The sequence below is a fragment of the Syngnathus typhle genome, linkage group LG19 (genome assembly GCF_033458585.1).
Source record: "Syngnathus typhle isolate RoL2023-S1 ecotype Sweden linkage group LG19, RoL_Styp_1.0, whole genome shotgun sequence".
Classification (NCBI taxonomy): Eukaryota; Metazoa; Chordata; class Actinopteri; order Syngnathiformes; family Syngnathidae; genus Syngnathus; species Syngnathus typhle.
The window spans coordinates 7,138,685-7,210,773 of NC_083756.1; the positions used below are offsets into that span (position 1 = coordinate 7,138,685).

The 72,089-nt window shown below is 39.1% G+C and overlaps 1 protein-coding gene across 1 annotated transcript; it reads right to left on the reverse strand.

Annotated features, from left to right (window-relative positions):
* Window positions 1-11,860: 11,860 nt before the first annotated feature.
* Window positions 11,861-37,013, reverse strand: vstm2a (V-set and transmembrane domain containing 2A). Its single transcript, XM_061266432.1, has 5 exons — window positions 36,682-37,013; window positions 35,768-35,934; window positions 20,363-20,413; window positions 19,153-19,489; window positions 11,861-15,616 (listed from the first exon to the last, which is right to left on the reverse strand). Exons 1-5 carry the CDS (start codon window positions 36,758-36,760, stop codon window positions 15,540-15,542), a joined length of 711 nt encoding a protein of 236 aa, XP_061122416.1. The 5' UTR covers window positions 36,761-37,013; the 3' UTR covers window positions 11,861-15,539.
* Window positions 37,014-72,089: the final 35,076 nt, after the last annotated feature.

The window sequence follows — 72,089 nt, forward strand, 5'->3', positions numbered from 1 at the left end:
GAGCCAAGATTATGGAAAACAAGCCACCACACTTCAAGGAAATCGAAAGATTTGTTTGAGATGCCTGGACACATCATCACACCCAAACACATTCTTCCTTGCCAACAACTTCACACAGCAATCTAGTAAGTGTTGTTGAGCAACCTCAAAATAATCTACACCATCCAAAAAAAAAGATATCTATTTTATTTGAAAGTTACATATTACTCCCTATATGGTTCCATTTTAAAAGCCCCATTTGTCTTCACAGCACATTTTTCATACTATCGGTCCCTCTAGCTAAATTACATTCTAGATGAGACCCAAATTTGATGGATTGTTCTTTGGCTGATTATCCACAAAGTTTCCTCGAGACTGGCTCATTACTTTTTAATTACACAACACAAAAACAAAGAAACGCACTAACAAAAAGAATTTAACCAGAAAGGTTTCACCGCTTTTCAAAAATGTTGATTTCAAAGAAAAATCACAAAAGCCAAACGGCATAAAAAGGTGAAAGGACGTATGGTCTCGAACTACCTCAGATGACAAATTGCCAGTTAATGCACCACTCTGCATTGGATAAGCAACAATTACAGCTATACAATTCATGAGTGGCTCATGCTAAATACCAAATTAAGTAGTCCAGATTATCGTCTGGACACCACTTATCTCTGACTAGCACGTCACAGAAATACTATGAAAACAGACTTTCTGTTCAAATGCATTTGGCCCTTTTGTGTTTTTTGGGGGGGGGAACACTGTCGCATTGTATGCGTTTAATGCAAAGACTACAAAAAAACAAAATGGCAGTAATTGTCCAATGTTTTAAATGGGTGTCTGAGCGCCTGGGCACTCAAGCTGCCAGATGGCAATGATTGAAACAGACCCGTTGAGCTGGCTGTGGTTTTGCTAATCCAATGGGCCTTGATGACCCACTTTCCACATTATGTATCCGGGATGCAAAATGAAAAGCTTCACGACATATATGGCCGGGAAAATAAAAAGCCAGAAGTCTATTATTAACATCAGGAAAGCAGGATGATCACTAAAAAACATTCCAGTGCCATCAGCTTCCAACAATAGTCCTTAAGTATCCTTCTGATGATACCAGCCTCGGCTGCTCTGCTTGAATCTCCACCCACCGATGATCACCAAGGAGACCGCAACTTGGACAGCTTCACTTCTTCTGAAAGTGTTTTCCACAGGGTTTATGATTGCATGTTTTAATTTAGGTTCTCAGTGTGAGCAATGTATGTGTATCCTGTAAAAGGAACAGAATTCAAAATAAAACAGTTTGTCCATTTGAGAGAAGTTGATGCAGACGCGGTCGAGCAAATTAAGTCAACCTTTTAGTCAACCGTGTGTGTTCTACCTAGAGGATATCTTGTGGTTTTAACTGTTTCACTATGTATTCTATGTTCTAAAAGAAGAACCGTCTCGGTGGATGTAAAAGCTTTTTGGCTCTCCCTTCCTGTTTCATAACTACAGCGAAGTAGAGAATTCCCAAATGCCAGTGTCCTTGAGGAACTGGCTTATTAACTTGGTGCTCAGCTTAGTCCTGACATTTTCTTTTCGTTCTCAGTCAAACTATATATCTAGACTGTTGTTACATGGGTAACACATTGGTGGATTTTTTTCTTTGGTTGTAGGGCAATGGCGTAACTGCAAAAAAATGTGAATTCTTTTAGAAAGCCTCAACATTTTCGTAAGGCGCTGTCTTGCAGGTTTCCATGGAGGGGAGGGCCAGTGCCCCTGCGGCCCCCCTCTAGCACCACCAGTGGTGTGATAACATATTGGTCTTGATGACGCCACTCCAGAAATGTGCACCAGCAAAGACAATTTACATTCTCAATCTCAATTTACACTCGAATTTTGGATAAAAAACAGAATCCAAGTCGTCTGTGTGTGGTCATGGCGTGCAAATGAAGTACCTTCAAGTATTTTTGCAGCTACAGCAAAAAGATATAAAATATTTTTTGACGATTCTCTTTTATTAACCACACACTGCAAAGTCATCTGTTCCCACACTCATATTTTGCTGCATAGAAAACACGTGTATGACTGTTAAAAGAAAACTGACCCTGAATTGAAAAAAGCGAAAAATATGAAGGTCAGGCCATCACCTTTGAAAGTTTATTTTCCTGTACCTTTGAAGTAAAACAGCAAAAAAAAAAAAAAAAGCCTTCCTGGAAGTGGACCAACTTCTCTAGATGATGGCAGACTGCTTAATTTGTTTTCACTTCAACTGCTCAGGGAGAGACAACAAAGTAGTCTGAATCAAATGGATGAAAGAAAAATTATTCTGTACTGCTACGGTATTGCATCTATGATGAGCCTTGATGGATGGACGTCGTACATGTCTCTCTTTTTCTCTCCCTCCCTTCATCTAAGAATGGTTGGTGCAGTGGTGGTGCCACGATATTGCACATTATTTTATTTATGTATTTGCAACAACAAAAAAACATGCCAATCCAGGAATTTAAATGTGTATGCCAAGAAGCTGTACAATAAAACCCAGCACATCTCCTCATTCCTCCAGAGAGTGACATTTTTTGTAGGTAGCCCTCTGGAGAGCATCTGTAGCGAGGCTACGATAGAATGTAATGAGTCTGTCGCCGACATGGCTTCCAGATTGGCCTCAAGTTAACAATGTTTTGTGCTAATTAAAATGTTAATTAAAACATTGCTGTAGCTAGTTATGGAGTAGCAGTCCATTTGTTGAACCAGATTTGATAAAAATGTATTGTCCTGCATGAGCTCTGCTCTTGTCTTATTATCTTGTTCGTCTGTTTTTCCAGTCTGAAGAAAAGATGTGCGTTAAAATATTGACATTACAGCCTACAAGAACGGCAATTTGAATTTGAGAATCATCCAAGAGGCTGCCTTTGCAGTATGAAACCAAACCAGCAGGTCAACCACAGCACGCAAATGCAAATTACAGTACTTCTGACTCAATCAAACCCGTAAAAGCTCTGTGTTCCTCGCCGAGCAAAATTCTGTGCGCATTCGAAAGCAACGGGGTGAAAGCAATCTGGAATGTATGCACAGAACTGAAGATAAATATAGATAAGTAGTGAGTAGCGCTTCCCGGCATGTGCGGCTGCTGCCGAAGGAGCTTTGCTATGTGTGAAAATAACTCGAACCTGAGAACTGCCCTCGAGATTGGACACCTGCTGTGCCGCTGAGAGGATTCGCATCTTATAATGGGAGATGGCTCAGTCATTAGCTTTTGGGCCCCTCCACCCCCCTGCTCTCATTTAAATGGAAGATTTGGCTGACGTCTATACAAAACTAGAAAGTGCCTATACTGAGTTTGTCCATTTCACCCCGTCATTGAAGTTGTCAGTCATTGTTTGGGTTAGCTTCGAAGCTGCTTTGGATGTTTCCTACATCACAGCAGTCTCCAATGCAGAATTATTACTAATACCCCTTCCGCCAAGTAAATGTGTTTAAGGCAAAGCGGTTGAAGTCCATGGAGTTTCTTCATTTCCCTGGTGCTTCATAAGATATGTACATGTCTTGTGAATGCACACATCATTTGAAACTTTGAAGCCCAGCAGGTCTGCAATGGGACTTGGCTTTTCTGTGAACGAAAGCTGTGCATTCCCCGGACAATATGCTTTTCAAATTTCCCAGCTACTTCAATGGATCGTGAGCTTGGCACGGACACTGAATTTTGGTATAGCGTCACCGACTTCCTCAACTCAGCCAACTCCATGTCCACTCCAGTTCATCTAAAGTCAGTATATTAGTCACATTTTTCTCACTGCCAGATTGTGTCGTCCTTATGCTTGGCCAGATCTTCTGGTATCAACCTGTCTGTTTCTGATTACTCTTATTTGTATGCACCACGGTTGGTTTCCGTAGTTCTGGTCTTCTTGCCATGATCTCTGATGGAAACCCTCCCAGCTCCAAATCAAGGCACAGAGATTGAAGAGTTTGATTCTTCTGCCTCAAGCCAAACAAGCCTACCAAAGATTCGCACTATTTTCTTCTCTCTTACTATTTTACACACTAATGTGGGTTTCTACACACCCAACCACACATACCAAAATCTTGTGAGGAATGAGAATACTATTTTTCTCTGCTTTAACGACCACCCAAAAGCAAGGGACCGGCATCCCACTGCAGTATGGATACGCAGAAATTGCAACGCAACTCCATAGAGGCTGAATAATCCCTTGCCCCCTCACCTCAGGCTATAGTATTAATACCCAGAACTTCCCCTGAGCTCTCGGATATAATGTCAGTCTTGTATAGATCGCAAATTATTTTCAATGCTAATGGAACTCTCCTCCAGGAAACACATTGCCTAACAGATCTTCCTTAAGCTTTTCCTGGAATTTCAAAATTGCAATGATGAAAATATTCTGGGCTTGGTGATAATACCGAGAACTGTTGCAGTCAGGCCGCATTTTATGGGCCCTGACCAATCTCAGTCGTACAACCTTCATTTATGGAGCGTATGAGGAATTTTAAAAGGCGACCAGCCCGACAATCCTGGTACAGTGTATTCTCTTTCAGGCTATTTACCCCAAAGCATCAGCAGCCTATAATGATTAATGTAGCTGCTATTGTAGACATCTTCAGGCCAGTGGATAGGGAGGAGAGTAATGCTGTAAGAGAGAAAACAGAATGTAGGGTTGGAAGATCACAAAGAAACAGATGTAGCATCTTATATGCAGGAGAGAGAGGTACGCTTCACCACACTTAAGTTTTCCTCTTAGGAAACGCCCTGCTTAATGAATTAATACAAAGTACACACACTGGAAGAAAAGTTGAATGTTTTATCGTCCAGCTGGTTGAGTCTGAGCAAACAAAATTTATTTTGTCTGTCTATGGGTCGGTTGTCCAACTGAAAGAAAGTTGATTTATTCCCTCAGTCTGAGGTCAAGAGTTCTCTGCAGTTGTTTTTTTTCCTAGGATATCTCTGAATTACAGTCTAGACTACTCTCACAGTTCCTGTCACTGAAAAAACATTTCCCAGACACGAGGCTGTCAACAGCACACTTCACTTTCGGAATGGTGTCGGCCAGCTGATTAGCCAATGTTTGGTTTCTTCCAACGGGTTTTGCTTTTCCCTGTCGCGGATAATGTAGTCGGCTTCCCACCTGACGTGAACTCGGGCTACGGCGCATCTGCAAGCTTAATGAGGATAAGCAGTATAGAAAATGGATGCATGGAAGAAAATAAGCAGCGTCAAAACAATTCCCTCGGAAGTACTGCGGAACGTGTCTCAATGGCAACATTGATTAGTACTTTGAGTGTGTGCAAGGTCAGACAAAACAACTCTTGAACTGGAATAATCTTGAGAAATTGAAAATGATAACCGCAGGTAATTATTTGCGCTGAATAGAAATGCATTAAAAAAAAAAACAATATTGACACGGAAATGCAAAATTTTATTCATGGAGTGCTGTCAAGGTGGGGACTCTAAAATCAATTGTTTGTTTTTTATTAGTATGTAAAGCTATTTGTAGATGTAGATGAGACGAAGCATCCCTTAGCAACTGCAGACCCTTCACCATCATGTCTGACACACCCCACTTGAGTCAGTTTGCCATCTGTTGACAATGTTTGCACAGCAGCTGATTTGCTATTACAAACACACACACAAAAAATATCTTTAGAATTTAATCAACATTTTTAATATCCACCTGTGATAGCGCATATTATTGGACGAAAGGCGGACATTTCCATGGTACATACAAAGACGAGCACTATTTACATTCACAAAGTGGAAATTGATTCCAAGCTGGCTTTTTGTAATAAAGCAGCGAACCAACACACATATAAGAAGTTGGAGTGGTCCTACACAATATGGCTCAATAGGCATATTGAAGAGAAGTGTTGGCAAGTGCTGTTGAGGGATCACACTCCAATGATATGCTGCTGAAGGGGAAGAATCTCATTTTGTATGTATAACTTCAAAAAGGTCATGAGAGGAGACGACGGGCATGAGAGAACCTGGCAACCATCAGGAGACGAGAAGTCTGAAGGCAATGTGTGTTGCTCTGATATTCTCACCTAGTGTTAGTGCCGGAAGACATTCGGGTGCCACTATGGAGTTGATGACTAGAGTAAAAAAAAATATTTTCTGCATCCATTCGATTTATTACAGCACAAAATTTTGAAAATGGTCATCACAAAAAAGGTTGTGCCCCCCGAGGGAATCATTTTCCAAAGCCGTTATACCTTATCGCAAGAGCAACTATAGTGCAATATTTGTTTTTAGTTTATAATAAAATGGTGCCATCTCACTCCTACTAATGTGCGGCTTTGCAGTCTGAGCAGCATTCATACGAGAGTGTTGAATGTTAACTCCGCCACGGGATTGAGTGTTCATGTCTGTACAGCTGGAAAATTTATTGTCACATTGTGGAGAGATACGGGGGAGATAAATCCTTGCAAATAGGAGTCAGCGAGATGAAAGTAAAGCACATGCAGATTGAGTTTGCCTTTTATACATCAGAATCTAACCGAGAAGATCAGTAGTCAAGATGAAGATATATATACATATACCGTATTTTCCGGACTATAAGGCGCACCGGACTATAAGGCGCACCTTCAATGAATGGCCCATTTTAAAACTTTGTCCATATATAAGGCGCACCGGACTATAAGGCGCACCATGTCACATTTGTAATCCAAATCAAATCATTCTCCATTTTATCTTTTTTATTTCAACTTCAGATGCAACAAATTACTTTATAATCACAAAATAATGATCCATAGTCTTTTTGATTCATGATTCCTAGTCTTCAGCGGGCCACTTCTGATTGATTTCATGACACAATGCTTTGGGCCAGTTTAAATTTAGGAATTTGGTCCATATATAAGGCGCACTGGACTATAAGGCGCACTGTCGGCTTTTGAGAAAATTTTAGGTTTTTAGGTGCGCCTTATAGTCCGGAAAATACGGGACTATATATATACTATATATGTATATATAAAACAGGCATACATAGCAAGTAATATCAGCTCATAGGCTGCAATAATATGAAATATTCATTAGTTTACACTTGCATGAATCTTCCCCTTCTGTAATTTGCAAATTTAACATCCTATTTGTTTTGGACAGAGATTTGTGATATAAGTAATCTAATGCTAATGAAACCCCTTTCTCTCTTTCTTCGACATGAATTTAAGTCTTCCTCTAGGCATACAATATGGATGCAGCATATAAGTATATCTAAAGCTTCAATGCTTTGACTTAACTCTCCAAAGAAACAAAACAGCTAGTAGGACATTTGTTTTGCCATCATTTTCTTTCCACCATATTGTGCAATATCCATCAAGATCGTTACCCTCAAGACCGGAATTGGTGTTCCCTTGCGTAGCGTCTTGAATCGTATTTGACTTCAATTCCACTTGAAACTTAAAGCGTTTCCTGAACATGATGGTAATTATTCAGCCACAGAAACTTTTCATCTGTAACTCGCGTCACATCACATGATGTGACATCTTTAATTGATGTCTTCATGAAATGATGACATCGAGACGCAACCGTTTCATAGACCTCCTCACTCCTGTTTCTTTCTCCGACGCAATGGGATCTATGACGGGAGGTGGCAAACATTTCAATAAAGTAATGAGCAACTCAAACGTTTCTGACATTGACAGTCAATTATTCGTTCTGTACACAATGGTTGTCTAAGACAAGTATTCACAAAATGTAAACAGTGATATCAGATACGGACTCCTTAAATGCCATGAATGTCAGCTTATGTAAATGAATATAAACAAAGGCATTGGATAGACGCAGTGTAAATGCAAGAAGAGCAATTAAAAAATTATCAACATAAAAAATAGATGAACATTCCGCGTGTACATAAATTATCATTCATCATAGGAAGAATGCCAGTAATAATTATGTGGGTGATAAATTAATTCCTTCTCCTTCCCATGCATTCTACTTAAGTAGCAAGACATATCTTATATAGATGAAAAGAATGCATAATAAAAACTTTAAAACATGGGAAGGAAAAAAAAAGGTTCAAACGAGTGGAAAAACGCTAACAAGACAAGTGATGTTCCCAATCAGAGGCTGCTCTACATGGACCTCCCTATATTAGCGGAGAATCTGCTTATGTAACACGCATCTCTGCTCACCAAATTTATATATTTATTTTCAGGCAAAAAGTACAGTAGTTAACATCAGGGCCATTGCCAACATTTCCCGAATCCAAATATTGTTCGGTAGTTTGAATGCCTTCTGCAAGCTTGTAATGCATCCATGAGGAAGATTCGTAAAATTAATCCTTGATATAAAACTAAATAAATTAACACATGCTTAGTCCTGATAAACCCAGATATTAACTTTTGGGTATTTTCTGATTTTTTTTCTCAGCCATTCCTCAAAAGGAACTTGTAGCATATCTTTATTAATATTTATGAAGAACGTTTTTATTTGTGTAAAATATTTTAGTTTGTTCTACGGAATCCACCATAAAAAAAAAAAAAGTCCTAGCTCTGCCAGTGCTAATGGAGAGGTTAGATAATATCAAATCAAAACAATTGAGTGGATACACATTCATGCAAGAACTCCAATGCAATTGCATCAACTTATGCATCCTCACACCATGCAGTTGGAACTCAGCATGGCGGCACAATTTAGTGATAGAACACCATCGGGGGAATCAAACGAGCCTCGGTGCACACAAATTGCTACATGACAAAAAGTTTCTTGTTCTTAATCGTAAACCCAAGGTCAAGTATAAAGAAGCTACCTGTAAAAATATGCATTTAAATATCGTATATTTTAACCCTCCCCCCTCCTTATTAAATCCATCCCGACTTCAACTTTTAAGCCTGTTTGACCGAGCGACGTATAATCGTAGATAAGCATCTGTAGCATCATTTCTCAAACAGTGTGAGAACATTGTCCCCCCGCATTGATTCTGTCCCCAATGTCCTTATGCAAAGGACTCTAATCTAAGCTCTTAAATCAACTCCCAACTCTCTACTTCCATTTCAGCATCCTACTAAATGTCACTCGTTATCTCAGACGCTTTTAATACGCGGTGTTTTAGAAGCGAGGTAATGCCAGATTGAACAAACATGTAAATCTGGATTTTTTTCCCCCCCATCTATTACAGTTTATTGTTGATTTTAAATGTGAGGATGCATACAGACAATCAACCTATGGACAATCAAACACACATTTTTTGCATGTCGATGGAAGACTTCACTGTAGTACAATATTTTTTTTTTTACCCGAATGAATGGATGAAAAGTGTGGTGAGTTAATGATGTCCTGAAAGTGAGTCGTCACTCTGTGATTTTTCCAAAACAGGCATGACATTACCACGATAGAGAAGATAACACATTTCCACTTGACTGACCTGAAACATAAACACTTTGCTGCATGACAGGTTTTCGGGTCGAATGACGAGTCTTGTTTCATGAATCAATAGTGCAGCATGGTAAATAGAGTCAAACGGTGCACAAGAGTGTAAATAATACTGCAAAAATGAAAACCCTCACCAACTCGACAGCATAGTTTCATCCAAAATCGAAATACATTTTTGAAAACGGTAAAGACTGCAACAATTCAATTCGCATCTTGCTTATTTGTTTTAAAATATGACCATTGACTATTTTGAAGGCAAATCAGTCATGTGATGATGAGAAATTGAGCTCATGATAAAGTTTCAGCTTGTGTATATATTTCCCAGCACCTGAATGCCCCAGAGCAAACTGAACTTGAACTAATCTGACAGCAAGGTGTCACCATCTTCTTATGTGCATGCACTCGACTTCTTTCCTGGTCCCTGAAGGTACGAAGAGAAATGAGAATTTTGTTGCGGGGGTCCTTGTTATTCCATGCTATAAACAAACAAGATTTGACTAGTGTTTTTTTTCTTCCCCTTCAATTCCCATACGCAAACACATTTTTGACTGAATAATAAATAATAAATCCAGTCTACTTGCCACTGATGTCAGTTCTGTATAGTCGCTGAATACTGTATATCTGGACATTAAATTAAATAGTCACTGAATAATGTATATCTGGACATTCAATTTCCTTTTTTTGTGTGTGCAAAACAAAGAAAATGGAAAAACAAAACTCCAAGTTGGCAGTCTTGCACATAGCTCTGTGCCAGTCAAGCCAACAGATTCCTTCAGGCAATTCCAAAAGCCTAATCTTCTTCTGGTGAAGCCATTCTTTTGTTGACTTGGATTTGCATTGTGTTGGAAAAAAAAAAGGAAAGTGAAATTGCTTCTCATGTACATGTTGAGATGCCTGAAGGTTTTTAATGTGAAACGTTCATAACTCAGTCTGACACACTTTTGAACTCAATAAAAACAATAGCAAGAAATTGCTTTACATTAACATATTGACATGGTGTGCTCATTAAGTGACAGCCATCTGCATTTTTTGGCTTTGCTGAGTCCACGCAATTTTCTTCCACTTCATTTGAGTTGACCAAATCCCAAAGCAGCAGTGAGGGGTGCTTAGGATTGATGTGTCCATAGCAAAACACATTCTCATTCATTTAGGCCTTTTGTGGAACAAAACAATCAAGCTGGGCTCAAAAGTCACCAAGTACATTATACTGATGGATTCTGGAAAGCCCAATAAAGAGCCTTTTATCAATGCCCGTTCCAATTGATTACTTTTAATGAGTGTGAATAAATAATGCAGGTTGTGCAGGCACAGGCACGCAATGGCAAAGGAGAGGATCGAAAGGAAAGCTCGCTTTGGTTGCTTTGCCCTTTGTTGGAATTTCTTTAGGGACTTACTTATCGGCACTTTGTGATTCATGCGAAAATCAACAGTTAATCAAAATGGTCAACAGTTGAATAGTGGAAGCGGCCTATTTTATTATTAGTCAGAAGTCAGGTAAAAATTTGTCGACAGTATTCTAGCTAACCGGCACGACTAAGGAAATTTCAGATTATTATTGGTAGATTACAATTTGTACGCAATGCAATTAAGCGTCTTAAAATTACAAGAAGGCAAATACAATGATGCCATAAAACACACAATAGATCAATAATTGATTCAATTAAAAGCAGGGGAATGCAGCTAGAAGGCTTTCAGAAAAAAATTTGACTATTGTAGAGATTTATTTATTTTTATTTAATTTTTTTTAGCTGTGGCGCTATCCGGAATTCTAGAGTAGTGTTCAATGTATCATTTAAGTCCTCTCAGCTCCCTCAATCCAGCAAGCTTTAAATGCGACAGAAGTCAGTTGCCTCATCCTCTCGGGGCTTCGTGTCATTCACGGCGATGATCGGTCCACTTAAAGTACTTCAAGGCTTGCTTTGTAAGCAACTTTGATTCTTACCTGCTCGCCTCCTTCCAGATGCGATGCTGACACGATCGTGCCCTCAATTGGAACTTGCATTGCGGGAAATATATGGAGATGACTAGAGATGTGTAATAACGGAAGAGTTTTGGCTTGCCAATTTGACAACCACATAGAGGACAATATTTTTGTCACTGGAGTTAAAGAGAAAAACAGCTTGCGGTTGTTGCAGTTAGATTTCTTTCTTTCTTTCTTTTCATGCCTAAGGGTTGAATGAACTAAAAACCCTTGTTCTTTCTTTTGTTACTAAAAAACAACACGTCAAATAAAAGTCATTTGATTTGGGCAATCTTGCAGTTCCAGGAACTAAAAAGTATCAAATATGCAATACAATTGAATTGCTGGGTAGAACTTTTTTTTGCTGGAGTGAACATTGATTGAATAAACGTCATTATATTTTAGAACTAAAATATCTGTACATCCTTTGAATGTTTTTGCTGCTTTTATATGCAGTTAGTCGATTTCTCGCAAGATCCGAACGACACAGTACGATATAAAACAAACGGAATCCCTGAGGTTTAAATTTCATCTGTGAAAATGATTTATTTGAGTATTAGTCTGATGCCTTCGTTATACAAAATGTTGCAATGTTTCAGTACAGATGTCACACACAACACCAAATTTAAAGAGAATACTCAAAACAGCTTATCGGACAAGACTACATTGAAGTGAAGTACATTCTACTTTCAAACACAACAGAAACTTAGATGGGGAAAAAAAAAGGCTTCCTGAGCTTTTACACTTTTGCTACAAACAATTTCCATCTTTGACCATGTCCAGTCACAGGTCTTTATCATTCAACACCTATTTGTCATTCATCTGTACCAATAAGCCCCACAGTCAATAGATTTACAATAGATGAATGAAAGGAAATATTTCTATATATAATTGGATTTCCTTTTTCAAATTCATCTTACTCAATTTGAAGAGATGGAGGAAACCCACTTTGAATTGAATGTCTTACATGGCACAATTTATACAAGTACAATAAATCTCGGGCCTCCGTCTTTTCAAATAGAAAACAAAACATGCAAATGTACACGTTGTACAGACGTTATTCTTTACATTTGAATCCAAAGCACATTTTCACCACCCTCCTATCTCCAAAAGTTCTAAATATTTAAACGGTGATTCTATAGGTACTGTTTGGAATTTGAGGGATGAGCTAGGCCTCCCCTTCAGTGCCCACACATCATGCTCCCAGGCTAGAAGTCTCTTGATGAGCAGCCGTCTCTGATGTTTCCGCAAAGCTTGGCACGCTATTAGTCTTTGAACCGCTGTGCTAAATCCAGTTCATGTCCTTCTCCTCTTTTTGAGAATCCAGCTCAACTGGTTAAGCTAAAGTTGAGGAGAAACTCACAGGCAAAAAAAACAAACAAATAACCACGGGTCTAAATGTTGAGCACCGAGCAAGTAGGACAATATGTGCTTATCTCCTTGCATGGCAATTTATTCATTATTAAACTTGGCTTGACAGTATTGTGTGAACTTAAAAACCACTAGTCTGCTCAGTGTGGTTGATTCTGTCGGATGTGTCAACTAAAAATTGAAGAACAGCATCGTTTAATTAATAAACCCTTTGCAGGGTGCGGTCAGACCACTTCCGCTCCGTTAATTTCACGATTTATCTATGTCGTTACAAATAAGCCGCAAAACCGATAGCAGTGTAAGAGAGTGAGGTACATGTTTGTTTTACTAACAGACATACTTTTAAGGTAAAACAAATTCCATTAAAACACCTGCAGCTTATAGTCCAGTGCGGTTTATATAAGAACAAAAAAGGATTTCCCCCTAATTTTAGTTTTAGTCTTATATTCAGGTGCGGCTTATAGTCCAGAAATTATAGCAACCAAGGGCAGCATGAATTCTATTTTCAATTATGAAGGAGTGACTTATTTCGGAAGTCCAGGACCTCTCTTTTGAGCATTTGGGGTGAAGGAGTCTGCCGTCGAAGCAACTCCCGAGTACTTGATGGTAGTCGTTGTCTATCAATTATTCTCATCTCCTCGACTCTCCTGCAATGAGTCCAGGGTAAGTCCCAGGACAGACTGGCCTTCCCGATTAGCCTGTACAATTTGCCCCTGTCAGCAGCAGTCCTTGTAAAATGCCACAAGTGAGTCATGCACGTCCTCAGGAGGGCCCACTGAATGCCGTAAGACCCGAGCCTCCTCAGCAGAATCAATTTGCGCTTGTCTTTTTCGCGCAGTCACAGTACCAAAAAAAACCCCAGACGAGTCTTGTTTATTGTTCCGGTGAACAACTTATTTGCTGTAAGACCTTCCCTTGGATGTTCATCAGTGTTTGGAAGGCTGTGTCTCTTTGACTGGGCCTGTAGAAATCCGCCTCCATCTTCTCCGTATCGATGTAGAGCCGCGCCACTAAATCGGTTCTCTGAACTCCCTTGTGATCGTCCTCCCTGACACGACTGACAATAGCAGTCGTCACAGATCTTCTGCAGGTGGCAGCAGTCAGAGCTCTACGTGAAATCTGTAATGTACAAGGTGAAGAGGAACAGTACAAGGACTGTTCCCCGCGGGGATTCACTACTGTCTCCCTAGAAGTATGAGAATGTGAAAAAATATGATCGGCTTGCTTCTAGATACATTATCGGGGATATGCAGCTTTAAAAAAATAATACTCCCTTTGATCGGCTTGCTTCCAGAAACATTATCCGGAATAGGCAGCTTTAAAAAAATAATACTCTGCTTAGTACATGAACATTTTTCCATTAGTCACCAATGTAGATGCTTTTTTTGTGGGTACTTTGGCTCCGTCACACCTTCTAAAAACATCCAACTTGTCCATAGGTGTGAATGCGAGGGTGAACAGTTTGTACCCCGCCTCTCAACTCAAGTAAGCTGTGACAAGTTCCAGCACCACCCTGAAGCGGAAAATGAAATCTTTGCAACTATTATTTCTTTGTTTATACCTTATTCCATAAGTGAAGCAGAAATGACGATACCCTCTAGAAGAGACAAAGCGGAAGTGGTCTGACATGATGTGAAACCGTCCTTATCTGGTGTCAAAACAGTTTGGCCCGTTTGTGTCAGATTGTCAAAGCGATGAGTTTAGAAATGTTCTGCATGGATCTTTATTACTTTTTAGAGAAGCTGCTCCTCCCACACAGAATATTCTGTCATGATTCACCCAGGCGTCCGTTTTATTATGCAACGTGTGTATCAGCAAAATTGGCAAAACTCATTATCCCTACTGGCCAAATACTCTTTGTAATGAGATAGTTATCACACAGGAAGGCATACAATTTAAAAACCGCTTCTTTGATAATAAATGTCTTGGTGAGTTTAAATGAATTCTTCAGCGGTGACATACTGGGAATTATTCATGAATTGTGACATCCATTTTATTCATTCAGAGGGTGCAATACAAATAAAAATGGCAAAGACATGTTTTTCTTTTTTGTTCCACATCAAAGCTAGCACATTGAAATAAAGCTAAATCTGAAATACGGAAACACTGAACTCCAAGTGCTGACTGGTGTTCAAATCATGTAATACACACCTCCTCTCCTTTAAGCCTTGATCAACAAGCATGCACATTTGTATCACAAACGAGACGTAAATGTATGCACACCAGATCATTTGAACAGCTTAAAGACAAATGAAAGAAATGAGGGAGGGCTAATGGTAACAGTCAATAAAATGAAATTCTGTTTATATATATCTTTTTTTGTCGTTGATCGGGGCCTATTCACAATGAAAGGCATGAGCCATCCGGTGTCAGTGTCAGCTATGTATATACGGCACAAACATTAACGCTAAGTGTTTCAAATTAAACAGATGTATATATAATTTCATATATATATATATTTATAACACAAATATAGATTCTTCTTTTTCCTGGTTCATTTTGACCAATGAACACATGACCCGGAACAGCGAAACCATAAGAAAGTGATTCCTCCATGTGAGTTATCTAACAGGAGTTCATTTTCACATTGGAGCATTGCACCTTGGCTGATGTAACCATGACCTTTGTACAAAAGGTAATCCATCTGATTCTAAGGAGGCGATTATTTTTTTTTTTTTTGTAGTGGCTAATAATAATGTGCTCGGTGCAAGAGTAGTAGTGGCTGGCAAATGAGGCTATACGGTGAAGTCCGCATGGTAGTGTCGGAGGAGGACATAAAACAAGCAAATCTCTTGTTCGCTTTAAGAGCAAACAGAGCGAATGTGAGATCTGGTTTCAACCAAGTCAGTTCCTCATACATATCCCCTCTGCATTTTATAACAAGGCCTCCCTCACCAAACCGTAAGCCAGAAGGATGACAACAAGTTGGTAGCAGGCTGATATTCTTGTACCTGTGAAAGGAAGAAACACAAACGTTCAATTAGCCACACGCTAAAAACAAGATGTGAGGAAATGCACAAATCCTGGAAACACGTCAAGCATCTTCACATGAGTTAATTGGAATTAATTTTAAGGCAAGTAAAGTTCACCTCTCCGGCATCCCAGGGCTAACATTTTCTTCTCTTGATTCTGACCTGATTATCATCCGAGATACCCTTTATTTATTTTGCGAGCCTAGAGGTTTGCACTCACTAAATATTCATGTTAGGACTAAAAGTTGTTTTACTCTAGAAGCACGTCTGTCTCATTATTTGCGTGCTGATTCTGGCTCAAAAGCCAAACAAACAAACAAAACGGAATTATTTTTCGACATCGTCGAGCTGTTGAAAACTCCCAAATACACATCTGAATGTCTTTGTGTCAGAGTTGCATCTGTGTGTGCTGGGCTGGAACATATATTTTTAATTATTTTTTTGTTCAACTTATATACATATTTGCAAAGTTCACCCAAATGTTTCGGCTCAGTGAGACGCTACTGGGAAATATCGAATTCGAGCCTGCGAGGCAACGAGACTCAACAAGACAATGAGGTGAATCACCAGCAACCTCCATGGAGAGCTCAAATTGGTTTCGAGCCACATTGATCTGTCCCCGATGGTCCCTGGCTGGCTGAAGAGCTATGTGTCTCTTCAACATGTTTGCCTTATTGTCTGGTGACTTTGTTGAAAATGATGCTGTTTGAAGTCTGTCTCCTTGTCTGGGCCATTTGTTAATTTTTGGCTCTGTCCAACTTTGTAGTTGAAGGCAAATTGCTTTCAGATGTGTTCATCCATATGTCTCAGTATGTGTACATCTGTGATGTACCGAGGCCTGTAGCCTAAATTATTTCATTGACTTCCTTTTTATTTTGTTATCATATAATTCAACAAAAGCAATTCATTCGTGTCGACAGGTTTGGAGATGGGAGGGATTGTTGGGATTTGTCAAGGTTATGCCTGGATTGTTCCCCGTTGAAATAAAATAAACACTTTCATTTGCTATTTAACACTGAGACATTAAGAGGCTTATTGTAAAAGTTCAACAGCTGGAACAATGATTAAAAGGTACGTGTGTGTCGGGTACAAAGGTGTTCTGTGGTTCGGTTTGTTTCAAATCAGTAAGTCGAAAACGCAAATGGCATCGCTGTCGCAGTTTACTAAGAGCAGTACAGAATACCGTATTTTCCGCACTATAAGGCGCTTCTAAAAACCTCCAATTTTCTCAAAAGCCGACAGTGCGCCTTATAATCCGGTGCGCCTTATAGTGCGGAAAATACGGTAAGTAAATTGTGTTTAACAATGAAGAATTGTTTAACCCACACAAAACCAATCCAGCAATCGTGTCATAATGACCCATAGAAGAATTCTGATATACATGAAATGACATAGCAGTCTGAAAAACAAGCGGCTTTGAATCGCTGTTGACATTTCTAACTGGCAAAGTGACTCATTTGTGCTCATCTGAAGACAAAAGGTTTCATTCCACTCTAGTCGCCTCTGAAATTTGTTAGGAAAGGAGGAACGATGGAGGGCAGGATCAGATCAGACAACAACTGACACTGGGTTGGGGGGTGGTGAAAAAACCTCATGTTGTCATGTCAAATTTCTGTAATACTTCCAGACTCAGTATTGAATGTCACTGCAACCAGTTCATGTAATGATGCTCATCTTCCCAAAACGTGATAAAAACCGTAATGGTTCCACCTTTCTTCCTCTTAGCCAAGGTGCCCACGGCTGAAACGGGGGCGCAACCCACCGAGGCGCATTTATCAGTGTCAAACACACAGCACAAGCGATACACCGCAACACAGTTGTCAGCATATTCTTGAGTCTGATAATCTCCGACAACGCAGCCCTGGGGTTCATTGAACTTCTTTCCATCATTGGGCAATAATCTGCGTTTTGCTTCAGATGCAGGAGGTGTTCCCAGCCCGGAGCAGGACTGACAATGTTTAAACGGCCTGACCGCTGGGGAAATGATTGGCATTTAAAGGTGGGCCACTAAAATGACTGAAATTAGTTTGATAGGGAGAGAAATGAAAAATATGGAGGTAATGAGAATTTAATCTCCTGAGGATAAAATTGTGGACTATCGCATTACAAGGGCAGCTCTGCTTTGACAGGCTGAACGAGAAAAAATAATCGACTGCAAAAGTGACTATAAAAAAGGCAACATTGCTTTTCATTTATGAGTCAAATTTGAAAATAACTTGTGAATTGAAATCATTACTGAAGCCACTTTAACATCCAAATGTGTCAAATCCAGATCCACAAAGTTAAAATCCAGGCACAGTTCTTCAAATTAACCGGCAGATAAACGAGTTCCCGTGTGCTAACACATTTGTTTTGATAAATATGATTAATATCCTTCTGTCATTGCTTTGAACTGTTATTTTCTTCAATATTGTTCAAATGTATTATTTTTTAACATGACCACCGTGTTCTGCAATACATATTTTCTTGCATCTGTCTCTGCCTCCGAGAATTTATTAAGTTCACGTACATAATATAGGTCATATCATAACAAGTATTTACTTACGCAATATATGGTTTCTTTTCATGACGCACAATATATTCTATATCCAATGTAAACAAATTGAATACGCATTCAGACGTAATTAACATTGAAATAAGTGGCGGTACAGCAAGCACATTCACCTTATTGACAAACAGCCTTGGGTGAAGATGGAAAACACAAAGAATCACTCGAACTCAATAGATGTACTAATAACGCTGAATGTGTTTTCTTATTGTCCGGGTCATTGTGCCTTAACCTGCCCATTGTATCGTCTATGTACACGAGTTGTCTTCGCCATCTGGTCGAGAGAACGGCTATTCAGTTATTTATAATCGTTTGCCAGATTGCATTCGTGCTACTCACAATTCCGAGGTCCTATTTACGCAATATCGTAATGAGTCAAAATGGATCGTGGTTGGAATATTTTTATCTGTGGAGGAGATGTCAATGTATATCGTTGCTGAGGTGTCTGAGTTCATTTGGAGTGTCTCCATACGCGCATAAATAATCACTCTGTTTTAATCTGGATGACTGAAGTGCGGAAACCCTTCGAATTGAGACATTTCCATTTCGCTCGCCCGGACTCAAGCGTGAGACATGCATTAATCAGACCACACAGAGCTCCCTTTGTTCTTATTTTCGGCACCTATGCACACTATCTATTCAGCTTGATCAAGACTCTCACTGATTTTGACCTACGACTGTTTCCTCATAAGTAGATCTCTCCTCATTTCTCGCCGGGTGATTGGGGAAATTAAGTCGATTGAACTGTTAATAAAAATCGTTTTGTTCTTCCCTCTGGATGTTTAATGAAATGACACAATTGATTTAGTGGATTCCGACCGTCAGTCCGTCTAGACAATTGACTGCTGTCCATCTTCTCTGAGCCCATGTAAAATATTTAAATATAACCAAATTGCTTTGACTTTGTCTGGCTGAGTGGCAAAATAAAATATGTTTTAATAATAATAAGCAGTCCTCATTGATATACCTGAGCTGGGGTTGTGTTTATCCGCATTGGAGGATGTGTGGGAAGAAGACGAGGAGTCCACCCTCTGATCTGAACTCATGCTGTCTTGACCCAAAGATGAGACGGACTTTCTCGGTTTCTTGTCTGTCAGGTGCAGGGGGGAGCTTTTCTTGGGAGGCGGCAACGGACGTCTCGCTCTGGCGGAGGCATTGACCCTCAGCCAAGCTTGGGCTTTGTAATCCACAATCTCTCCATAGTTGGCCTGTGTCACACGACACTCATACAAGCCCTCATCACTTTTGCCGACTCTGGAGATCTGGAGCTTGTGGGAGATATCGTTGCCCTGCACTTTGACGGTCTGGAAGAATAAGCGGAAGAAAACAAATGTCATTACACTGAAACATTCTGTTCTACATATAGCAGCACAAAGATTGGCAGTTGCAATGCAACTGATTGAAGGAATGGAAGCTATTTGACGCTAATAACACCCTGGCTCGATCTTCTGCTGATTAGTTCCTTTGGAAGGTGTTGGGAAATCAGTTGCTATTGTGTGTTCGCTGCATGCATCATTGACGTTCTGATATCGTTGCTGTTTCCTGCTCATATGCCATTCATTTACTTCCGTTAGTTTTAAGTTTCAAATATATTCTAGTTTTGAATTGTATACTAATATCATGATAAATTTGGGATTTTTTTTTTCTTTTTTAATGTGTGAAAAAATAGAATACTACTTTTTTTTTTGTACCTTTTCACATTTCATCCGCCTTGATTGTCAGAATATTTGAAGGGTGTTGATGGGCAGACAGATTTGAAATACTCAGCCGTTACGAGAGGTTTTAGAATTGGAAATGGAAAAAAAAAAGTTTTTTTCTGCCTGATCCAAGCAACACAAGCAAATTCCAATTCTCAGTCTGACAGTGATGACAAGAATTAAAATGATCATGAAACTGAATGTCACATCTATGAGAACATGATGGATGGATGGATTCTATATCATGGCAAAAATAATTGAGCTATACGTCTTCAAAAGTGGCTATACACTCCCTCTCATTTCATTAGAACATAGAAAAATAATCTCAGGGCAGTAAACGAGTTTTTTTTTCCCTCCCAACCATTTAACGTTAAGCATCTACATAAATACTTCTAAATTGTCCAATTTCTGCCAATCACTACTGTGATTGAAATTATAATTGGACCTTGAGAAGCACTGGCTTAATGGTTTTGGACTTACACTGATTTTTGTCCCCTCGTCATCAGGATGAGGCTCTGGTGTTATCTCCATCTGTGAACAAAGAAGCAAAGACTATTAGGATTGTGAAAGCAGCCAATCCATATAACCAGTAATGGCTACATTATTTTGGGACTAAATGTAGCTATCATTAATGACAAACCTGATACTCCAACATCAAAAGCTCTCTCCATAATTCCATTGCAGAAGTTGGAGAACACAAAGCATAATTATGGTTTTACTGCTCAGAGCTAATAAGTCCATGTTCTCTTTGGTAGCCATCTCCTTAATTGCCCTCACAGGATATATAATAGTATATCTATTTATTTTGCATGCAGTACGACTTATAAAACTATAAAAACAATAAGGGGGGGAATACTAAACATAAATCTTTTCACTGCCACTTAAAAAACAAAAAAAACACTTAATACAAATGTTCTTGCATGTTAAATACTGCTTAGCAGATTTTTTTTTATTATAATATTGTTGTATTCACGATATCATAGTGAACCTATGCAATTAAATTTCGATTAACACTGAGTCCATCAACTTCACGATATTTAGATGTGATAAAAAAACACGACTACTGCCTCCCTGGACTGGAATGAAAAGAGAAGGGCAGGAGAAGGAGAAGTCGACTACTTATGAGCATTTGCTGCAGTGAACACTCTTTCAACTGCCGTGATTAGCACACAAGAAACTAGTGGCGCTCTCCGGAGGATGCTCTATAGACAGGTGATTAATGAGCAGAATTACTGCCGGATCCGGTTTTCTCTGTCCGCGCGTAGCGTGACTCTTACATCTTGATTTCACAGATGGACTTGACATCCTCCATTGTATTGAAGAGATGTCTTTAATGGGGAAGCATAATTCATTGCCCTCTGCCGTGGCATTAGACCGTTTCATGTCATTAATTTCAGCTTCCCCTTTTACAAACTTCTCAGCAGTTTTATGGGCTTGCTATGCAGTCTATATTTGTCACATGAGAAGGATAAGCAAGTATTTCATTGGAGGGGAACTGGTCTACCTGGTTAAATTTTTAGAAGGCATTCGACCTCGTCTCACTTTGAAAAAAAGAAGTTTCATTCCAAATTTGCGATTCCTAATTACCGGCTCTTGTTTTTTCTTCACATGAATTAAAGAAGCGAGGAACACGGTACACCGATGACTCATAGAAGTCACCATTAATCACTCATCATCCATCATTCTAGTACCCATTTATAAGAGATATTTCTGGATGCGATGAAGTCTATTTTCGCTTTCAACCTTTTTCTGTGACTCAAGTCATTATTTCCTCCTTTCATTTACGTTTCCCTCTATTATCACACCAATGCTTTTTTTTTTTTTAGTCAAAGCCAGGACCACTTAAAAGTATCTCAAATTCAATCTGACGTCTCCGTGCTTTGTGAACACTCGGCCATTCTTCGTGAAAAAAAAATGGACTCCTCGTAAAATATGCGCTACAATCACCGGGCGTAAAAAGCTTCAACGACATCCTGAAACTCAATTATCATCCCATAAAGAAAAACTGCCATCACTTCAATTGGAGTCGAAATGAGACAATTCGCTCTTTCTGTGATTTGTTTTACAAGCGGTACATGATGATTGACATCCACGGCCAGTTAAGTCTGTGATCAGAGTATCACTCGGAAATATTACACGACACTAGCGCTCGGACAAACTGTTTTGTGTATGCAAAAACTCCTCAGTGTGATATCGGGGGCATGCGTCCATGTTAATTCAACCATACCTGTCCAAAGAAGGGAATTAATGTGCATAAATTTGTACCGATAGGACGTTTTCATGTTGGAATCTAATCAGGATTGTAAGTCAGCTAATGAAAGCACTTTGATGTGAGCCTTGACCCGCCTGAATAAATGGAAGGATAAGGCAAGCATTGTTCTTCCTCTGGGGAACTCAACACCGAGGGGTTCCCTTCTCTCGGGGTTAACAAAACTAGAGAGGAGGGAAGACAGATCGACATCATCCTGAATCAAACAAATTAAACAAACTGCCAAGTGCCAAACTTTAAGACAAAAAAAAACATTCCGCGAGCCAGATGTTCATTTCCAAAGTAAGTCATTTGCAGTGACTTTCAAAAGCCCCCCGGCCCCCCGGGGATGGCATACTTAATCCAAGTGTGTCATACCAGTGTGCTTAGGTTTGTGCTTAAACAGAATGAAAAGGCACAAAGAAGAGAATTAATCACATTAATAGAACATTACCAGGCGATGGCACAAAGGAATGTATTTAGAAAGCCGTTTGGGAGAGAGGATTTGTTGGAATCTTCCATATTTAAAAAAAATAAAATAAAAAATCCACAAACACACCCTTTTCATACCACAGACGGAGAATAACAAGTGTAATGTTAATCACAGTAGAAGTGAACTGTAAAGAAATGCCTAATTACAGTGCTCACTGATTCCTGCTTGAAGATGTTTTTGGGTCTAAGCTTAGTTGTTAACCCTAATTACAGCCCACAGTTGACAGGAGTTCTTTTCACATGCAAACACTAATCCTCTTCACAGCCCATTGGTTTATGACAAGGGATATGTTAAGCCTAGCCTTCAAAGCCTTCAATTGTACATGTAAATACATGAAAGGACACTATTACTTTATTCCGTGATGAAGAACTGTTCCCCTGACGACTTGAATATTGGAGAAAGTTAAGATGAAATAAAGTCTCCCGATGATACAAGTCAAAGAATGGCTAAAATGATGTCGCGAATAATTCATCTTCTTTAAAATCATGATTGCCATCATATTTCATGTCGGAAAATAGTTTTGTGTATATATGTTTCTAATTTACATTTTTTTTCTAAATTCCATCAAATGAATAGAAAGATAAATGAGCCAATTTAATGTGGATCCTTCAACATCCTTTTTATGACACGCTATAGGAAGTTTTGTATTGAATTTGCATAACCAATAAATAAATTCATTCACTCAACATCCTTTTATTAAATTACCTCCTATAAAATAAATATTGAGTACCTTCCATAGATGACGCCACAATTTTTTCCCGGCAATATTATTTCGCTGTGTGACCTTGCGTATGCTATTGCATGCAGATGCATCAGTCCCTTCTGTATCCAATAAATTATCCTTCAAATAATTACATTAATTAAAGCACACTAAGATTCTAGCTTGTATTTACTGTAAGTGAGCTGCTTTTCGCTTAATTAGTTCATTAGCAGCTTGCCAAATGAAATGGCTATATTCACATTAATTAAAGGCAACCATGCAGTATGAGACTCAATTAACAAGCCTGATTTTTTTTTTTTAAGACGACACTTAAATAATACACCCACAGGTATCCAGTTTTGATACATTCCTTTTGCACGTGCAAAATGTAAATGTCCTTTTCTATTTTGGAAATTCTCACTGGTGGCACGGTGAACACGTCATTTGCAAGTTTGAGAGGTTTGGGGTCTCCCAAATCTGCATGTTAGGTTAATTGAAAATCTAAATTGTTCATAAAGTGGGTGTGGATTTGTGTGTGATTTATTGAGACATGCCTGTAATTTATATCACAGATTTTTCAAAATTGTTGTTAAACCAACCCACACCTCGCTTTAAAAAATACAGCTCCTTTGTTTTTTTTACAAGGCACGTCTGTTGGCAGCTTTATTATTGCGCAAGGCAAAAGCCAATACAGCTTCTGACTATTTATGTTTGTGCCAGGCAAGGCTAGAACATCAGTAAATATGTCCAAGTTTGAAGGAGAGGATAAGAAATAAGAGGGGTATTAACAGTGTTTCTTAAAAGGAAGTTATTGTTGCTCATCATTTAAAGCTGGCGCCAACTGCAAAGTAACTGTAAACATTCTCAAGACAAAACAGCACAACAGCAAAACCAAAGGAAGAATATTCAAGGATGGATGGTGACAAGCCTGGGAAAGCATGGAAATCTCCTGAACAGATGAAAAAATATTTATTTTTTTCCTGATTGGCTAATTTGTTTCTATGGTGACAAAAACAGGCTATTCCTGAGCCTCAGCTTTAAGTCACGCTTTATGTTTCATTTCAATCAATCTTACCATCTCATAAATTATAATGCACCAGCATTATTTAAAAATAGGGGTAAATCATTTGGATTCAAGGCCTCCTGATGATCTTGCAGGTGATATAGATTTCAGGAGAGGCGTTTCAAAGCGCCACACGAGGTTGTAGTCATCTTACTGTAATCTATTATGCAAGGCAGATCAAGAGAACCCCAAGGGCAGGTAAAATAAAGGAGCAGTATCTGAAATAAAGCCTTTGAAATCATGAATGAAAGTGCCGAAGACGTTCATATTTATTTCAAATCAGAAACAGTGGCAGCTGGTCAATAGAGGGCGCTAAAACGCAACTGCGTCATCTGAAATAAGACAAAAAAGGAAAGAAAAACCTAAATGCAGGAAAGCGAGTGGTGCAGTTCAAGAATAATTTCATTCAAAGGCAAAGCAATGCACTTGGATAATCCAAAACATTAAATCCGCAGAAGCACAAAGTCACCAGGTTCAGAGTAGCAAAACAACACTTGACACATGAACCGACAAGAACTGAAAGGAAGCAGGGAACAAAATACAAACAAACTGACGGCACAACGAGAAACACCCGGATAAGAGACAAATTGTCGGAGGCAGCACAGGTGGACGCCGTAACTTAACCCGACAGACATTGACGCAAGGGAAACCGGAAAAACATGAAACTAAATTCCAAACAAAACCGAGTCAAAGACGTTAAGTCCGGTCTTGAAAATCTAAATCCTGTCTTGCAGGTTTCCAATTACCAAAACTCACAGGAAAAAAAAGATGCTTACAGTTTGGGGAGTTTTTTTTTTTTTTTAATTAAGATTCTCTAAATCTGATTTCAGGCTTTCAAAAGTAATAATTCTCTCATTTCTCTAGTCCTTTATAAACGCAGACTGATTTATCTTTCATTTTTAATCGAAATACGATATTTGCAGCTGTAGTTTTAAATTTGTTGAAATGCGACACATGCTTCTTTTTGGAAACTAAATACTGCTTCTTCTTTTTTTGCCACCAAGGTCAAGAGGCTTAAAAACACATTTAAAAAAATGAGTCAGTCTTTATCATTCCAAAGACCGGAAAATGATGAAATAAAAGGAAAGGAATTTTCCGTCTTTTGATGAAAAAAGGATGACCATGGCGGAATATTCCACGGGACATTTTCTCAAGACCTCTCAAATATTTTCAGACGTCTTGCTTTGAAAATCCTTGTGATGAAATACAACGAAAAGCAATGAGCGACTAACGAAATAAGATTTTGGCGTTCTGAATCGTCACAATGGTGGCCTGTCTGATATGTTGCTTTGGGGCGGTCCCGATTGATCTAACAATGACGGGCGCTTATAACACACGTGTCCATATCGGTGTACGATCACTGTTATGACTGCTCGACTGCAACAATAGATTACATTTAATATCCTCGGACTGCTATCCAGCCAGCGGGCTTAAAAGCAATTAACGGCAAAATCAATACCCCGAGTCAAAACACTGTGACAGCTCTATTATCCCTGGATGTAGGAGGCCGAGTGGGGTCCTGTTTTTTTTTTTTCTCGTGTACACTCGTGTATGTATCACACTTACTGGGAACAGTTTTACTTGGGAAACTGATTTTTAGAACTTCTTGTTGTAAATGGGAAGCTCTGAACCATTTGGGTGTCATTCCAAAAAAAGATTGCAAACAATAGATGATTATCATCTGAAATTTTTGCACCTTGTTTAGATGATGATTATCATCTGAGATTTTCCCCACCTCTCCAATCCCTAATTCCTTTCTTTTTTCCCCTCTTCCTTTCTGTAAGCATCAGTCTTCTGCTATTGAAAAGCAGCCCGTCATCACATCAGCACTGGCAGCACTTTTATCTAATCACACTTTCTAATATGCTGCAGCTCATCTAGCCCTTAGATGAACCAAAGGTCAAAAAAAAAAAAACTTTTAGTCTGCGTTTGTTCACTTTGACACATCATCTTGCGCTCCATTGACCAAGTGAAACTGCACTAGGCTTTAAATGAGCAGGAAGAAATATTTCGTATTTTGTGAATGTTTTTTTTTTCCTGGCTGGCTTGGAAGAAAACCGCTATTTATAACAAGCTCCCTTCCCATAAATTCTTTATCACACATTGATTAATTCAAACGTAATGTTGGAAGGACAGCAGAGCAGACTACCAAATCCGGACATGTCATCGCTGTGTTTACCAAAAACATAAAGGTTACGATGCATTTTATTCCGCGAGTAGTCTGGTTCCCCCCCCCAATCCCCACTGAAACAACAGCCTGCCATATCAAGAACTACCCCTCCATTTTCTATATCGCTTGGTTTCATTAAAATTGCAGGTGACCTGAAGTCTATCCCAGATGACCTTAGGCAAGAGTACATCCTGGACTGGTCACCAGGCAATAACGGGGCACAGATAGACAAACAACCTTTCAGACTCACCATTATCCGGAACTATCATGGCAGTTTGATTTGGTGAAATTGACGCCATCAAAACCTTCATCCCTGCAATTCACTTGAATCAGAGCTGGCAGAGATAGTGTCTGACTGATGAGGACGTTTTTCCCCTGCATAAAACCTGTAGTCATTTATATTTTTGTCAGTATATATTGTATAGGAAGTCTTGGCCTCTACAGCTACGACGACACGTTTTGCACTTTTCCCTCTGCTCTATTACCCTAGAAAATTAATCTGCATGTGACATTTATCATTCCACACAACAAAATAACAGCAGCAAATCCAAAGTTGAGGCATCCTCTCATGACTAATTTGTTTTATTCATTTTGATGCCATCAACTAGGGGAGGATTAGACACGGTATAATTAATTTTCAAGAAGTGCAAGGCATCTCATGGGTTATTATGACAAGCTATGTCGTGTTATTTTGGAGATGTTTATTGTAAGGAAGGTTCAATAGAGAATGAATTTGTAATCAAATTCCAGAGACACCCTGATAATCAGACTATTGATATTACATGTCTTGTAAATGTATCATTTCGCTGTATCAAAAAAAAGGTTAAAATATTAATTTGCTGTACTAAAGACCACAGAATACAATCCATATTTCATATTAGACAACGGTGATTTAATTAAATGTTAAGATGAATCCAAAAGCAGCAGATCATTAGAAAAATGAATCATGATTGCCCATAAAAGTCATCTACATGAGATCTCGCCTCCTCAGGCACAGCATTATGGGGCTGACAAATCATCCTCTTCACTTCTTTGGGGCAGGAGCCAGCTGCCATTTAGAATGGAAAGGATTTTCCCTTGTCCCACATTCTCAAGCCATCTTGGGTTCCAACTTGTAGGTTTGATCAATCAAAGCGGAAGTACAGCCACTTTGGAAAAAAAGAAATGCCCAAATTCATAAAAAGTAAGTTGAGGAGCTTCATTTAGACAAATGTAGTCATTTGCCGCCATTTTCCGGCCTATTTCAGCAATAACACTACATCATATTTGTTCCGGCGGTGACAATGATTTTTGCTATTCATGGCAATAGTCAGTCCCGCAAATAGCAGGTGGTCCATTTAAAAGTCTAGCCATGTAGCCCAATGATTAAATACATGAATTAAGTATTTGTCTCTAGTGACTGTCTGTTTTAAATGTTAGTGTAATTTCAGATCAGTCATTCATAATGAAGACCCTACAGACAATTATAATCCGCTGCGAGTCCCTGCTTCCAAAAAGGTTTATTGTGAGTTGAGGTCCTGACAAGAAGACGATCCTTTTGATGCCACTATTACGACTCATCAAATATTGAATATGTAATTGTATTATATTCCTTCAAACAATGATCAATCAGCCGAGTGAAAGGTCGCCATCCCAAGACGGAGGCATTCTGTCAAATCCGAATGATTGTGAAAAGGAAGTCCTGTGGATGTGACGAGTCGGATCGTGACACTGCATTGGATGAACTTTCCTTCCGTTGACAGTGTAACCGCGGCGTCAGGACTAATAGTGGCAAGATAGGTCGAATCACAGCTCCGAAATGGTCTTGTCTAGCGCTTAGATCTGCTTTTAGTTGGAACGCCGTCACTTTCTGACCCCTCGTATGTGACAAAGGTTTTAACCCCTGTCACGTACAATAGGATGGAATGCAGACTCGAAACTACTATATGTGCCCAACATAATAGGAAAAGAACAGGGACGGAGAATATTGTGTTATACAACAAAAGGTCAAAGGTTGAATATATATATATATATATATAAATATATATATATATATATATATATATATATATATATATATATACGTCTATAGTGTCAGTGGTCATAACACAGTACATGTTCCTTATCGTTTTCATCAGTGCCCTATGTCAAAGCAAGAAGCGTAGAGGTTTTATTAAGACAACTGAGACACGATGATCAAGGTAGCTGAGGTCAAACATCATCACTTGCTACATGCTTCTTATCGCTACGCTGCTCCGTGCAATTTTTCACCTGCTCCTTTTTTTTTTTTTTTCTGTGAATCAGTGTGGGATGCACACATTCTGTTTTTCCAACATATATGGGTGTGCACACTTATGCAATCGCATTTTTACATGTGCAGTTTTAGAAGGTTTGGTCTTTTTTGTTTACATCAAGAGCGTAGGAGATAAGAAGTGATGACATCATGGCCATTGTTTTCCGTGAGTATCGTGGAGCCTAACAACAAGTTTCCAAAAAAAAAAAAAAAGCCATGAAGTAATTCTTCAGAGCCTCTTTTGCAATGTTTACAGCTTTATGCAGTGTGGTATTACAATGAGAAGAATTGATCCATAAAATAATTCAAGGGCTTTTACTGCACTCTGAGGAAATAAGTCGTTCGTGAAGAATGTCAACTGCAACCTTCAAACAAACCGCAGAGTCACACTCCAGCAACTGTGAGACAATAATGGCCAATGCGCTCTTTACTAAACTGTCAACAGAACGAGCGGTGAATTATGGTAAAACGGGTCAACCTCATTACATTATAGGAGATCATTTGGAACCTGAGAAAGAATATCTTTTTGACTCTCCTGTATATCAAAAGCAGCTGTACTGCATTTGCAAGGTAATTCACCCTTTGTACATTGACAGCAGCACACCAAGAGGCTTGTGACAAGCAATTGGTAGCTCAGTGTCTCACGCCATGACACCCGTCCGTCTCCGGAGGAATGTAAGGTTAAACCGATAACCTTCAATCTCCTTTGCTTCCTTGCCCATCAGGCCATGCAGTTGAAATATACACTATTAATGAATAATTGAGCGATAACAAGTCGATATCCAGAACATTCTGGTTCACTTGTGTTTTGGATGAAAGTGTTTTGGTTGCATTGCATATCAGGAAAAGTGAGGCAATGTAGTTTTTCACTTAACTTGGGCCTTTTTTTAAAATGTGTGTTTATATTAAGTACTCTTAAACAAATTGGTTGACCCTTCGGATTTTGGTTGGTTGTTTTTTCTTAGGTGCGGTGGTTTGTTGTATGTCAAATTAGATGCACATTTTTTTTATTCCCCACATCATATTTATGATATAGACCTACTGTCAAATGGTAATATTATTGTGAATCTCAAACATGATACTTTAAAATGAACAGTGGTGTCCCTTACTCTTATCTAATCATCATCTTGCTTGAATGAATCTCAAGCGTCAACTGTCTTCATGTCATTGTCCGACCAATAAAGAACCACCGTGTTTCGATACACATGGGAAAGTAAATGTGTATTATTTTGCACGCACGTATGAATCTTTCACATATTTCCCTCGGGGCTTCAAGTACCCTTGTTGCGTCACAACTCCCATATGTTTCTTTCCATCTGCTCATCCCTTCACTCCACCGTCTTATTCATCTAAATGCAGATAATACATGGGTCAAGCAGGCGCTGCCTAGAGAAGAATGCCATTTTAAAATGTTTTAAGTTTTATTGGCACGTACAAGAATAATTTGATCTTATTGATGAATGGCACCAGGTGAATCGCCATCATCATTCCGAGGATGATTCATTTTATGCCAAAGATGTCCAAAGGAATGTTCTTCCCACCCATTTCCACTCTGAGCTCATCAAAAAGTGATGCTCTTGATGTGACATGATGCTGCTAATAGAGCTTTGATCCCACGGGGTCAAACTGTCACACATTGTGTTTCAGGCGTGGAGCCAATCGCACTAAACTAAGACAATCAGTGTGACTTCATGAGTGCTGCGACGCACTGCAGATGTAACACCACAGCTGCTGTCCCCTTTTGTGTTGCAATAAATTGCTTATGTATTTGATAGAAGCCACATCAATCTGCACAAAGGAAATCAAGCAAAGAAAATCAAAACAAATCTTGTCAGTGAGTCCTTAAAAGGGTGCACATCTGAATTTCTTAAATTAAGGCTTCACTTGAAATACATTTTTCAATAAATATATATATACAAATAAATAAATAAACATGCAGCGAGGAAAGGCAAAGTCTTGAGTGCTAAATATTTACTGAAGGCCCCGGTATAAAGCTCGTATTCTAATTGGGTCTGTAATTATTCAGAGTCCGAAAGACCTTCAGACACAAACGAGCATTTGACTAATTAGGTTTATTTTGAAAGTGGCATTCTAATGAACACCTGAACTGAGAAAAGCAGTTAACATACTTGCAAGCAGTACGTTTGCTCATTCTTTTTCCTTCCTTATCAATAATTGGACTAAAAATAATTTATATACGTGCACCCTGAAACGATTGGCAGTCAATGTTAGTTCATCTATAGACAGGCATGTTTATTATTACAATCAACTCATTTACATTCATCTCTGGAGAATATCCTCTCTCAAAATTACTGTCCGAGTCGATACGAAAGTGATTGGTTGGATACGAGAAAGCAAGATCAAATGATCAAATTGACAATATGCACCTAGATCAATAAGCAGTCATGGAAATAAAAACAAGTCGAGGGTGATGGCAGTTTTAGTCATACACTTCCTGGGGCAAATGGTAGAAAGTGCCACTAAAACATTATTGCCTTTAGATGCCACAAAATGGCACCAAAGCACTTTCGTTACATTAGACATGGCTTTTTATAAAGACCCGGATGGAGCTGAGGAACAAAATGGCCAACGTAGGCACTTACATCATCTTGCATCAACCCAATAAATCTTACTGAAAATGAAATAAAATGAAAAATTAAAGGCGATTCTCCCAACTGGGAGTTAGAACACAGTAAGAATTTGCACGACAACGCTGTAAGAGTAGCTGCCATTTGAAAAGAACAAAAGCTTCTGTGACCGATGACTGACCAGAGCTTGGAGAAGTCTAATAGAACAGGAAGCACCTGTGTGTGTGTGTGTGTTTCCACCAAAACCCAAGCAGCACCCTGCAGAGAGCTCATGTTCACCGCAAAGCATTTGGAAAAGCATTCTAATCATTACCGACCTGTGTGGGCTACGAGGCTGATGGCAGTAGTTACCGGAATGATGCATTGTACATCATGGCTCCAGGTGGCGTTAGATGAGTTCAAGCACCAGAGGAGCCTCCAATCAAAGTACCAGTCCAAAAGAGCATAATATTTAATGGATTCCTTATTGTTACAAAATAAAAATGGCTTAGGTTACATTTTTTTGGTCAAAGAATTCCAGCGCGTATTTTAGGTAATAGTCAATTATAACATATTTTCATTTTAATGGCATGAGCCAGTTTATCCCATACTTAGCTGCAGGGTAATTTTGCATTATGTCTTCTCTGCTATTTTATTTTTTTATATGTATCTCGCTTCAATGGAAATGTACTTTAACATAGCCCACATGATCAAATCCAGCCTAAGCGTGGAATAGACTTCGTCTTAGAGATATTAAATGTCGAATATTTTTCTTAGAAAGTCAATATTACAAATGTGCATGTTTGGTTCAAGCGAGTATTTTTTCGTGTTTGGCTGTTATTTCATATTCTGCAGTGCTATACGTACTGTCAATAAAAATCCAACACAGTTATTATTCCACAAGGATTATTTTCATACCCAAATAGGGTTGCCCAAAACTACAAGTGATATTGTTTTATTTATGAACTCAGTGTTTTTATTTGCACACCTCGCAATATTTTATAAAGAATTACATTGATTCTTAAGCTTCACGAGTACTATTTGAAAGGATCAGGATTGCTACCTTCCCATATATAACTCGGCTTTTCTTGTTTTTGTTCCTTATATCCCAGCATAATCCTAAATCAAATAGAATTAGTTGTGGAAAGGGATTGTAAAGATTGACTTTGTGTATCGACTTCATAGCTAAGGGAAGAGGTCGGATTAGCTGGGAAAAAGAAAGAATGGGTGATCAACTTTGACATCAGTTGAATCCACACCATCAGAATAGAAAACTCACAGGTTGGGATCTTTTTTGTCTTTTTTTAAAGTCAAATCCTACAGTATGTAGCAGACCTCAATTATTTATCGATATGTGATAAACAACAACTCGAGAGCCCACTGAATGAATTTGTTTTTCATATCCAAGCCAGTTTTGATATTGATTAAAATTAAATGACTGAAGTTCTTCATCCACGCACTTTACTATCATCAAGGGTATTCTTGTACGCATTCCATTAAGCAGTAGCTTTGCAGAGACATTTTAATATAGCCAACTGGGGCTATATGTAATACTGTGTTTTGTTTTGTTTAGGAATATAGAATACATTGATTTAGTGGCAGTTTGAAAAGAGCCATGGCTGCCATACGCTAAGTAATGAAGCATCAATTTGGTCGTGTTTTGCAACAGCAAATATTTTGCTCATATTATTTCTTCGCTTTTGCTTTGCCTTGAATCAGCATCATCATTGTTGTGGAAAATCCTTTCAGCGGTGTGACGACTTTTTTAAGGGAGGGGGTGAGTCATGCCTTTTTCTACTTGCGTGCGTGTGATTATGTACTGGCAGCATCTCATTTTAAATGCAAAAGAAAAAAATGAGTTGTAAAAGATGAGTTCTAACAGCGGAATTGTTTTTTTTTTTTTTCGTTTTAAGTTGACTGCATACAATATGCATCTATTCAAATTCTTCTCGGGACATATTCTGCCATGACAGTTTGTTTCTGGCCATCTATCAAGCGAATGAGTCACGCCAATCATGGCTCCAGAATTAAGCTTGTGTACACTCGGGAACAATTTGTTCACATTTAGTGAGGATTTTTCAACAATTAAAAAAAAAAAAAACATTTATCAGTTCTTTGCCACAGCCCCCCGGGTTATAAACTGCTCTTCTGATGTGTTATCGGCCCCAAACAGGCCCATCTACTGGATGTTTGGTAAGATTTAGCTAACTGTCAGAAATAAGGCCAGCACCCACTGAGAAGGACTAATATTTTATTTCAGAATATTTAAATGTAGCTCTCCTATGTTATACAGAATAAGACTTTATAACAAGAACATTTGCATTTACGTTTTATATCGTAGCTGTAGGCCACGTTGTACTCAATGAATAAAGTATGCGGTAAGGATATCACTGGCATTGTGACATTTACCGAATTATACATATGGAAGCACTTTTGTGTGTAACCTTTCCTAGTGAGCGGTGATCATCATGACTTAGTAAAAGTCACATTAAGTATTTTAAATGTGAAATGAAATAAACATTCTCCGGTTATGTCATGGTGCAAAAAAAATCACGACATACTAATGTAGCTAAACTTGAGGTGAAACTAGCTTTGTTGTTTCAACGACTTTTTTTCCATAACATTTATTTTGACAGGGGGCGACATATACACTACCGTTCAAATGTTTGGGGTCACAAAATTGTTTGGGTGACCCCAAACTTTTGAACGGTAGTGTATATATTTATTTAGATAATTATTTATAGATTATATATATAATCTTCTGTGTAAAAAATCTTATAATATATATGTATACTTACATTCATAGATTTTATATAATCTTATACAAATATAAGATATAATTCATAATATTTAATTCATAATATGTTATTAGAATAATATTTACACTACCGTTCAAAGGTTTGCGGTCACCCAAACAATTTTGTGACCCCAAACGTTTGAACGCCAGTGTATGCTATGCTAAAACTAATATGAATAAATAAATATTTATGTTTCTCTATCCAATACCAAATGCCTGGGACCGGTACTGGGCCACAAACCCAAGGTTGGGGACCGCGGCAGTAAAACATAACGAGTGTTGTTCTTCTCTAATAACAACCACAAAAAAAATGAGGTCAGAGCTTGTGGGCCAATGGTCAAACTTGGTAAAAGACTGCAAACACATCAGGGCATGAATCCATCTTCCCTTGTATCACGTATTGGCAGGCTGATGTGGAGCAGTAGTCGTTATGTAACAACGATAGGATTCAGGGGCACTGGATGGCAAAAATCTGCATATTTGTAGAGAAATATCTGAAGACGGTGACATAACATCGACCTCGCCCTCGTGTTTGAAATGCACTGCGACAACACTTTGCACCCTTTTGAAAGAGCAGCATTGCATGTTGTGCATGTTCACCTAATGATGTGTACCTAATGATCTGGCCATTATGTGCAGTTAAGTAACTCGAGAGCAAATCCACCATATTTGTTGACTTGCTCCAAAAAAGAAAGATGCCCTTGGATGTTGAAAGTAAACGCATCAACCCACACGTTCCGCTGTCATCAACATTTTGCACTCTTCTAATTGCTGCCAGTTTGCTCCTTTCAAACACATTCCTTATGTTGCGATACTTTCGATAAATTCCACTCTCTCTCTTCCCCTACTGGACAAACAAGTAATAAATGCTGGGTTACAGTAGGCCTCTTAAGCCTAACACCCAAGAGTCATGTGGGATCAAATCCACATCAAAGCCCGGCCAATGATGCTCTAAGAGCTGTGCAACAATGGAACAATAATTAAAGCCTTGTGGATTTCCAAAACATTGTCACACACACACACGCACATTGTATATCACTGCTTCTCGTCATGGTGATTGAGAGAGCTCAGCTTGATGTTTGCCACCAAAATACGCCAACCTTTTGTGAGTCTCGACTCTACCTGCCGCACAATACGTAAGCCGCCGTTGCCGTCCGTCTTGAATGCAGCAAACATATTTAAAACACTCTCATCCGCAAAGCTCAAGATCAAGCTGTCATAACCAGCAGCAGCAAAACATAAGACGCTGGGATGCACTATTTAATGAAAGGAAATGTCCAAATGTGCTATTTGGGGCGCTTGTAGGAATTGTTTGGCTCACTCATGAGTTATGTGAATATCCTAAATGAGGAAAATGTTTGTGTTTTTGGCTTGTTTTTGAATCCTTGGATTAATCTTAAATTGATCAATGTCATTTTGCTCAACATGAGGTTGACTTGAAGCACAAATACAAACTTTCAAACCATTTTTACATCATTTCAATGTCACATTTTAATGTCCTCTGAAGGTTAGTAGCGTGGTTTTTTTTGTTTTGTTTTTTTACATGCCTTAAAGCACAATCTTTTTTTTTTTTACCTCTTCAGTATCCACATCCTCCACGGCCTCAGTGGGTTCCGGCACTTTCACGAACCACCATTGGATCTCCAAATAAACTGAGGTGGTTCCGCTCTGGAACGCGCACGCCATCTCTATGTTCTGTCCCTCTTTAACCGTCATGTTAGAGGGTAGATCAGTGAAGCGACCTGCAGAAGATTGGAAGGGAGATGTGTGGGGGCGGGAGTTGCAGAGATAATGAGTGAAGGGAAGATGGAGAGCAGGGGAATGAGAGAAATCATTGTGGGGATCATTTGGAGATGTCTACACGCATAGAAATAATCAGTAATTAAATATCGAAACATTTTTTTTCACGACTTTGCCTCTCTCATCTCCTCGTCCAATGTTGAATAAATCCACACAATCATAAGCTGTTCACTGTTTTTGCATGTCATTGCAAGTATTGCGCAGAGAGACAAATGACTTTTGAAGGAAGCCCTGAAGACATTTCGATTAAGAATTTTAGCTGTGGGCGTCTATAAGCTCGTTGTGTTTAATTCGAATGCCCACGAGAAGCAGTGAGAAAGTGGACTCCAATGCAAAATGAAGGGCAGATGCTTTTCAGGACATTGGACAGTGACACACGGCCGCTGTCCGTGGTGCTGTATGTTTTCGATGAGGTACATTTGCTTGATCGACGGAGTTTTCCGAGAAATTATTATTTGTATGAGCGTTAAGGACTCAAAACAGCAGTCACCAGTTGCATTTTTTTTTTGAGGGGGGGGGGGGGGGGGGTCGGGGGTGGCGCCGTCTAACATTGCGATGCCGTTGTCTGGGACGTTTTTATAACCCGCGTCAATCATAAGATTGACTGCTTTCCTCCTAAAGAGCCGCTTTATAAAACACTGCGCACTTTATAACAGTTTCTCAGACCTCGTAGCCTTTTCAAGTCTTACCTTCAAAGGAGAATCCAAAATGCACACAAAAGCCAGCCAGGAAAATAAATCCAGCGGTATCGTGAGAGGTCCACATCATTGCTGCTAAGAGATTTCTTTACATCAGCTGGAGAGGGCAAGAAAAAGGCGACGGAAAGAGCCAGGAAAAATAAAAAAAAATCAAACAATCAAACAGTTGCTGGCTCGGCGTTTTGAAACGGAGGTTGCCGCAGGTTGAACATGCCGCAAAGTAGCGCTGAACTTCTTTCTTTTCTGCGTCTGTTGCTGCGACGACTGGCGACTGCTCGGCTCGACTCGAGTGTGCAAAATAAGCAAGCGGCGAGCTGCGGGACTTGCTGTGCAACACCGGAGAGACGTCAGTCAGTCTGCTGGTGAATCACTGTGTGGCATTTGCGCTTCACTTTTTTACCGAGCTTCTCCTGAGCGCTCCCCGTACGTCTTCGGGCTATTCATTTTAAATATCCTCGAGGTTTTCCATGCAAATAGACACGGGCCAATTGATCTGGTGAAATGTACTTCGAGCAAATGACAGTTTTGCAGATGGACACCTGGCACGTCCAAATCATTTAAATGTTAATTTATATTGAATAGTGTTTAATGCGACGTGGGCGTGGCCAATATTGCAGGGTACTTGAGCTCTGGAAAGTCAGTCTTGAAGCATAAAATAGGGGCGGGGGGGTACCGGCAGGGCAAGTGCACCAAGTCATAAGTCATTAGTATAGAAAGGATCCCGCTGGAATATTATTAGTCTCATGGGCAGACTGAGAACATGCAGTCCTCTTGCATTATGCACACTTTGTGCCACTCCTTGGATTTGTGGAAATATATTCAGAGTACAATCTGGGCGCATCCATCTGGATAAATCACCTGTTCGCTTTTATTAACAACACTGACTAGTAAAATGAAGTGGAATACTCCCATGTTGTTGTTTTATAGGCATGTTTGGAGTGCTTTTTTTATTTAAGAGTAGAAATACTTAATGTCCCTTACCGATCCAGGATTATTTTGACCCGATTTTCTTGGTTGTATATACAAAGCTATTTTTTTTGCAAGAAAATTCCCCAAAATTATTTTCTTGGTTGTACATACAAAACTATTTTTTGCAAGGAAAAAAAAAAAAAAAGGTCAAATCGACCCAACCTCTTGGGTCAATCCAATTTTTACACTTTAGAAAATGCTGGGTTGGCTTTTTTTTAACCCAGCATTTTCAAAAGTGTAACCCAACGTTTTTAAAGTTAGAGGTTATACAATTCGGAACGATTTTTTTGAAAATATACACTCAGGGACTCGTGGTAGAGTGTAATGCATGTTCTCAACATCATCTTGGCATTTTAATCTCACTATATGGTGATGATATCCCTCCTCTAACATTTAAATGGGATTATGGGTGGATTATGACAAACACTCAACATATTAGAAATAGACAATAATTGGGTTAGTGTTGCTCATGTCGGCATGGACTGCGATAATAATCTCTCTTCCTTTCCGTTGATGAAACTGAAACTTGTATAGGTTATATATATATATATATATATATATGTGTATATATATATATATATATATATATATATATATATATATATATATATATATATATATATATATATATATATATGCAGTCCACTAGTGTAAGACTTTCAGATGCACGTGCCACAAATGCAAAAAATCCGCCAAACGCATTCTTGCATACCGTTTTGCTTCCAGACAAGTTCGAGTTTGGTACCGCTAAATTCTTTCTTTCTTTGCCAGCCAATCTATGGCTGTGATTACATCATCAATTTTATTCCATTCAAAAGAAAATGACTGTTCATGGGGTTATTATTCTAATATGGGCAGGATAAATTAATTGTATTTCAGCTGTCGCAGGAAGGACTTCCCTTTCGGCGTATTTGTATGAATATGCTACATGGGGGGCTCTTTTGAAGTGCAGTATGTGAAGGACTCCCCGCCGAGCTTAAACTAGTGGAGGTGGTACTGGGGAATGGATTTCAAGGAGTGCACCTTTGTAGTATAAGGTGGTGAACTTACCACCCAGTAGGTTACAAGTGTATTAGAAAGATGGGGGCACACAAACTGTGAGAGAAAGAACCTTGTAAGCCATGTTTGGACTGATGGACTGATTTGTTATTGAATTAACGTTGCCATGACGTTCTACCATAATACTTTGATCATTCATCGGACAGACAAGAGTAATGGCGTTGATTCATTTGCGATGAGGTAAATCTCAGTTCACCTCGGTGCATGACCAAGACCATCTGGTCTGCCAGTACAATGGCCATTAGGCAGTGAAACCACACTTAAGCTGCTTCCCTGCCAGCATCCATTTTACCAGCCTGAGCACACTCCATGATGCTCTCCAAGTGCATCAGAGTGCAACAAAAAATAATTAAACACTTTTTCCAGGGTGATGATGCAAACCGTAATTAATTGCCTCCGCGTTCAGCAATGTTCATTAATGTGACTGCCACAATAATAATGCTTTCCGCCAAATTCTCATCTGTCCTTATCGCTCCGCCCTCGGTTTCATGGTTGTGATATCTACGTGTGGAGTGAAATTTCAATGAAAGGTTGAGGAGCTACACAGATGAGGAATTTAGGTTTCTTTTGCGTGCACCACAAACACCCCAAAAAATGATGAGGATTCTTCAATTCATGAAATGTATTTAACTCATGACAGTGTCACATATGAATTAAGAATCGGATTCTCTCTCAGCTCCCTTTTGACAACGGACGTATTTGTGTGCCTCGCTATAATGTTGTCCCTGCAAGTCCTTCATCTTATCAACAATGATTGAAGCAAACACAATCAGCGGTGAGAGCAACCGTAAGCCTCTCCAAGGCTAAATTGCAAAGCCAGTCACACATCAATGAAGACATCTAATCAAATATTTAAGCTATCAGCTCCACGGCAAATCCATTTAAATGTGTCGAGCCTCAGGTATAATTACGACCCGTGATGATAAACAGCCTCTTCAGCAAAACTTGGAGGGACACATTATGACAATGTGCTACTTCCAGCCAGGTGATGAGGTAAATGATAGCAGCATGACAATCTCAACACAGTTTCTTGTTTAATGATAATTACCTGCCTCCGGTGGATTTTGTTACCATCTTTAAGTTGATGTCACCTTTCCTGCTCAAGCCCAGCTCTATAAATAAATCATAAAGTGCAAAGGGGAGACAACATGTATTGGCTGAATTATTCGGCGGTCTTTTCATCAAGGTGTTGAATAGAACGAGCATTTCCACCGCCTCTATAATTTGGGCCCGGTTGTACTTAAAAAGCCATGATGGTCAGCCAATATACAGAAAAGTCAGGCCCTGAAATGTGAAAATGGAAGTCCAGCACTATGTGCAAGTCTAATCTGTCACACTAATTATCTCGTAATGGGCCCATAAATGAAGCATATGTCAAGGAAGGACCTTTCAAATGAGTCTGAACTTTTCAATGCATACGCACGCAATCATTCTGTGACCTTGACCTTGAGAAGAGTTTCCAGGTAAATCACGGTTTTAGTATATTAGTGATAAGTCAACCGAATTGACCAGAAAGTAGTCATTTTTCCACTGGTCTAATCACAGATGTCAATCATGGCATGTTTTACGGAGTTTATTGAATAAAGGAAATAAGCAAGCATGAGCAAATAAAAGAAAAGCATCAAAAGAAAATGTAGCCATAAAAAGAACTCCATATAAATTCATTGAATGCATTTATAATTTAACAATAATAATAACATAAATGTAACTACATATAATAATAATACATGTTAATAATAAATAAAAATAATACCATTTAATTTGATTCATTTAAGATAACATACAGGTTTTTGTTTCATGTTTTCGAGGTGAGCAGCATTAGCCCTCAGTTTGGATGTGTTGATCAATGCACTCAGGAATAACAATTAAATTCCCAATATTATTGGAATATTCACCGACTTGGCTCATGCTATGTGTGTCCCAGCTGCAGCTTCATCAACAACCTGGCTGCTGGCCTGCTCAGCAGTCCGATCCCCTGCAGCTGGGGGGGGTGGCCTCTGCAGCGGGGACACAGTTGGCAGCTAAAAACAGGACACATCCATCAGAGACCAGACACGGAACCAGAGCTTCTTCAACTGAGCACTGGTGATTGTAGCACCCAGACTAAAATACAATTAGGGGAGAACAGCTTTCAGTCATTAAGCTGCACGGTGCTGGAACTAAATGGTCCAAGGAATGTCCAAATTCATTCAAGTGAGATCTAGATTAGAAATGCAGTTTTTTTTCTTCTCTCTCTCTACTTTTCTTTTTATTGTTTGTGGAAATATAGTAACTCACAAAAAGTTCCTCGTATTCACATTTCCAGAAAGTCCGCCTTTCTCTGGTTCTCTGTTGCAAGCTGCTGATGACACTCGGTGACACTTTTTTGCCCCGTGGTCACTTCCCTCTGAGAACATTCTATTTGAAGCCGAGTAATTTCGATGTACAGCCGAGCAACAGTGAGTTGCCCTCCAGGTGTCACGTGATGTGAACATGGTGACGACGACCGCTCCGCTATATTTAACAATTGATTGCAAATCGCTTTCTATCAAATGAAAACGTTATAACGCATCCCCGTTTTGGTTGTGGGATTTCCCGACGTGCCCGTGTGTCAGTTGGGAGAGATTGTTGAGACGGAACATGCTGAGGCAAAGAGTGAGTGGGCTTCACTGTCAGTACTTAAAAGGCACCACTGGAACCACGGCTGCATCATTCAACGTAGAAGCGAAACGCAACTGCTGGTGCAGAACGGAGCTGCCCTGCGGTTACCATCTAGTTAGGTCTGGTGCTTCGTCACACGTGAGGATCTGTTACACAAACCGACTAAAAAGGAAAACTTTTAGGGCCGTGTGATGGATGAAATTCATCCCGGGCCTATCATTGAAACGACATTGACTGGCTGGTTATGTTGGCACACTGCAACATTGGTTTCATGACCAATTGTATTGAGAAATGCCCTGAGGCCATCATACCAATGCATCTGAAGTTGCCAATCATGTTGTGCCCTTGAGTCTTTCTCTATTTTGGTTTGGCAGATATTAAATGTCCTCTCTCTACTTCAAATTCGGATGCTGCATTCCTTTGCCTTCATAACAGTACGAGTAAATCGGCGTGACTTTGATTTCAACTTACCAGAGCCAACTATTCTTCAGAAGAACAAGCCACTCTCATCTATGACTCTTAGAGGAAGGCTATATTTGAAGTAGGTTAAGTCATCATACATCACCCTTTGTGCCCCTCTTTGTCCGTCCTTCCTGTACTACATGGCCCTTGACCTCGAGAAAAAAAAAAAAATCTATCCAGTCACTTGTGAGTGTTCGACCTCAATAAAATAACACATACACTCCAATCAAATCTTGCAAAATCTGTTTGATCAAGGCAGTTTGCATATTGATTTACTTCAGGGATATGCAAACTTTTTAACCTACTGCACAGAAAAAAGTCATGAAAAACACTCTAGTTTATGGTCTATGCCTTCTCCAGCCATTGTTCTCCCCCACGTACAGCATCAGTTGTCCTTGACATAGATTCTTCAAGCTCTAATGACGACATTAACCTCATTCAATCAACACATCCTTTTTTTCCAAACTCATAAAAGGTGCGCAATCATCAAATCAACTAACTGAAGTATACTTGGTCGATTAAATCTATATTGAGACGTTATCATTTCTGTCTTTAAAATAAGTGTATTTCTTTTGATGATACATTTGCTGGCATATTTTTTGTCCGTCAGACCAAAAGAGCAGTAGATTAGAGAAGCAATTACATCACAAAGCTAGATAAATCCAACACAGAATGCGAGTTCCAAAGGGTGACCCCCAGTCCTCCTGCATCATTAACCTAGTTTGTTGTGAGGCCCTGCCACATTGTGAGGTTGTGTTTTTGGCACGTTGTCTTATCAGTAGTGATGGGCCAACTGATTGCAGCGACACAAGGGAGAGGACATTTCCACAGCCCATCTATCACAGGGTTAGATAAACAGATGGAGGTCTGTCGGCAGCACGGGTAAGCTCTCCAAGCTTGCCCATTAGAGCAACGACGTCATTGTAGAAAATGTTCCAGATACATAATTAATCCTTAAATGACAATAAATATCATAATATAAATCTTACGAGTCTTACGAGACCATTGTGTTGAGATTTCGCCAGATTTCCGAAAGGCTTCGGATGTTGCCAGGCTGTCTTGGATGACACGTCAAGTGACGGATTGGAGAGGTGGTCCCCTTTTCTCCGAGGGAGGACCAGTAGGCGGGTTGTAACTTGAGAAGATCACTTTCACACTCAGTCTTTGTGCTAAGGTTTATTCGGGGATCGGGTCAGACCTCTATATAACCGTTTTGGCTTAATTCAATCAACAAACAGGATGTGACCAAATTTCTCGTAAAGACACATCCTTATTTTTTTTTTTAAAAGAACAGCATGCAAAGTATTACGCACGTTATTAAATATAAAGTACATTCTCATAATTGAGGACATGGATTCTATCTGAGAACCACATCAGTTTCAAATCTTACCTTGGGGTGCAATGTGGCACATCACTTTCAAGGTTTGGAGCTCATGTTTTATTTATGTGCCTCTAAGGCCTGCATTGGCTCTCTGGTTTTCTGCCATTCTGTTTTATAGTGACTGTCCGGCATGTCAGTCTGGAATAGAACTTGGTCCAAGGTTTAAGATACATCATCAAACCAGTAGATGTTAAAATAGTTATATTGATGAAAAATATTCAGAAAATCCACTTGAGTTTTCTCAATTGTGGTCTAGATTGGCAAATCCTTGGGAAGCCACACAGACAGCTGTTTGTCAGTCGATGTGGTGAGTCCGGGTTAAATCTACCCGTAGTCTCATCAGCACACACTCTCACGCAAGAAAACTATCTCGGTCGACTAATCCCGACAATGATTATGCTAATTAGGCTTTGCACGATTGCAGACCAGTATTGTGCCCTTTGACTGTTTGCCAGATAACGTCACAAGTTAGTAAATTAGAAGCAGTGATGTGAAAAAATAAAATAAAATCTGGAAGAATTGGTAACAGTGTGTGGGCACTAAGAAATGATTTATGATTACACCCAGTGACTCACCTTAAGACAGTGTAGGACAAAGAAATAATTTAAAATGGAAAGAAAAAACCTACCACCCAGTGAATTACATTAGATATTCCATTCAACAATTATAATAAGTGACTCTTCCTCATCTTCTGAAAGTCATCCAGTCTATTAGGTCTCCATCTTTGACTGCCATGTAAAAAAAAAAAAAAAAAAGCCATATTCAGCAATGAAAAGGTTAACTTCACCACTTAGCATTCCAGACACCCTCAGTCTCAACCTGCAAGTCCAGCAGTCAGCAGCATCATCCTTGCTCCACAGGATGCGAGGACATCAATAAGCCATCTCCAGCCGCATTGAGTTAGCTGGCTAAATTGATCATTGTTATCTTGATGGCCATGTGCCATCGACACTAAAAGGCAAGATCCATGTAATGGAAGTGCTTTTCAGATTAGATTGGCTCCAAGTGTCTGTTATGCATATAGTTGATCAGATATGTGAGACCGACCACTCACCTGATTTTTTTTTTTTATACAGTGATATATGACGTGTGTGTTTGTTTAGCATCCCGCGCCAAACAAGCATGACAGTAACTAATCGTGGGACAAAGCGAAAGTGGCAACGTAAACGTTCCGTTTGATTAAAACACGCTGACCTAATCTCAGTCACCTGAATCCGTCATCACGTCAAAGAATAAAATAAAAAATACTTCAATGACAAAGGTCACTCATCTGTGAAACAACTGATAAGAGACTGTATTTTCACTGCCTAACAGGAACTTGGCAAGATCAAGCAACACCACCAGTGTATACGTATCTATCTTCAGATAAGTCACTTTTTTTTATGTCGGTCGAGTTTGATTCACCAGACAGATTTTGTGATTAAAGACTTGCCAACTCCAAAGAGCAATGCAGTGGAATACGTTACTTTCAACTCTATCGCCCCACCGATCTCATTCCTGTTATCTCTTCTGCTTTAACATTCATGTTGGCTCTAGTAACTGCTGGACAATTTCAATATATAATACTAATAAGCAAAATGGAGAGTCGATCCAGTGGAAGACCAGCCATCTGAGATCATGTCCAAAAAAAGTCTTTTCACACACAAAAAAGACACAACTCCACCAAAATATGTGCAACCATGAGCTTTCCCTCAACAGATGCTTTTTTTACTACATCAAACTCTGATTCTAAACTTTCTGGATTCAAGGGAGCCAAGTTAAGACAAATATATGCCGGGAGGATTTTCTAATTGGCAAATATTTAACCATTGGCATATCGATGCTTTTATTTGAAATGTGACTCACAGATCAGATGGAGAGAGAGCAAGAGATTGCCTGCCATGAGTGTGAGAAGGTTCAAACCCATTACACACCTGAGCAGAGGGTATTGATCACCCGTCTGGATTGTACTGATAGAAAAATCCTTTTCAAGAGAGCCAAAAAGAAACTGAGATGGACAAAGTGAATTTACAATTTGTTGACGAGTGCTTGCACACTGGAGGAGTTGTTGCTCCCAATACGTACTAATATTGCAATGATGTACTTGCTCTTGTGTACCCGGTAAAAAAAATGACGGCAGATTAAATCTTGAAAGGTTACCGTATTTTCCGCACTATAAGGCGCACCTAAAAACCTCCAATTTTCTCAAAAGCCAACAGTGCGCCTTATAATCAGGTGCGCTTTACATATGGACCAATATTGAGCCACTACAGCAGGAGTGTCCAAAGTTTTAAAATGGGCCATTCATTGAAGGTGCGCCTTATAATCCAGTGCGCTTTATAGTGCGGAAAATACAGTAGTTTGCATCTCTGATGTTAAAAAATATCATCACCGATGTTATCATTTCTTCATTTGAAAGGTTCAACCACATATTTATTTACAGTACTTCAGTCTGGCATGTAGCACACTTAGTTGAACACACTAATCCACTTTTAAACGCATTCACAAGAATGACACTCCAACCCCAAGCACTACTTCACGCCAACAGTGTGTAACCTTGTGTTGTGGTTTATCCATAAAGCATTTCCACTACTTAACACAGCTATAAAATGATCTTTATTAGCCTGTGGATATGAATTGTGAGTGCCCTGAGAAATGTTGCGCTGCACCATAAAATGCCAGAGTACCTTGCAATACCGCAGCCTCATATTAATGCTTCAATTGGTATTTGCCAGCCATCATGACAGTGCACATATGGAGAGGATAACAAGTGAATTATGAGGACGCCGAAGTCGATACGCGTGTGCGCGTGTGTATATTTGTGTTTGCCTGTGTTTGTCAGCAGCTTTGCAAGTCTGTTTCACTCTGGTGATCCCTAATGAGAACCAAACGAAGCACTTGGGATCTTGTATGATGGAGTGAGTAACTTGAGCACAGAAACAAAACAATTATAGGAGATGCACACACGAGGAGGACAGTTCATTTCAATCTTGACCGACCTTTGCTTTCACCTTCAGCGTGCGTTTACTTTTTCGCTTATTACCCAGACACATTATTAGGATTGACCACCTTAGTCGCAAACAAACTGAGAGAAATGCCGAGTGAAAAAGGTGCTAAACGTGCTAAAGACAGAGAAGTCGAAGTAGCTCGGCTGTAAATAAAGAAGCAAACGGTGAGTGAGAGAATACAACCCACTCTTAATCAATCACCAGATTGAACTGAAATAAGCCAAAGAGGCAAATAATATTTTGATATAATTACCATTCAGTATATGATGATTGCCCTCCAGCTGACCATCCCCACCACTCTCATCTTCCTGATCTGTTTAATCTCTCCCATTGCTGGACCCTTTACAGCCAGCTATAAACAATAAGCAGAGAGACTCTCTTTGTGCCTTGCACTGCAGTTGCAGACATCTCCGGGGGTCATCTAATTAATGCCGAGGATTATTGCCGGGTCCCTGGGCCAAGGCTCAGCATAGCCGTAGCTGAAATGAGTCATTATGGGAGGTGAACAGGGTGAGCAATCGGTTATGGGTCGACTTGGGGGTGGTGTCGTCTTCGAATGTCAAAGCCACAAAGTAATCACTTTGTGGGAATGGGAATTCGCTTGTTTTTGCGCAACTAGCCTTGTGGAAACAACATTGCGTCATCAAGGGATACATTGTGGAAGACCGAAAGTGCACTAGTACTGGCGAAAACCGATGTGTTTGTATTCTTGGTTCATTTGGATGCGTGATTCATGGATGGAGCCTTTAGCTTGGGGTGACAGTAGCTCATTTTGCAGAGGCTTGGCTTGTGGACTGGAGCATCACATATTCTGCGTGGTTGCAGGAAAGAGCCTATCCAGACAGCAACATAAGCAGAGGCTCAAATGGTGGAGTTCAAGAAAGGAGCAATGGCATGAGGACTTTAAGGAGGAGCTAAGAAAAGCTCTGGGTTGTGTCAGGGAAATTGATGGATGGAGAGCAAAAAGTAAGACTGATCGGAAGGTTCTTAGGGAATCCTCTGGACAGATAAAAGGAGATAAAGAGACTAGGTGGTGGAACGAGGATATTCATAAAATAGGTTGGCAATGAAGAGATGGGCATGGGAGGGAACTAAGACAGGTTTAAAATAAGAGGACACGTGAGGTTAAATGAGAGGTAGCAACGCGAGTGCTGAATTGTACAAGAGGTTGGGTACAAAGGAAGGACAAAAGGAGGACTTTGGATTGACGAGGCAGAGGTAGCAACGTGTGATCCGTAGCAGGTTTGTTGAAGAGATGGATACAAATAAAGAAGTACCAATAAGAGAGAAACGTGTGTTGCGTTGATATCAACTGTGTTTCATGCTTGGAAAGAGCACCATGATCCCTTTTTTTAAAGAATGCTTGAAAATAGTGGTTAGGTGGAAGCGACAGAAGACTTTAAGATGAAGGTAGGATTGCCTCAGGGATCCGCTTTGTGCCCCTTTGTGTTTGCCAAAGTAATGGTTAGATTGGCAGATGCGGTCAGACAAGATTGTTTTTACTCAATGTTCCTCAGACAGCAAACCTATCTTGTTGTCCTGCTGTAACCGAGGAAGGGAAATTAATTAAATGTAGATTGACAGATTACTCTCTCAGATTGGATGCTATGTAAAAAGCTGTTCCTCATTCAGTTATACAAATCTGTCATGGAGGACAGATATGCGGAATGTAAACAGCCGTAGCTGCCATGTGCTTGTTAACACACACCGCATATGTGAATTTTAGAAATGTAGGTGACAAAAAAAAACTCGCCACACAAGGCAGGGAACCGAGACGGGCTGAACAAACGAAGGGACAAGAAAACAAGGCACGCCTGGACAAGTGGCGGATGTTGCGAGCTGATTATCGGAGCTGACAAGACGAGGTGGACACGTGAGCAGCCGACACACAAGCCACAAACAGGCTAACTTTAAATTTGAAAAACAATTCTGTTTCATTCATTTAGATTACTGTCGGCAAGTTAGACGTGTGGGTGTTACTTTCACAAATGATTACGCAATCTAAAGTGTTGAAAATGGCTTGCTTTTTTTCCACAATGGTATTTTTGGTGTCCCCTGTGAAATAATGATTTTCCATGTTTACTATCACTTGTGGTGTTGTTGTGCCACAAATCTGACTTTATTAGCACCTGACACTTTTATATGAGGTCTTGATAATACATATTAGCTGTTGAGCTTCAGATTATCAAAGTAGGAGCTCCTAGGACTGAGACCATTATCCCCGCAATTCCCCACCTACTCTCCACTGGAAATCTCCACTAATCTTCTCATCCATCACTGCAGCGGTATCGGATAAAGCAGAATTGCAAATAACCACACAATCGGTAAGCTAAGAGCAGCCAGATGAGGCAACTCTATCCGTTTATCCTTTCAGCGTTGACGAAGTGCAGGTTAGAAGTGCTTTAAAATCAATGAACCACGTATAGGATCAGAGAGGATTTTCAGATTGGGATCTCTGGATAAAATGTGCTATGGGTCAATTTATTGATTAAAATACTTTTTTTTTTTTTTGAATCGCGTTACCTTGCATATACATTTTTATTATAGAGTAAGGACAAGTGTTTTGAATATGTAAGAAAACAGCCCTGTCGACGATATAAAAAAATAAAATGGCAGGTTACATGAAAGTTTTTATAGATATGAAAATGATATTCCTCTCGCGCCTGCATAGCATGCTAGCTTTGATGACCCTGTGATGCAATCGGGTAAGTCTCTGTAACAATAGTAATTGTGATTCCGCTTATCTCTCTTTAAACACTTTATGTTGCCCAGTGTACAAACACTAATTAGCATATGTAATTGTAACGTATGTGAGATTTACAATTCAATCAGATGTAGCTAATTATTGTTAATTCCACAGTGAGCGGGATGATTTTTTTTTCCAAATTGACATCTTTATTGAGCTTTGTTGATTTTAGTATGACATCACACAAGTCGACATGCCATTCATTTGATTGTGTCATTTTAATTTACAATTGTCACAATGAATATCAATGTTTTCTAGAAAGATTTTTTTTTTTTTTTTGGCACATTGTTTCACATAACTCCCTCGTAGCGAGCTCGGGATCATTTCCCCATTCACTCAGGCATTTGATGGACTCGCAATCTATCCAGGGCGGTAACCTCTGTCTTTCACCCGGTCAGCTGGGGATAGCTCCATCTCCCCAATTTTCCCAGCTCGAATGACTGCATATTCGTGTTGAACAGACTGAAACTGAAAAGATAACTTTCTTTTTATTTATTTTTTTCATGAAACTTTTTCACTATTATACAACACAGGAATATTCCAAACTTGTGATGCAATGCTTGGCATCAGACCGTCATTAAGTGCAACGTAAAAATGAATATATTTAATTTTCGTTATTACAATTTGATTCTTAAATGGGTACAATAATAAATATAGGCTATGAACTTGGTTAGATTGATTTGTTTTGTAGCAATCATCATTTTGTTTGGCTGATTTAATGGTCTGTTGCCTCCAGAATATACGGCCTAGAACACATCCTGCTTTTTCTTGTCAAACTGCTTTTCAATAAGTCTGCGGCAACGTGATTTAATAACACCAAACTTTGACCATAAGAGACACGGAAAGAAAAAAAAGAAAGGGAAATGTTCATATCAGTTGCCTGAAGCGAGTTAGCTCAAGGGCTGTGGACCGCTACTGAATTATAAAACCCCGAAAGACACAATTGAAAATGAAACATGGTCTCTATTATGTTGTCTTAGGCTAATATCTTTTTGCAAAATAAAGTATAAATACTAAATAAAGTATGTCATGCCATGTAAATAAAATACCGCATCCATCTTTTGCATTCCAGCCCAGGGATAGTCATTTATTAATTCCAAAACGTTTGCCTCATTACAAAATCTGTGCTCAAAGACTTTTTAAGAAACAGCCATTGTTAAAAAGTGGCAGACAGACCTCGAGACAGACACAGAAGAAGAGAGAAAGATTTCAAGGACAATGCTGAACAATTAACTTGTAGTCTTGGCTATCTACCCCATTAGGCTGGAAGGTTTGGGAGCATCTATTGATTTTGGATGTCAGCCACTCTCATTTTATGGAAATGACCTTAAATGGCAGGGAAACAAAAACAAATTGAATTTTCTGTACTGTTACTTGTATTGTGAAATTAGATATCGGGCCACGTGTGAGTGAACAAGTCAGCCTTAACGTGTATGGAGGAATAAATCACATGCCATCTTCTTTTTTTCCCTTGGGCCATTTCAAAGAGAGAGCGAACCGATATAATTTGCGAGAATCTCATCGAGGACCTTTTATGGCTATTATTAGTAAAACTGAATGCACACTTAGAAAAATATAACACCATACAGTGAAATATTGTCATCTTATTGTAGCAGGATAATTTGTTTGTCCCATTGTAGAGAAAATGGCATTCTTTCCAAACTGAGCAATCCAAGCAAAATAGAAGGGACCAAGAACTTGATAGTCAGAGCTTCCGGTTGCCTCTGTGGAAAAATGAAAACCTTCCAGAAGGACAGTCTTCTCTTTAGCAATCAGGCCCGTGAGGACGAGTAGCCAGGCAGAAGGCAGTTCTTGGTAAAAGCCACGTGGCGCCCTCGTGTTCAAAGGACTCTCAGACCATGACGGAGAAAATGATCTGGTCTGATGAGAACGCTTGATGTGATGTTTTGACAAGGCACCACTCATCACCTGGTCAATACAATCACTACAGTAAAGCGTGATGGTGACGGAATCATGCTGTGGGCATGTTTTTCCAGGAACAAAAATTGAGAGTTAGGATTGAAAGAGCGATGAATTCAGCAATATAAAGACATCCTGGTTGAAAACCTTTTCCGGAGGTTTTTTGAGATTAGACTGGGGTGAGGGATCATCTTTTATTGGAGTAACTACACAGGAAAGATCTCAATTGCTTCAGGACAATTCTCAGAATGTCCTTCAGTTGTGCAAACTTGAATTCTTTCCATTCTGGTGGAAGGTTGAAACATGAATATCTAGTATTGCAAAATACAGCCAAGTGTTTATTTCCCTTTACATGGGTTCACTGCCACTCATGCTGTTATTTTACCCCAAGTTCAAGGTGAAATGTTCTGAATGAACATATTTGTGATTCAAACAAATATTTTAGTCTCGCACAATGTCATCGAATTTATTAGTATCTGTATTTGTGTGTTTGTAATATTTCCATAGCCTTCTTATCAAAATGGGAAGGTCAAGCTGGTGACGACGTATTTGCCCGTCTGCGGTCTCTCCTTAGAAATTCTGCACTTTGACTGGCGCTTTGGGGAGCTCTGCCTCTTACTGACCCAATTCTGTCTCTCCATCTTTCTTTTTCTCCTTTTAGCTATGAGTTCAGATGAATATGCATCATTCAAGACACGTCAACAGACAAACAGCTGTGCACGTGGAATACAATGCAAGAAGACGTGAGGTCGACTTTTGTCATTTGAAGCCCTAACACCAAGTAATGAAAAACACAGGCACCCAGTTCACCAAGCTACTCAGAGGTAAATACTGTATTGTCAGATTTGTAAAGGGGCAATGTGATGCGCTCATCATATTGATATTAGTGCTACTGTGCTTCCAAAAAATTAGCAGCAGGCTAATTTTTTCATTCATTTTTTGACTAATTTGTTCACAAATATTTCACATTTCTTGGCTATCTTGAGCATATTTATTCAGTTTATTTTAGGGCTGCACATCAGCATGAGCAAATAACAGTAATTCACAGATTAATTACATTTACATTTGTTTCAATGGGGAAAGTTGCTTTGGGATACGGGTGGGTTGTGTTACAAGCATGGTGAAAACTCAAAAGACGTAATATTCTCCCAGTCAAGCATTCCCCAAAAGTCTAGCAGTTTGCCTCACATCCCTTCCTTCTAATTATCCACAAATACTATTTCAATCAATCTCCCCAAAAAGACAGTCTTCTAAACGATCCCGTTCATAGTCAGTGTCACTGAATCTGCTAGCGCTGCCCCAACAGATGGCCCCAAATAAAACTGCACTTGCAACAACAGAAGGTAAGAAACCCAGATTTCCTCAATAAAAAGTTTCTTTTCTTTCTCTCGACAGCCTCATAGGGCCTTCGTGCCTGTCTGTTGCCAAGGTGACACCACCTTCCACAATAAAAACATGAGACATTCTTTTTTTTTCTTCCCCTTTGACAGTCTATTGCACTCTAATTTGTCAGGGGCACACTCTTTTTGTAATTCTCATATATGCACAGATGGCCAAAACTCCTTTAACACTCTTGAAAAATGTCAAGATCTGGCAGTGACATCATCGTTCATGTAAACATCTATTGATCAGTGTTCTATATTGTTTGTCCTTAGTAAGGTTGTTGATCGACTGGTCGTTAAATGCGAGATGAACACTCCTACTGAAATGAACAGAAATAAATACAAAAAAATATATTTTAGGAATGTACCGGTCGTCTCACAGCACTTTGCACTTCAGATCTTTTTGAAAATACCCAAACTCACCCGGAGATAAATAATTTTGCAGTCTGTGGTCAGAGATTTGTCAGAATGATGGAAACCTCACCACAGTCAACGAAGCGGCATTCAACAGTAAGAGACAAGGCAACCGGTAAATGCTCCATCTGCATACTATGTTGACAAAAAAAAAAAATCTCAGAAGGGAGAGTGCGAGATAGTTCTATTGGTTACGGCTGATGCTTTGGGTCGGATTCATCTTCCATCTCTGGATTTTGCAATTGCTTGTTTTTTAGGCAGCTCTCTTGTTCTGAGTAGTATAAATGCAGTCTGCAGTTTTTATTAAAAACGCCAGCAGTAAATAGTCACCAACTATACGTAGTCGTTTTAACCTCAGCTATCAGTTCGCCGTTCTCCAATGAAGCGTTTCCTTTTGTTGGCTTGTGGGGAAGGCACTTTTAGTGCTTATTAAACTAGGCGCCGTTATATGGTACACCTGCACAGCTTATCTGAGATGAAAGCTTTGAATGAAGGGGTGTGGGGGGGGAGGAGTTTGGGGGGGGGGGGTGTAGGGGGATCATGCAGCAGTCAGAGTAAATTATTGCAAGGCTGCCATAGCAATTGCAAGACAATAGGGTGCTCGTGAACTGGATGGTGGGATGAGACCTCCCATCATGACACTCAATATACAACCAGCATCTCACTGTTTCCAGAATGTAATGCATATCAATTTGAAAGAAAGAAAAAAAATGATGGAGAGAGTTTCAGGGGATGCGGTCAAAGAAGCAGCCCAGGTATGAATAGCAACTGCTAACCTTATTTGAGTCTTATCAAAGTGAGGGTTTTGGCAGATTTAAACAAAGAGACTGAAGAATACAGTTTCAGTAAATTATTACGTTAAGATGGGAATGGTACAATTACTAGAATTTAACAAAAAATCAGAGCCTCCGGGGCTTTTTTCGGATCTATTTTAAATGTTAGTATTTCTAATGGTAATTCCTGGTAGAATGAAATTAAAGTCCAACAATACAATCAAGTGGTTGAGTGAAATTAGTTACTCCTTTGCCACAATGTTTAATGCAGTGTTTAAAAATACACACACATGCTGAGAAATGCAGTTGAGAAACCTAAATGGTTTCGGCAAATTGGTATTTTCGTTATGTGATTAGAGCCTTCCGGTGAAGTCATAATCAGTTCTTGACTTTGAACTTTTTTCTTACAACTTGAGCCTGCCGGTACCGAGTCATAGTACCCATCAGAATTGAGCAAAAATAATAAAATGTTGTCCTTTGTTTGAGTTCAAATCCATTTGAAAAATGGTAATCCTCTCAAATACCCTTAAAATGGTTTAGGGTTTTGTATTTGTACAATTTTCAATGCAACTAAATAGCTACCCTAACAGAATGCCTCCTGATACTTTGCAAACACTTTGAAATATATATCCTCATCTAGATCTCTTTAAGCTTAATAATTTGTTACATGGGGGTTTAAGTTAAACTGACATCTCTTAAATGTCATTTGTGGAAAATATTCAGTGTTTGTGCAATGGTTACCGTAACAGCGTTCCGTTGTGTAATCTCATGCCGGTACCTGCTCATTACGGGTAATATATGGCTCCAAGTCCTTGACACTTCTGCAAATCCACAATTAGTATGCAATGCATGATGATGGTGATGTTGAGTCTGTGATTTAAATTACCCAGTGTGTTGCAAATGGTGAGAGGTAACCGTTGTTTACATTGGTCTTTTGATGTCAGTTTGAGAACGGGGGCGTTAGGGACACACTGTGATTTCAAAGGTTAATGCATGGTAGAAATAGAACACAAGTGGGTTGGATAATAACGGGCAAACAAGACGTAGACACAAATGCATGCTTGTCTGTGAAGGAGCGCAATTTATGCAGAGTATATTTGCAGATTTTCACATGACATGTATGTCTCAGTGATGTTCTATTTGTTTTTTTTTTAGAGTAATATATATCACGCATTGCTGCGTGACATTTCAAAAATAAGCATTTGCTTCCAATCCATAATGTTGGAATCTAATAACATCATTTTAAAGGTGACAACGTGGGTTTGTGATTGTCCATTGGTCTGACGAGACTCCTCCAAGATGGCTAACAATCTCCACGCCAGCCATTCTCTCCCCATGATGCTAACATTGACCTATATTTAATTATTACACTGTCTTTCAAGACCGAAACGAATGACAAATAGGTCCGATAAATATTGCAGAAGAAGTGAGGCAGTCAAGGCCATCAGATAGAAGGTGTGGTTGAATGATATTTCATCAAGGTAGATGTTGTCGCTGCCTTTGTTGGTGAGTGAATGACTTGGAAAGGGAAGGACATATAGGTTGACAATTGAAATGAATTAGCTTGCTTCTTTTCTCCATTTCCCCCTGACATCTTAGCGCACTGTTAGTGAACCGATCTTCCTTTTCACACCTTCATGTACTTGCCCTTGCGTGCTGACAAATGGAAAGCTCAGAGAAACAACACATTCTGCAATTAACTTGAAACAACCCGTACTATTTGAAATGAGCTATTAGATTTTTTTATATTTCTTATTCCATATGTGTAAAAAGAAAAAACTACCTTCTTATGGAGCCTGGACGAGTACAAAGTCCAGAAACTGCAAGCCAAGAGCCTAATTTGTCAAAAGAATCACTTTAAAGTTGGATTTGTATTCAAGAAAGGATTAAAGATCTGAAACACAGCACAATTCAAACAGAAAGGATTTTATTCTATGCTGAGACTTCAAGTACTAGATGAGACAGAAAATGTTGGGATAGCGAAAGGAAAAAAAAAGATTAATGGAACAAGAAAATTGCAAAGGCCTATATCCGGTATTTTTGACACTTATTGCCGATAATAAATCACACGGTTAAAAAGGCGAGTGGAAATATGACTAAAGGTTTCATTATAGGACGAGACAATAAGACATTAATGAGCCATCAGGAATGGAAGTACTTGGGATAAATTTTGATAGTTGCCACAAAAAGGTAAAAACATAGTTAACCAAGTGCACGACACAAAACTGCAAATGATCAGGCTTCAATTTTTTTGTCTTGATAATGCAAACAAATAGCCCTCAAAATTAAATGTTATTAATCACTTTAGGGAAATTAGATTACTATGCTTATGCATGTTGAATTACATCTTCCAAAGCAATAAATTAATTATATAAATTTATAATAATTTAAATTAAAAGTTATAGAAAATGGATGAATGGAGTTAATTAAAAAAAAACAGACTATTTGTTGTCATTTAACACATTCTGTATTCAGTATTTTGTGCAATTTATTATTTTGTTTTCAAACAAATCAGCTTATCGCATGTCCCACAGCCTTCATCAGCCTCAGGATAGATTTAACCCTAATGTGTATTACTGGACTATAAACTTCATTTAGCAAGTAAGGCCCCTCCAGAGTGAATTCTGGTCCGTTTAACAGCACACCACAACACAGTAATCAATTAAGGGTCAGGCTGCATAACACCCAGCGTCAAATGCATGCTCAAGTCCTGCTATCGGCAGAAGCTGTGAAATTCAGGTTCTAATTGCAAACCAGTAATAAAAAATAATAATAATACAATTAAATCATTCGCAAAAAATACCTAACATTACCTAATCCTCAACTTGGAGTAACAGTACCTGTCTACTTACATTTATGGACTGTCCCAAAACACTTTTTGTTTCTTCAGACATGCAGTCCTTTAAAAAAATAAATAAATATAATTCCACTCTTCCTTTTAAATCCTTTCTAAAAATTCTATAGGGTACAAATCATGCAATATACAACAATTGCTTTCAGATGAAGCCGATGGGAGTTGCACTAAAAATACACAACAAAACATAATTTCTATTGAGGCAGGGGGTCCATCCATTTTGGATTAAAAAAAAAAAAAAAAAATCCATTAACAGCCGTCACTACCTGTTACAATTCGCCTGCAGGCATTTATAATTGCTTTGCGCTTAGAGTAGATTGGACACATGCTTATGATTAAATGCTCAGTAGGCATTGATGGGAGTTGGCGATATTTGAAGGATTATTTTTACAGACAACCCCCCCAAGTGGTGCAGACAAGAGTAATTCCCAAAACTAATTGGTCAACAATTTGAATATCAGCTTTGGGCATTGACCTCTTGGTTTAAAAATGTCAACAACAACAAGCCTCTTTTTTAACTGGCGGGGGGGGGGGGGAGATAGTGGTATCTTAAATGTCAGTAATTCTAATCCAATGTGATTTCTGTTTTGTGTTTTGAATTTTAAATAGATACCGCAGTGTCCTAACTAAGAATAAACTCGTTAGTATGTTCCACCGGTTTAGCATTTCAATTATTTCCAACTTATTCATCAGTCAGAGGCTTTTCTCAAAACAGATTGTCAAAGTATGAGTCGACACTACAAATAAACACGATCTGTTTATGCAAATATATTAGCTGTTGTCGGGAAAACGGCTGCTGTATGAATGACAAGTTTTAGATGTGCAGATTGCGGCTCGATTGAAATTTCATTTTGGTGTGTATGACACTCGCTCGTGTTATCAGTTTAGCATATTAGTCGTTGAAGTAATACTGGTATTTATTGTTGAAATAGGATTTGAAAGATGACCTCGACACAGAAGCACACAAGTATGAATACTTGGCTTTTACGATGCTCTGGTTCAGCGACTGCAAAAAAACCTTTGTGTATTTGGCATTAAAATACCGGCGGGAAAGTGCTAGGAAATGATAGGTGAACACGACTGTAATTACGAATGTAGGTCGGCGGAGTCAGCTCATGTTCTTTGACAAGCCCACTTTTCCTCAGTTTCACGTAATTGCTGGAGCATTTCACACCGTAAAGTGTTTGTAATAAGCGCTGTCCATGGTTGAACCTTCAAACTGAATTCAGTGCTCCCAACTGACTTTTACGGGGGCTTATCGTAGAATTGTGACTCGTAAGCAGCTCTTCAAATACTCTTTAATCGAGGAAAATATTTCATCAATTTGCGAAACCACCATAGAATGGCTAATTATGTTTTTTTTTTTTTTATTCAATTCTCCTATTGTGAGAAAAAGAAGCATAACATTTTCAGACCATGACCATTTCAAAAATAGAAGCTGTGAAGTTTAATGAGGAAAAACTTCTGTCCCGTTGTTTTAATCTGATGACCAGTCATGAAGAGTTTGAAAAATGCAACGGATGTATGTGATGCAATGAAATGAAAAGAAATCAAAGGCAATTGTATGACGCAATGAATTGAAAGCGTGAGCGTGAATCAGAATGAGTTTAACAGACAGGCAGCAACTAGTTAGAACTCTAACAATTTAGACTTTACCTATATTAGCAAACAATGCTCATGACGAATGCAACTTTCCGAATCTTTGCTCCCATTTCACGAGATAAAATTTTCTTTATCAAGGCCCATGGTGATCTTAGACCTGTATTTTTTTTTTCAAACCTCACATCCATCATCATTTCTTCACTGGGGCCTTTCTCGATGAAATGTTGAAGTTATTTTTAATGACTGAAGCTCTGGGCGATATCGTGTGTCAGTTGTTTTTGTTAGTACTGCTGCTTCACAGCGTAAAGCTCCGTGTTTTGATTCCAGCTTGGCAGCTCTGAAGCGGGAGTAATGTTAGATGGCATATCCCGTTTTTTTTTTTTTTTTCTCCAATTAATTACACAATTGTCTGGCAATAATTTGCACCGCCAGCCACAATGGCCTTTGAATGATTTCGTCGCAAGCAAAGAGTGTGGCAAATGAATTACATTTGTGTATTCGTTAATATGCAGTCAGTATAGTGCAGGGGTGGGCAAACTACGGCCCGCGGGCCACATCCGGCCCACGGGACCGTTTAATCCGGCCCGCCAACCCTGAACAAATTGTATTATTAAACTTTTTTTTTTTGGTCGTTTTGCCTGCAATGACTGCGTTTTCCCAGTAGATGGCGAAGCGCTCGCCTGCGCATTTACTACCGGAAGCCGTGTCAGAAAGCTCGGTGCACACTCACAAGTGCGTGTACGTACTCAGTAGTACGGACTTGGCGCACTCTCGCTCTATTCGTATCAGTCCCGAATTTAGAGCGTGGGCTTTGACGACAGCATTCTTATAATTCGCGCGCTGAGCTTTCAGATGCAGTTTTGCGCTAAAGCCACCCACAAACCTTCCCCTGGAATCCTTCCATTAAAATGAGTGGCCCGAAAAAAAGAAGTGAGTGCCGAATGTTAAAAAAGAGTGGCCAATTTGGCTCGACGTACGCGACGTGACGTTCAGCCACATCAACATCAACCCGTCACAGATCAAGGTAAACGGACCAACACCTCGGATCTCGCCTAAGAATTGCCACAACAAATTTTACTCCAGACTATGACGCACTAGCAAAAAAGGGAGACCAACAACACTGTTCCCACTGAAAATGAACGGGAGGCTCTCAAGTTTATTGTAAAAAAATGCATTTTGAATATGATTTGTACGTACACATAGCAGGGATTGAAACTAGCGACCATTCTCATTTTCAAACAATACAGGATGCTCAAGGACATTGATGCACCACCTATTTGCGACTAATCTTAACCTGTAAAGTTCTTAAGGCTTACTGTAAGGAGGTGTTTCCCGTTTCCTCACCTCTGTTACCAGGTGTTTGCGAGTTAAAACTCTGCTCTGATTTTCAGATACCCCTCACCGTGTTGCTGTTTTGGTTACTTTATTTGGATGTATGCTTTCACCGATTCTTCAAGATGATATATTTGGTCAGAATGTTTGCCGTTTGATGTGATCTCATAAGATAAACATCTTTCATTAATCTGACCTGCAGGCACTGAAGTGATGGAGATTGTTATTCATAATAACAGTGTCGTATTTTATGAGAATCACTGATAGCAGTTTTTTAGTGAATTATTATTTTTTTAATGCTGTTAATAAATGCATTTGTTTTCAAAAAAATTGTTTGGAATATCCATGCTTTACTACCTACTAAAGGCCAAGATCTTTTATGCAATGACCTTTACAGGTCGCTTATATGACTTCACACAACGCCTACGTCCATCTGCTCCTGGTCCGGCCCTCCGGTCCAAATTTAGAACCCAGTTCGGCCCGCGAGTCAAAAAGTTTGCCCACCCCTGGTATAGTGTGTCACTTCATGGACATCTGTGTGTTGAAATCTTGCCAGGCGGTGTCTCGACACAACATCCACACTGAACTGGAAATAAACCCGATTATATTCATCCCTATGCAAATTTTGTGTAATTTACTGACTATAGGCAGATGATTTTTTTTTCCTGTCATAGCATATACAGGCTGAACAAAAGGGGTCCAAGGTCTGACCCTTGGGGGACCCAACATATCATGGCCGTTTAAAACTTCCAAAGGTCATACGAGAACTCAACCAATGACCTGAATTGTTTCAGGACTCTTCCATTTAGTCCTGTTCAACAGTATATTATGGTCTACTGTATCAAACGCTACACTGAGCTCCAATAAGTCTTGAAATGACACCTTTCATGAGGCAGTGTTCAATCTTACTCTATATCATTTAGTACTTTAATAAGAGCTGTCCCTGCACTGTGATGAGGTCATACACCTGATTTATATTTATTGGAAAAATTCATTTGAGTTCAAGAAAATGCTGGGTTAATTAAAAACCACTTTCTCAATTTTGGTTGAGAAGGGGAGCTTTAAGACGGGTCTATAATTTGCTAACAAGGAGGCAGCCGAGCGACATTCTCTTTTTTTTTTTTTTTTAGAAGTGGCTTGACAGAGGCTCAGGGGGTGTCGTCAAGGGGACTCGTTTTGAAAATGTGGAGGAAATCAAGATGGCTGTGACGACTGAGCAGAAGATCCCGGAAGAGTCCTTCTAGGAGTGCATAAACGTGTGACACAGAAGGCTGGAGAAGTGCTTTAGAGTCGGTAGGGATTTTACTTCAAAGGAGTTCACTTGTATTTTGGATTTGGAAGGCATCTTTTGTGACACCACTTTGGAAAATCTTGTATGCCCTGGTAATGATGGGGAAAATGAAGCTTCAGATTTGCTTCATGAACCAGTCGGTGTATTTATTGAGCCCTCTCTTCAACTGAAAGCACACATTTATCACCTTTATTGTACCCACAGCGCCATCTTGAGGAGTCAAAAATTACAACTGCTTCATGAAGCAAATTTGAAGCTTCATTTTGCTATCGCTAGTATGCAGGACTTCTTGACACTCAAATGCATTGGATTACAGTTTCATATGAGAGATTTATCTCCAACCTGTCCTTATCTTCGTGTCACTGCTTTTTGTCCTCATTCCTGGTCAAGTGACACTGGAAGAAAGCAATGTTTCTTCAGGGGAAAATGCAATTTAGTGACTGGTAACTGCAAGCCCCAGCTGGTGTCATTCCGCATCACCATGAGTGATGTAGCCCAGAGCAACTAGCTTGACTTTGCACAATGATGGGGAAAAAATAGTTTTTAATACACTGAGCCGTGTTTTTGTTATTTAATTGGAGAAATTTAAAGCATATGTCATCTGTTGAGGCGAATGCCTAAAATGTGTCTCACCTACTGATGTCAAACCCAAAGGTTTTCAACACAGCAAAAAAAAAAGGAATTGGCATAATCCAATACTTTTTTAACTAGTGGCAGTTTAATTCATCATGTAAATAAATAAGGTGCAATTTAGCTTCTCTCTCATAATCCTGACTGAAGGCTGGTACGACACCTTATTAAGAGCCACTATTTCAGAAACCTGCTGCATAAGGATGAGAGGGCAGGAAAATGGAATTGAACTAATCAGGGAATATACATTTTATGGCCAAATCTGTTGAATCTCGTCAGACATGAAGGAGCCAGTTTAGCAAAGGCTTCCTCATCACGTTTGTCTTGGTTTACTGTAAAGCTAAAGGCCATGAGATGTGTAAGTACTCCCTGATGGGACTGACTACATCATTGCATAATTTGTCAAAAAGAAGACAGTATCAGGGAGGGTTATCCTCCAGAGGGACTTGCTGAGACTGGAGGCTATTCTATCATGACCACTGTCTTGCACCAAACAGGAATCCAATACTTTAGAAATAATACGGACATCCAGTTTTAGGACTTACATGACTTGGTCACCATGGTCTATGATAAAGTTGAGAATAAAAACTCAAATCAGATGAAAAAAAATACACATTAAAACAATACTCAGTATGTGTCAGTTTGATCAGCCCCGTTAGGGAAGAATAATGTTTTGCTGAACCATGTATGCTAATAACGTCATTTTTCAATATATGCAAATTCTTCAGGAGATGGTTGGAAGAGGGGATAGAGAAAAGGGTAAAAAGAAGAAGCTTAACACATAAAACCATCCCTGGGGATTTTTTTTTTAAGGTTCTCTTATTGGTATTGACAAAGTCCTATTTTAGTGTGCAGGGGCAGAGACGGCATCAGAGTGAAGGGATTGAGATTGATGCTCAGTGAATATGCATGACAGGAGATGTCTTGTCTTCATGAGTTAGTCACAGTTGTATGAGGAGTGCGGCAGGCAGAGAAAATAGCCCCTAGATAGATGCCACTGCCATTTATTTGAAACTAAAATTTGTAATGATGTATTTCCCTTTTTGTGGCTAGCTATTCATTTTAGGTCACTGAGACAGGAAAGCAGAAGGAAGACTCAAAAGTGGAAATGCCATTTTTAATTTTCCTCTTGCCTTTTCCAAATGTGTGGACTGCCTGTAAATATATCCCAGTTTGTATTTTATCTAATTAGTTTTCAGAGATGGGAATACACCCTGACAGCAAACACCTAGCTGGCAGTATTCCAAACAAATGCAAGGAAATAATAAAACATTAAAAAAACATAAAAATAAAATCACACAGCTAGCCTAAAAACAGGCTTATTAATTTACTCTTGTATTCTCGTCTAGGGTAGACAAAACATCTGTCACTACTTGTCAGACAAGTGACAGCACAGACTCAAGAGCAACTTAGGCCAAAATCTGTTTTCTACATGATGAAATGCTATCAGTCAGAGCTTCCCCCCTACTGGCAGCAGTCGGATTCCATATTTTATCTCGCATTTAATATCCTCCCGGCATCGGCAAGTAGTATAGGAGATATACCGAGCACGAACAAAGAAGAGGCGGAGAAATGTGCAGTTGCTTGCTAAGTTTCTCCTTTTTCATCTGTGAGAAAGGTCGGCCGAACCACTGGGTTCCCCCTTTGAAAAATCTTACATGATAATAAAATGAAAAAGATGAACTGATCTTTGGTGCATGTTTCAGATAAGAGAAATGGGAATGTACTCTCTGAGAATAATGATCGTCTTTGCCATTGAAGTTAGACGATTGTGTCCGCTGAGACCGTGTGTTCCGTGTTTGATCCACTGATTGTGAATGAAGTCTGTTATCATCCTAGGTTGTCAGGTATCAACGCTTTGTAATATCACTTGCTTGAAAACTCTTCACAGGAACATATATCGTGTTTTATGATCTAGTCTTGCTGGAATATATCTTGGGAGGTAAACACAAATTCAGCTTGGTGGGGAAGACGGGCGGCCGCTTGGCCTCCATGTCCGTCTTTTTGAGCTAATAACCAAATTGTGTTTGGTTGTGGCAGTGTGTTTAAGCTCGTCAGGACTTCAAAGATCAGCCATCACTAAAACCATAAAGAAATTTGTGCATGGGAGTATCATTTAATTAAATCTAGTTCCAAGCTGTAACATCAGCATTATACACTGCCGGTGGTGAGAGTTCGTGTCAGACTCCGGAGAATGTTTTGACTACATGTTCATTTGATTTAATTTATTTTGGCTCAAGCCAAATAATCTGCATATTTCGACATTTTTAGCAAATCTATCTTTTAATCAAATTATCTGTTGACTGACACTTCACATATTTGAAGCTAAGGACAATGAGTGCTCAGAGTACTTTGAAAAAATATATATATTATTCAACGTAATCAAAATCAAATCAAAGTATCATGCTGAGCTGTTTTCCGCTCAGAAATTTGCAATAGAGATTCATTTAAAAAATAATAATAAAAAACACCATGCCACCTCTCATCGAGTTGAGAAAAACCCACGGGCCGGAAGCGAATGACTCATGTGGTGAATACGGGTAGGCCTAAGTGTGTGCGCTACCATTTTACATGCATTATTGCGTGCATGTCTTATTTTCAGCACTTTGCACATGCTTACACCCCATGAGAGCCACATCTATTTATACTTCCTGCACCACAAGCCTTTGAGACTTCAACACTGTACATACCTGATTCTTGCTTCTCTTGTGAGCAGAAAATCATTTTCTTTCATACAGAAAGTCTTAGAAGATTCCCATGAATACCATTTCACACATGATTAAAAAAATGTTAGTAAATCTGATATAATTCTAGATATTCTAATTTCACATCTATTTTTCATTTTCATGCTAGGTGCCATATTCCCCTTTGTCAAAAACCATGCATTCCGTATATATACTGTGTTTCACTGCATAGTAAACAATATTATGATTATTTTCACGCAAATGTATAATTGCTAAAGACTCTGCAAGTACATAGCCGGGAGCTGTGTGCTTGAGTTCGCTACCCACCATATTTACTAATGGCCTCGTCAAATGCAACCAGATGGCAATAAGATTTCTAATCACAAAATAATTCCCTCGTTTGACTTGAAGGGAAGTCTTGGAAATGTGTCACATGCTTGTTTTTTAAGTGTGATATTTTTATTATTATTATTCATTTTACCATATTTGAACATGATTGATCGTCGACAAATAACAAATACGATTATTTACGATATTATATGTAACCATGCTAGACAAATTCCCAAATTTACAATTAAGTACAACAATGTGGATTCAAGGACTGATCAATGTGATAATTAATTGGAATTGAGGTAATCTATTCTTTCTCAGAGAAGGTAATTTACAGCCAGAATGAAACTCCTGATCATATTCAGAGTCAGAGTCAGAGTCAAAGAGCAAAGCCCCTCCGCTCCCGATTGCCAAAGAAAAAAGCATTGTCAGCGTGACTGGCATCCATCCGTCTATTTTCTCTAAGGCTAATTCTCTGTTCGGGGATGCGAGAGCTCTGCTGGAGCCTGTCCAAGGTGACTGAGTGCGAGAGGTTGGATTGGTCAACTGTACGTTTGTGAATAGGTTGTCAAAGTGTAAATGCCTTACCACTACTCCTCAAGTGGATCGTTTCGGAAATGATCAGGATAAGGAGCTGAATTAATTCTATTGAATTTATTTGCTGCATTTATTTGGATTTGAAAAAGCACTGTAGATTCTCAATAATTCAATAGGTTGTTGCAGTGTTTTTTTTTAATTTTCATTTTAAGTGCAGTTGGTTGATATTTATTTAAATTAAATATTATATTTTGTATTAATTTTCTATTGTATTTTTTCATTCGATTTCAGTTGTGTGCTATTTATTTTATTTGGATCATTCTAAAAATAATTCATTTCCTTTGGGTAAACATTTTTGGTAGAACTGAAACTGAGGTTGCATTCAAAAATCATCCATCTTGGCACACAGCGTATTTTATTTCAGATCAATTAAGAAATTGGCAAACATCCCATTTGACCATTAGCGAGAATTAAATGAATAACATACTGTAGCAGGAACATATATTTGTACGCCATTCTTTTCACAGAAAAGGCCGAACCTACTTAAATATCGTAAAACGAATCGTGTGAGTGTTTCAGGGTCGGACTTGAAGAATCTCGGCAGAGTAATCTAAATGTTTGGCAATACTGGGCAGAGTATGCGAATATCTTTAGTCACTCTGTTGACTCGGAAATAGCACCAAATTTGTTCAATTGTCAGTTAAATTGTTGCTTTGTCAGAGGCTGATTTAGGTCTTTTTGGTGTTTCATTTTAGGATTAGTGTGATTCATGGATGAGGAGGGGCAGCAATCAAGATGGCAATCAACAGGCGGAATGATGCGTCCTTGTTTACCGCTGCTTTCAATATCTGCTCTTGTGTTTTTTACAAGCATTACTAACATCATCCGACACAGAGCAGACAATTCCAGTGGATGGAAACCAAATGATTAGTCATGTTTTTTAAACAAACAGCCATTTATTTATTTTTTTAGCTGTGTGAGCTCAGAAAATCCTAATAAACTAGTTTACAAGTTTGACCCTGAAAGGATGACTTGCCCGGCCGGGATAAGAGAGGCGGGGGAGAAAGCTACGCAACCCTAATCACACCTGGGCCCTAATTTATCTGTCAAATTTAATGGACGAGATTTTTCATTTTTATCGACCAATTGCTTCTACAAGTATTCAGTGTGTGTGGCTTATTAAATATTTTTAAATGCATTAATTAATTAAAAAAAACATGAGCTAAGTTAGGCATGTTAATGCACGTGACAAATCTGCTGCGACATCTCAGCATATGGCTGAGATCATGCGACATTTAATAATTCATAATATCTCTCTCGAATAAAAGATGATTTACATGACCCTCACTCTAATTCGAAAGTTGAACTATCCTTTTCGACTCAATTTTCCAGTTCAAACAAATTTTTGTTCGACCCCTCTACACATTATATACAACACTCAGTCATGCTTAAAGTCAGATACAATATGAAGTATTTCAAGATTTCTTTCCAAATGATTGCTTGACCTTGTACACAGAAAAAAGTCCTGCTTTTCCTTGCAGCTCTTGCTTTCACCTTTACTTAAAGCAGCCCCTCCCGCTGAGAACAGCTGGTGGAATCACGCCACAAGTACGCCACTGGGTGCCGAACGGCAAACAAATGGCTCTTTTGTGCGCAATCACTTGAGACAGCTGTTATATTCCGCACAGCTATGCGATGGAATCCATTGTACGTCGTTTGAATATACATTGAACCCTCTCTTTTTTTATTCGTATTGTTTCAAGGTGAAAATTGGCCTGACGAAATATATGTATGATGTCGATTTGATTCTCTTGTCGGGTGGAATCGACACTAGATTGAAGCATCTATCTCTTCTTGGCTACAGTAGAGGTAATTTCCACTACCCAGAGGCATCACTTGGCACTTTTTCTGCCAAGAGGAAACAAAAGAGCTATTATCTGTCAAAGTGGCCAACACACCCGGCATTTAATTGAGGCGCGCCTTCTATTAAGATGGAAGCCACCAATTATGGCTACACGATGAATGCTGATAATACAGTATCACTTATATAAGCATCTATTCAGAAGATGACCATAAATTCTCTTTTTAAAGTATAAATATAATATTTTTTGTTAAATAGCGATCGATTCCAGTCAAGAGAATTGACAATTGTGACTATTCAAACCCTGCAGTTGACACTCTAATGGAAAATGGTGCAAGTCTTTGCAGATGGATTATTATGTCGCTGAGATGTGATTATATTGCCTCCCCATCATAGCTTTATTGTTTATGTAGCGCCCTATAATGAGAATACACTGAATGGGAGGGGGCAAGTGTTTTATAAACGACGCAATACCGTCTTATGAATCACAGTTGATTATGCGAAAATGACTAATACTGTATTGTCCCCTTACTTGTCAGCAATCAAACTCGGGGCGTTCCTTCCCCTCCTGCATTAGCCGAGTTGAACGGCAAGTCCCCTACCCGCATCAATAACACAATAGTTTACCTCTGGTGTTCCCTCTGATCCTGACACAGTTGTCCATTTATTTTAATATCTCCGCAACTACCAACCGTTGTCGTTAATCACTTTAAGACTGCGGACAGGCAGCGGGGAACAGGAGAAAGCGGGATTGGAAAGTGGCCCGAGATGAGATGACGGACGAGGGAAGAGGAAGACAGAGGAGGAGGAATAGGTTTGGGGAATGCCACTTCTCATTGGGGAGGCTGTTGCTCATCTGTCATGGGCTCATTGGGGCATGGCTAAAGGCTCCCCGTTCAGTCAAACTCCTGTACGCATGACATTTCAATTACACAGCGAGCTCTCATAGTTCTCTCGGCAGCCAGATAAGCAAAGGCACCAAATGCCACACACAGTATGGTCACACACATTGCGCCCCGAAAGAATGCCCTATGGGTTATGTTTGAATGGACGGCACTCTTGCGTGTGACATTGTGCACCATAGAGAAAACATTACCTCTTGCCGAGCCAATGTGTCCATGACTAATGGCTTTATTTATACATGTATGCCAGATCCATATGAAAATTCCAAAATTTGGACGGATTCAACTCCAAATATCAACCAAAATAGTGATTGATAACCGCTGACCTAAAATGATATTTTTAAGATTGCACCACCCACAAAAAAGTTTTGAATAAAAAAAAAAATGTTTAGTCGACTTATCCATTAACAAAGCATAATGGCTTGTCTGCTGTTCGACTAAAACGTTCTATCCATCTCACTGTCTAAAGAGTCCATCTGTGCCATTAATCACAGCGAGAGAAAAGTCAATTAATTAGCCAGTCCCCTCAGTAATCATGTTAACTACGGTTTGTCTGAATAGCTACACCACGTCCGATCTGAAATATTTAACTGACCTGATAGTAGTACTTTTGTATTTATTGATGCGGTTTACTCGGGTTGTTAACTTATTCACTGGTTAAAATATGGATATCTTGTTTACATCTTATATTGGCCAATTAAAAATGAGTTAGAAATATTGGCCCTCAATGGGATTGTATAACTTCTGCACACATCAGCTCTTAAGTTATAAAACTCCGTTAGCTGCAAGTAAAATGTGACGTGTCCAAATCCTAAGAAATAATGTAACCTACTTTGAGGAAATTGTGGTAAACAAAGAGATCTGAAAAGAGCTGATTGTAGCAACGGCTCTGGGAAACCACACGATTAGATAAAATGCGGTAATTACAGACTCCAGTCGAATTTGGATGATGTTTCATTCGTCAGCGCGGGTTCATCGTATTTGTGGCCACTTTTATTCCGAAACGCATCCTCGAAAACATTTGCTTTGTTTTTTGGAATTTGCTTCCATCTGACTTTCTCTAATTATCAAACTTGTACACAAACGCCCACACGCATCTTGACTCGGCAAATGTTATCGGTAACCAATACAAATGAAGGAACCATGAAATTGTAAGCATTATTTGTGCGGCTTCATTTAGCACATATTTCTAAACATAGCAAACAATTGTGTTTACTAAGCTTATATCCTCAAAAGCCGACTCGGAGAAACCGCACTTTATTTTCCATTTTGTATTCACACTACTGTATTGTGCTAGTTTGTTTTCTTTAATAGAAATTCATCTGGTCTGCCCCTCCAAGCAATGGAATTATTTCAGACAGGGCCTTTCCATTTGATTGGATTATGGTGATTTGCCCTTTATGAATGCATCTCGCCATTGCCCTAAAGAAGATGGATACTGTTTACCATCTTTGCTTTGTGTTATATTGAACTGCTCTCATTCAATTTTGCAGTTGGGGTTCTCTTGAGTCAGAGGAGAAATTCATGTACAAATGCACCATACCTATGCATCTCATCCTTTCTTCTAGGTTCACAGAAACCTTTTCGCATTCTTCAAAAGGCACACCGAGCTAAAGTGAGGCCTGAGTTCTCTCAACTACTATTTCAGTCATTTGTACTAAAACTTGGTGAAATGATTTTTTTTTTTTTTTTTACAACCTCTGAACCAAGCATTAGTCTTGAGAAGGGGTCGAAAGAGATTTGGGAGTGTTATACTCTCAAATCAATGACATTTAAATGCTCAACATGACTTGTTTTCTGAAGTTTTTCCTACCTCCTTTGTTGCCCTGATAAGAACTCAAATCAGTATTCTTCTTTGCTTCTGCAATGCAGACTACTTAAACAGTGTGCAATATGCTGGGAACTGTGAGGAAACTGGCCAAGCAAAATCATTGTAATTGTGTTATATGAGACGTAAAGCAACAACTGGAAGGAGAAATACAGTCCTTGGAACAGCAGATGGAGGCCTGGCCATGTCACTTAAAGAAAAGTCATTATGTACTTTTCATTCTGCCGGGAATAAACACAATTTCGAGTTCTTTTCAAACTGATGACTTCTTCACCCTAGGTTACGCAGTTCTTTAAATCTGAAGGTACACTCTTTTAAAGCAGAGTCCCGATTGATTTACAAAGCACTTCTATTATTATTTTACTATTACTATTATTTATTTATACAATAGGCCGAGATTCCAAACTTGAACTTCTACACTTTAAACCCGACGTGCACTTTATCACAGTGCTGGCTGCAGTAAAACAAAGCAATCCAATATATTTGATTCATTATTGTTTTTGTCCATTACACATTCTTTTCATGTTCTTGTTGTAGGCTGCAAAAGCTCTTCGACCTTTCTCGTGTTTTCTGTATAAATAAGTATACCTTGATCATTTTCAAGCACAGATACTCAACTCTGCTGTCATTTGAGGATATTTATTTGTTGTTCACTTTTTTCTTTCCATTAACTTTACAGTAAAGGGGGATTATTTATATTGATGTGGCACTTAGTCAAGAAATCCGCATTTTAGTGAATTAATTACTGCCCACACATGTTTATTTTTTTTAATTACTGAAGCACAACTCAGTGTGGCCAAGTATATTCTCAAGTGTAATTGGGATACGTTTAATGTTTGGCTTCATGTCAAAATACAAGTCAAGAATAACTACAGCAATAAAAAAGTACATATCTTATTAAAAATTGTAATAATTCAGCATTTTTTTATAACCATATATCATCAGACAATAGGTGGCATTTTGTTTTCTCCTCATGATGAATCGTTCGTCGTTTCATAACCTTTGCGTTAAACTTACGTAAGTGGGTCACTACTCTAACTTTACATTTTATTGCTGACTTATAGATTCTTTCATACTTTGACATCAGTGAGCAAAATTATATGCCATAGTATGAAATGTACCTTTCATGGCAATTGAGGGAAATGATTCCAATAGCCAGTTTCAAAGTCCCAGCGACAGTAGGATTTTTTTTTTTTTCTCCGTGCATTTACAGTGACAAACAAAGCATCCAAACAATCACAGCAGATGGTGCAAGCCTGTAAACAGAGATTTGCATTGCAATTGTTTGTTCTGCTACACTGTCTAGAAAACAGCAATGGAACGGAATGTGAACGGAATACAAGCGTGGGAGTTTGATAGGCGACCGTGACTGTGGTAGTTTCAATGGATTGCACCATTGCGTCCTCAATTTGAGACCTGCTAACTTTGAGTCCTTTACTCCACGTTTAAAAAGGGCCATTGATACCTCGCTGACCTGTGACCCGTGTTTGATTTCTCTATTCATGTTAATATTTTATGAGATTTTTTTTCTCCACAGAATGTGTGCTTCCCAAAAAAGCACCCCTACCGCAAACCACATTTCGGACATCACGAAAAAGAAATCATCCTTCTTGCAACGTTTCTCTACACTCCCCGCTTTTCATTTTACTACCCGCCTACTAAGCTTAAAGCGACAACCATTATGACTGTCCGAAAGTGGAGAATATCTATCAGTATTATGTAACCAAACCTTTGATCAGAGGATTTTGGATTATCAAGAACTTGCAATTTAAAGTTAAAAGAGGCGGCAGATCGTTGGACTGCTAAAACCTTTGCGGTTGACAAAGTAGATAAGGCTCAAGACGAGTGATGGAAAGAAATGCTTAATACTTATTCCATAGCGTGTGCTTTTCCCCATTTCATATATGAACATATGTTTACTCAATCCCATCTTGAACCATTTGCTTTTGTATTTGAGGACTACTACAGTGTGTGCCGCCTTTGAAAGAATCTCTGAGGTTCTTTAAACAAATTTCCCCGTGTGAGCTAAATGAGTCATTTGCACAAAGTGTTGCTTCCAATGTAAACGATGGAGAAGCTTATCAAGATCCAGAAGACGCCTCTTCACCTTTAGTTATTGCCCAAACACAACCACTTGCTGAGTTTTTTAATATCCTTAGAGATCAAGCAAACTGCTTGAAAAACCACCATGGGCCATTCTTAGCTTGAAGATTTCTAAATATCACATTTCAAGGGAAGTAATTGATAGGATCTTCACACCTGATGGCTAAGGGGGCACAAAAGAGACATCTAAGTGTAAATTAATTGTATTTTAACTGCAAATGTGTTCAATGGAAACAGTTAATTAGGCTTATTTTTTTTTACTGTTTTTATTAGTTAGGAAAAGCTGAATGGAAATTAAATGAAAGAGCCTACGGAGACAAGACAATTGGTCCATTCCAAATGACGTGTGTCCTCATTGCCTAATTAAAAAAAGAAGGCTGAGGTTAAATGTCACTCAGTGTAGACCTCACCTTAATGTGAAGAGTCAAAACATGTCTTCATATGTTCTCAGATTTTTGCTGGTTTTAATTCCCCAAATTCATTTTTGTAAGTGTGACTACTTGTTTGCATGAACTGGCTCCCAAAGTAAATTTATTTTAAAGTGTATCCTCAGCCTCAAAGAGATGATAGGCTCCCCCCCTGCTGCAGATATTAGACCCATCCGGAAAGTAAATGAAAACAGCTGGGGAACATTTGACTACGAAGATCTGCAACACGTTGATGACGTTCTCTTATAAACACGCTTCATCAAACTCGGTCATCATTTTGTTTG

Excerpts from the sequence above, each read along its gene's own strand:
- vstm2a (XM_061266432.1), bottom strand. The coding sequence starts at position 36,760 with ATGATGTGGACCTCTCACGATACCGCTGGATTTATTTTCCTGGCTGGC. Across the intron at positions 19,490-20,362 it reads ACGAGGGGACAAAAATCAGT|ACCGTCAAAGTGCAGGGCAA; the intron begins GTAAGTCCAAAA and ends TTATTCTTCCAG. Across the intron at positions 15,617-19,152 it reads TAAACACAACCCCAGCTCAG|GTACAAGAATATCAGCCTGC; the intron begins GTATATCAATGA and ends TTCCTTTCACAG.